This window comes from Amphiura filiformis, chromosome 17 (genome assembly GCF_039555335.1).
Source record: "Amphiura filiformis chromosome 17, Afil_fr2py, whole genome shotgun sequence".
NCBI lineage: Eukaryota > Metazoa > Echinodermata > Ophiuroidea > Amphilepidida > Amphiuridae > Amphiura > Amphiura filiformis.
Window position 1 is genome coordinate 43,758,185 of NC_092644.1, and position 72,089 is coordinate 43,830,273.

At 36.0% G+C, this 72,089-nt stretch overlaps 1 protein-coding gene across 1 annotated transcript; it reads left to right on the forward strand.

Annotated features, from left to right (window-relative positions):
- Positions 1-15,580: 15,580 nt before the first annotated feature.
- Positions 15,581-57,191, forward strand: LOC140137847 (uncharacterized). Its single transcript, XM_072159640.1, has 2 exons — positions 15,581-16,001; positions 55,652-57,191. The coding sequence occupies exon 2, from the start codon at positions 55,667-55,669 to the stop codon at positions 56,315-56,317; it is 651 nt and encodes a 216-aa protein (XP_072015741.1). The 5' UTR covers positions 15,581-16,001; positions 55,652-55,666; the 3' UTR covers positions 56,318-57,191.
- The last annotated feature ends 14,898 nt before the right edge of the window (positions 57,192-72,089 follow it).

Sequence of the window (72,089 nt, forward strand, 5' to 3'; positions counted from 1 at the left end):
TGCTGCAGAGATGCCAGTTTGGGCCACTCAAAAAGCCTGAAACTTTCAGGCATGAGAAGGAAAAGTTGCATCTCTGATACCGGAAATTACTGGGAAATACTTAGTTAGTAAATATCTGGTCAAATGCTGGTTTGGCAATCTTTTTTTTTATATATAAATTTTAGAAATATAGTTTTGTTCATGTTTTAAACACATTTTCATAATTTCTAATCAAATAATTTCAATACATTTTAGAAAATACCACTCCAAAACAGGTAGGCCTATAATTAAATCATATTTCTTTAATCTGTGAGTGATTTGTGTCTGTGTCAAGAAGTAAAAGTCAAAACATTATTTCAATGTAATTATGAGGTAATACCAAATAAAAACATTACCCTTTCCATCTAAATTTATTGCTTTTTCTCTACCTAGGAGTAAATGGTGAGTGATAATTAGTGTAAGATTTTAATGTCCAAATTGAAACTAATACGATAGGCTAAATCCAAACGCCCGGATGTCATTAATTATTGCTGCCCACCCAGTAAATTATTTTTCCCAATTTGAGGGCAAAAATAAATTAAATTGCCCACCCAGTAAATTATCCTTATCTTACCTCCCTGGTGCCATATACTTTGTGTGGTGATTGTTTCGATCGTGGTTCATTACTCAAGCGTGTTATCCCGTTGTACATAACTTCGATACTACACCACATTTCGCCATAATACATTCTAGAAACGCTTGCTGTTAGAATAAGAAAAATTTTAATGCTAATTTATTGCACATTCTAGGGAAGCGTGGTTACCTTTTAAAATAACCGAGTGAGAGGGTTTTCAAGAAAATATTTTTCCTGTCAAAACTGAAGCATCCTCTGTATAAAAGAAAATATGAATATTAACTGCACATCATATATAACGATTCGTGATACCCAATTGTGGCACATTTGATGTCGTTTAAGAAGCAGAGAATTTTATTTCAATTTTATATACGCCAAAATATTTTTTTAATTGAGCAAAAATAAGGATAGAAAAAACGTTGAAAATCCTATGTGAATATTACATTAGACCCGGCAAAATATTACTGTTTCGTTTCTATGGTAATCTAATCTTTTCTCTCCCCAAGAAACAGTTGGGGTCTAAAATGGATTTTTATGTAATTGATAAAAACATCGAACGTGTGTACAAGAAAATGGTAGGTTTTCCTCTATAGTATTTTACTGACCATGGAAATGTACTGAGACACAAGCACGTGTCAAAATCGATATAATGTATTGTCCATACAGACGCCCATTTATTATGTTTATTAATGTTTTTTTTGTATAAAACACGCAGTTAACAATAATTGAGCGCTAATAATACACATAAATGTTTTTAGGCAAATAAAATTCCAAAATATGGTGCGTTTTCTGCCTTTGCTTGTCACGTGGTAGGCCTATGTTGAAGTTGCGATTATATCTTCAAATAAGTTTCAAATGAATTCCAAGAAGACAAGTGGCCGAGTGGTCTAAGGCGCTGGGTTCATAGTGTATTCAAAGCAGTCCGCCGCCGTGAGTTCGAACCCCGCTTCCGCCCAACTTTAATGAAGTAAAATTAAAATTAAAATTTTACTTTAAAAAAATTTCATATTGGGGAAATGTGACTGGCAGAATTTATGTATGGCGTGGAGTGGTGTGCTTCGATACTGAATACTTATTGTAACGCGTTTTAACTGTCTGTTACAGTCTGTCGTTTTGGATACATTTTGATGTTTGTTTGGTATCACGGTACCTTCAAGTTTTCATTTATTTAGTTATTGCAACGGTTATACACTACCCTGATAAGCATTAATATAATCAGGAAACAAAACAAGGGGGAGCAAAAATCTTAAAATTTTGGATTTTTGCCCCATGAGAATTTCGGTGCTTTTTGTTCTGACTGGGGAAAAGGGGAGAATGCCCTAGTGTAGGGAAAAATGAATGGTATTGTTTTACGTTCATAGTTAAAAACTAACAAACAAACAAACCAAACAAACGAATAAAACAATATAATGGGAACATGTTTTGTTAATACATCAGCAACAACACTCGACATGTTTACTTCCTTAAAATGCATGCTTATGATTGTTTGCGTAAAATGTTACTTAGGGAAAAATTGCCTAGTCTTAATACAGCAGCTCTTGGCCTGGACTTGGTATATTTAAACTGCAGAATTGAAGGTATCTTTACTTTTTACGTGCCTGTAAAATAAAGCATGACAGACTCTGCACTATTTGACCCCCGGGATTTGACCTCATTATTCCAGTTTCTGAAATGGAAACATATCAAGATATTTGTGATATCTCGATGGAGACACGAGTGAATTTTCCAAGAACAAAAGGACAAGATGAGATCGACAACACCCTAAGCGATAGCTATTAGCCACAATCACCTTACATCTTACTCAAAGTTAAGTACACTCGATAAAGTTTTCAACACTTAGTTAAACACGATCGTCACACTTATCCTTATAAGCTTAAAAGTGTAAACAATTGGCCAACTGCGTACCGGAACTGCGCACAGAATTAAAGCAATCCAGTGTTCAATATTTTACAGGTGTACTTTCTATGGTAACATTCGGAATGTGTAATATTTAAAAAGTGTGCTAACTTTATTGAACTTGGTTACAGATACTAGTAATTGATTATAATTCTCTCCCTTGATACTTCCTTTGTACAGATGTTCTCCCACATTTAGAATGTATTTTGTACCTTCCTTATCAACATGCGGAATGCATAATTTAAACAGTTGGCTAACTCTTGGTTGCAGATCATTTGATAAGACTTCGATTCCTTTTATATACTATTTGAACTGGAAATATCTATCTTAATATTATAACTTGTTTTTTTTTTGTGTTCTTCTTCTTATATCATTTCAAAATAGTCAGCATATTTGCAAAGATGGGCAATTCCAAGCTCAGACTTGTTTTGACATATGTGATGTGATCTGTGAAACCCTTCACATGACAGTTTTTATTGTTGAGTTTTGTAGCATCCCCACTGGCTACGCCACTGTTTATAACAATATCCATGCGCCGCCATCATGGAGGGGGAGAGAGAAGAGAGATAGAGAAAAGAAGGGTGAAGAGAAACATAACCAAGCTTCGCCCTTCCACTTCATACAACAGCAGTTTTCTAACCCCACACACACCGACATCGCCTGGCTAATAATTGAATACATGAATACAAAACCCACCCAAGTCCATGGGAAGTGATTTTGACAGAAAAACTTGTGTATCATTTTAATTCCTTCAGTTATATTTACCTGGTCAATATGGTAAGTTTTACTTGCAAATGAGTGGGTTAAACTGTATTAAGTATGGCGATTATCATTTCAGGGACTTCGTGGGGTTCATTTTAAATTCTGGACTTCTGGTGGTTTTTTGAATCATATACAAAGACAACAATGTTGGAATGAGATTACCACTAGTAAGATAATACAAAATAAAGCACACAGGTATATATAATGTTGATTGGCATTCTGCCATGTAATATAAACCACACACTTTCCTTTATTAAACCCATTTTTTTCTTCAGCAATGAAGGTGTTACAAGCTGACTTTTATACATACTGGATTTCAACCAATGTGTTACAAGACTCAAGTCATGGACTTGGGTGGTTTTTCATACATGCTATTTTTTCACATGCTCAATAAACACAGAGGATGAATTTGAGTTGTTTTTTCATACATACAACAGGCCTATGTAGGCCTATAGCAACAATTTCCCATGCTTAACTCAATTTGACCACAGAATGGACTTGGGTGGCTTTTGTATTCATATATTCAATTATTTGGTGCAGCAGAGACACTAAAATGAATACACGGGATCGATGCACGTGAATTGCTATGCACGATTTTGATATCAGACGAAAATCTTCGGATACCAGGTTAGAAAATGATGAATATCTCCCGTAAATGATTTCGTCTCAAGAAACCAGATCTGGTCTCATACACTTGAAAATACGTGTTGAACAGATATGATAGTCGTTAGTTTGCGCTTTGAGAAAAGGCCGTGAGTCTTGAACTCAAAATCTGACCAAAATTCTAATTTTATATTGCGTTGCTCCAGTGGAGGTAGTATGACCATTGACCGCAATGTCGTATACAAGCTTACTCACACAGTGAGAAATCAATTACCCGACTATTGTCAGTAGCCTTAGTCAGGTCACTTGGCTAATTATATGCGTCTCATAAGGTGGGAATAAAATGAACTTTCGTGGCTGTGGATTCAACCTACCATGGCGATTTCTACAATGGATATATCGGGGCGATGACACTGTGTTTCGCCCTTCCACTTCATACAACAGCAGTTTTCTAACCCCACAGTAGCTCAGCATTGTATATTTCCATGCTTTTGTTATAATATTCTATACCGTTAAAATGATATCCATGCTATAGATGATAACTATATAATTATGAAGCTTGTTAAATCTTCTGGGAAGCTGGTGTGAAAATGGAGGAAGGTTATTTGATCCAATCTCATGAATTCATCCATTATAATCTTGTCCATATCATTCCCATAATAATATGGTATTCTCCCAGTTGGTTCACGTGTTGCTTTGTCCGATTTTCAATTTGTCATTTCCTGAAGTCATTAACTTTTGCTTGCTTGTCAAAACCAAGTGATTTTTTTCTATACCTGATAATATCTATTCATTGTGTCAGTATTAATTCATCGTCTGTTCTTTAACTGTAACGGCGACCAATATAATTGTAATCAGCAATTTTGCAACTTAGCAGCCACACTTTCATGATTAATGTATAAACAAAATGTCGGTTTCGAAAGATATTTATTTAGTTAAATTAAGATAATGCGTACAAAATACGAGATACTTGTAATAAATATCTGAACATCGCAGGTAAGCGGCTAAGAAAAATAAAATTGTACCAGACCTGTGTTTAATTTTAATATTGCATGCAATTACGTTTATCACCGTTAATAAAGAGATTGCGATGTTCCAAACGCAGCACGTGGACCGTACGTTTTCGGTTCCAAACTAAATTGTGCTCACGAAGGAGAACAAGTCGGCTGGAATATAGACTATAATATTTGATCTAATCTAATCTAGGTCGATAGAGGGCGTAGTGATTGAAAAATTAACAGTAAGCGCAGGCTACTGAGTCTCTGCCTAATTCAAAAAGCCCACTTTTGATTTTGACTAAAATTTTTACTTAACATGCTGCTTAAACCTAATTGCATTTTTGTGCTCCCCAAATATTATAGTTACCCAAAAACACATATTTTGGTAGATTAAAGATCACTACAGCCATATATCATGACTTTACTTTCAAAATGAGACTTTTTCGTCCAGAAAATTGGGCGCGTTGCATGAATTTCGACATGAGGTAAAATCAGCATATTTCAACGTAGCATCTGCGTTTTATACTACGTTTGAATCCAAAATGGGAAATCGCAATGTCATTTTTTGTACGCAAAGTATCACACACATTTCAATGGGCAATCTCTGCGTATGGACATCGCGTATAAATTTAGTAGATTTTCAACACATCGCTGTACCTTTATTATAATGATTTGTTACAAACAAAAAGGATCATAATAGTAATTAGACTTTCCTTCGTATGTTCATTATCATTGACTGTCTTTAACATATTGTATTTCAACGATGTATCTACGTTTATTTCGCACGTAGAAAATCTTCAAAACTGGCTAAATACGTGACTTCACTTCGATACAGGAGAGTGGTTTTGAATAGATCAACGTACGTCCGATACCTACGTTTGGAAATCGCAATCTCTCTATTATTGAAAGTTATGAATCACTTTATGCTAATTTGTCTTCAGGAAACATGGTAATACTGTTTTCATATTCATGTATCATGATCTTGATATCTACATCGCTATTCATTAATGTACAATATAAACATCACATTCTGTATTTCAATACTCAAAAGCTTTTACATACATGTAATGTGCTTTAAAATGTTATTGTTAGCTTACGATGATAGCAAACGAAGACAGAACATGTAAAATGAAATTCGGGATGGCGCGGACAAACCATCTTCCGGGCGTCGCCATGTTTCAGTATCAAATTATACATTCTGTATAAATATATAAGATATGGAAAAATATTAGGAAAATCTATTTGTACGTATAAATGCATGATATACAGATTGGGTTCAGATTTTTGAGCGGCTTTAACTTTTTCTAGCTGTCGATAATATGATTGTAAGAAATTCAACTCAATTAACAACACGCGGTCGTGTTTGGCGCCAGTTTAAACCTATGAGAAGAAGGGGAAAAGTGTATATGACGTATCCTGAGTAAAGTGATTAAAAAAATGTCCTATAACTTTGAGTATCTACGAAAATTATCTCAAATAGTTCTGTAGAAAGATTCGAACCGGGTATACCAACTTGATGTGGGGAACAAGACAAAGACAAGATAAAAACTAATGCTGTATGTAAACCATGGTGGTGTACACTGATTCTACACTAGTAAAAATCCAAAACCAAATGGATAGTAGACACAAGTAAACATAAATGCAACCGACGTTTCGAGCAGATAAACTGCCCTTCCTCAGGAACAAACAACAAAAATATATATACAGCAAATGATTGAATCTAGTTACAAGTAGGTAGCAAGCATAATAAAAAACCCTTTAAAAGGGAGCGCTCAGGCACGATTGGAAAACATGGTTGTGGAATGTAGGTCGGTTGTAAGTCATGTTTGTACTTGTAGGTAGGAGGCAGTTGGTCAGTGTGGAATTTATGCACCCTTGTGGCTGTTATGATGGATGTGCAGGCATCGCATTTATTTGAGCTGGAATGGGTATAGATTGAATGAACAGTTGGAGACATTGTTTTTTATCTACTAGGGCGATATTATGTTTATTGACGCAGTAAAATGTTTAATATATAAGGTAACAATAACATAGTCTTTTAGAGTAAAGCAAGAGGCAATGTATCATATGAGGCAATAGTGAAGTAGAATACAGTTATAATAATATGTATGAATTACCTACCTAGAAGAATGGACAGGGTAAATATTCTTTAAAGTGAAACTAATATTAAATGCGAATGCAGGTGACAGAGTAATATTCAAGGCAATTTTATCCTGTTATAAGCGTGTACTATAAGTCTATTCATGACATTGTTTTACTGGTTAACTGTTCAAGAAGAAGTTTGAAATTAAATATATTTGATGACTGATCATTTTTTTCTAGTGATACTGCATTTTGATGTGAACATATGCAGTGTTTTATTGTAGTTGTTCATGTGCTCACATGCTTGAATGAGAATATGATTTTTGTTTAAATAGCGTTACTAATGCGATGCATGCCTCCGCACTAAGCTCCTTTGAATATACTGAAACAATATGATATTATTAATAATATCATACATAGGCACAGGTATAGTTTCGCATACCTTCAACTGTTACCCTCCCTTTCATGTTGAAAGGCAGTGTCAATTAATTTTTAGGTAAAGGAACTTTGAGGAAAGGAGTCTTGAGGCAGCTGTCATTCTTGTTAGATGATAAAAATATAAATTTGGGCTGAGTTGTGGGTGAGTGATGTAAAATGTGAGCGACCTCTGCATTGGACTTCAACTATAAATAGGGGGTAAAAGTTGAAGGTATAGAACTGGGCCTGTTCTACAGTCCATGGTTAATTATTACGATCCACAACATGCTCATTTATTAGGGCACTGTTCTTCAACCCCAATATGTTTGTACGTTCATTGGATGACCTTTGAAAATTTGGATACCAAACTCATACTTGGCAATTGGAGGTTGAATTGGACACTATGTTGTTTAACTGAGATTATTGAAGTATGCCTTTGGGATGAGGCCATTGGGGTATAGTGAGTGCTGGGAAGTTCATTAGTGGCCACTGTTCCGCTATAAAAAGTGAAGGTCTCCAGTGTGTGATGCTTGTAATTTTATGGATCAGTAATTGAGCTAAATAGCCAAAATTGTCTTGGGGCTTTTCTCTCTGACACATAAGACAATAAATTTGGTTCTGGTTAATAGTCGGCTTGTTCTGTGTATAATTCCCAGAATTACCAATTAGTTAAAAACACAAGTATTGACAGATTTGGCAAATTTTGCATAAATGGAACCGGGAAATGGGACCTTGGCAGTGGGGTTAATTTCAACAAGAGAGGGATACATGTAGTAAGTTGAAGGTCTATGGAACTATACCTATTCAGGCACATTGCATGTGTGCAATATAATGGAGAAGATAAGCTAAAATATATTGAAACAGGTAGTTTTAGAATTCAATATAATTAAGAATGTTGTTGTATTGGGCGGATCCTGCTGCGAATTTGCACTTCAGCCTATTCAGAATTTTATACCACTGGAAACCTCTGGCAAAATAGTTTCTGTATAAAATAATTCTTGCTGATTAATTCGTTTAACAAGCCTATGGTCAAATTTGTTCCCAAAATAACACAGCAAGTATATGGGCCATATATATACATAGCCTGTATCAAAATGCTACCAATAGCTAGCATATATGCTTATTTATACTTGCAAACAAACAATCTGATCCCGGGAATCTGATCAACTGAAGTTGTGAGATTTAAGTTTTTGCTTGTGGATATAGATCTACTGACAAATCTCATAAAAAGTGTATGCTAGGATTGTGAAATACCCTTTAACATATTATGTCACATTTAGTGATTCAGAAACAGACATGTATGCAATTGAATGTTACCCATGAAAATGAAAAGTAAATTTTAAGTTGTACATGTTATAACGATCTGAATAATACAATTCAATTTAAATGTTACACCACTTTATCACCAATGCATCATTTTCACAAAAAACAAAACAAAAAACAAAAACAAAATAATTTAAGCCCTATACCTCCAATGTGCTCTGCTCAAGTTCGGGCTCTGCTCAAGTTCGGATGCCATTTTACCAAAAATGATAAAACTTGATAAATTTGCGTCTGCGGATATTCCAATCTATTGGTTTTGAAGATGATGCTGTGGATATAAATTTGTATCTGCGGAATATTCCAATTTCTGTTGGTCTTAAAGGAGAACTTTAGTGGAACTACAACAAAGCTTCATATGAAACCTTATATAGTTTGTTATTCATAATTGCCAATAAAACTGACATATAATGTCTTATAAGATAGAAATAAGCAATTTTGAGACATTTTTTTGGCTAACGGAAGCCTCTATTTTGCTCATGAATATTCATAGCCTATGACGTTGCTGTGCTGAACCAGAGTCTATATGGCTCCTGTTGCTATTATACGAAAATAATAAATTGGATCTTGCTGTTTCAAACTTCATTAATGTTATAACAGTATTTACAATAAATTGTATATGAAACTTTTATAAATTAAATCCAAACCTGATTTCTGTAACTATTTTGATAAAAACCATGCTTACAATTGGTTTTGAAACAATTTCAGGGATGTAGCATGGGGAGTTATTGCACTATCGAAATCACGCATTGTCCCATGTGCAATATAAACATCTCTAATTCAGGTCAGTCGGCCAGCATAACAGGGGTCATTATTCATGACAATCCCTATGAACAAGTTTGGTAATTTGTTTCCTGATGAATGATGAACAAGTTTGTTGATTTGTTTCAAACATTTTTGGATCGTCAGTGTGATATAACAGGTCACTTGAAAGCATTTGTTGTGACTGTCCGCTGGTTCCGCCGGGATCGTAAATGGCTATAAACAATCCAGAATTCGACAACTGCTATACATGCTGAGTGAATTGAATCAAGAAGTGAATGGCCTATCCAGTGAATTTAAACACTTGATTTATTTCCCTCACCATTTCAGCAGTAAAAAGAGAATATAATAATCCATGTAAAGTCTGCAGAAGTGTAGACAAAACTGGGGATACCACTATCGTTCTCGACGATATGCATAGGGCCTGCTATACATTTATGCTATGCATAAATCGCCGGCTAACTCACACCTTTGGTATCGGGTCGATGACTTCCGTGACTAGTGAGTATAAATTCATCCGGGGAAAATCATGCCTGTGCATGGACTGAATTTTCTTCAAAATTGGTTGGCATTGTGTGGATTGAAAGAAAGATGTGGTATTGGAAGATCAAGTTGTCCTTCTTACTAATTGCTCATTTCAACAACTTTATCAGTAAAAATGAAGTTGAAAAGTTCATAGGCAAGTTGTTTACATTCACAACTTCAGCACTCGCACGCAGTCCGACACTAAGTAGAAACACTGGCGTAGTCTTGTTTTAAGTCTTCCGATACCCTGAACAATATATTCAAAATTCCATTAATTTTATCCTATAAATACTTATTTTGACCTATTAAATGATATGATACTAATTATTTTGAATTATTTTTTGTCATTTTGGAGCAAATAAATTTAAATTAATCTTGGGAGTGGTTGGATGAAATGCTAGTCTTGATCAAGTCTCCCATAAATGAATCTGTTTTTGCGTAAGGTCAGTCCACTTTTGCCCGGCACTTTTGATCAAATATATTACTACTTTTTGCACAAAATAGCTGCAAATTACTGAAAAAATGGGATTTCAATCTTGATTTATAGAGTCAATTTATCACTTTTTGCATTGGGACTGCTCCTACATTTATTTTATGACTGCCATGGCAGTTCACCTTTCAGTCTCTCGAGCTCTCAGTGAAACTAGTATACAAACTCAACATGAGCATGATGAGCTCAAGGCCCTTTTAGCACAGTGACGTCATAATTCCATCCCATAATATTTGCCCCTATCCCATCAGCACCTTCGGCAGTAGTGGCAAATTTGAAATATTACTGGGCGAGGGAATGTTGTTTTTATTCATATTTTGCCCTAATACGATGAAAAAACGTTTTTGAATAATCAGGCTATGCTTGATAAATATTTTAGAATCATTTGATATAAATTTGTTTCTTCACTGCAGTTCTCCTTTAAAGATAATACTGCCACGGTGGAGGCTCTTGTGTAGAGTGTGAATGAGATGACCACAGTGTATAGTGTGGATGAGATGACCCCTTGTGAACTTCTGGCAAATCCAGAACAGTCAGAACACGCCTACTTACTTACCTCTCAATGCAAATTTAAGAAGTTCACGGACATTTGGTAAACTTGGAAAACCATGCAGGCTGACCTAGCTTGCTGACATCTGTGCTGACATTGTCCATAAAACAAAATCTGTTCATGGCCAATATGTAACTTGCGAACTTCCACACCACTATCAATCTGTCAACATGGTCAACGCTCATAATTATTGAAACTGATTATCATTCCCAGGTAACAAAACCCTCCACTAAGGGCAACAGAACATAGTTTTATAAATAATTTCATGGGAAATGAGGCTAATATTTCATCCCCACCTCCGTTTAAAATCTCACTGCTGCATATATTTATGAACTATGTCATGAGGAGTGAGGTTAATTTTGGAGCTGGCATTAGTCTGCATGTAGTGCATTTCTATTACTGAGATACCATGCATTATTCTACAAAATATTTTTAGTGATTACAAAGCAAAAGCATTTGCAAAAGAGGCTCGACTTAAAGCTACTTAGGTTCAGAGGTCGATTTTTTTGATTTTTATTCCAAGGTCTAACCTGAATGTATATATTCACTCAGGTGTACCTGAGCGAAAAAAATAACCAATCTATAGCAATAATTCAACCATGATAGCAAGCAAAATATCAAAACTACAGAGCCAAAAATATAGCTTTTCTACAAAAAGAGAGCTAGCATGTATGCTTCTGAAATAGTTTGCACTGCCTAAAATGAATTGTTACATATTGTAACTGTTTTCATTTTTATCAATTGGTTACCCCGTTTGATTTGATTTGATTTGTTCGAGTTTTTGACAACCCTGGATAACCCAAGAAAGCCTCTATTGAAGCTTATTTCCATTGGGGTCCATTTGAAAACCGGGACGGATTGGGAACAGTCAGTGGTTAACACCCTACTCTTTTCGAAACTGGCTGCGAGATACATGTACAGGTATGGCTCTCTGCACACGGGACTGACGGCTTAACGTCCCCTCCGAAGGACGGGGTACTTTCATGATTCATTTACCCAATTCTAAATGAATCATGGCGAGAGCGGAAGTCTGAATTTAATCTACAGATGTTGCCAATTAATTTCAGACTTTTGTTTTCCAAGTCAATATCCCAGCAAATCGCCACCACCGGGAATTGAACGTGGGACCTCGTGCACTAAAGGCAAGTACCCTAACCATTGCGCCACGCTCTTTATAGTTGCTCCTCATTTATTTCTATTCCAAATATATAGTCAAATTACGTGATAAATTGACAGAGATAAAAACTTCAAAAAGTATAGATTATTAAAGATTGCCACAAATAATGTATAACACACAAAATAACAGATAACATTTTATACATTTTAGTCAGATATGGAATTTAAAAACCACTACTTGCTTCGCTTAGCAAGTTCATGAAGTAGGGTGCATGACTCAGGACTGTCCTGAAACACATCTGGGTGAGTTAAATGTTTATATGATGATAAGAGGTATACAATGAGAAACCGTCGATGACGCTTACCCGTCAATTTCAGGCACAAACGTATTTCCTTCGTCGTGGACCACAATTCTAACTAATACGAATCAGGAAGGTGAGAGTTCATAAGGGCAATGTCGGGACCCTGGGGTCACGCCACTGTTCGACCTAGACTAATTCCAATCAGCCGTATACACTTCGCATGTACTGTGTATGCTTCGTAGTGACGACTGATTATCTTACAGCCAATATCATGACGGACTTCTGAAAACTATTCAATGCGACTTCAGTTGTGCGCCGTAGCGCGACTGACTAGCGGCGCCCGCGTACCGCGTCGCTGTACCGCGCCGCTGTGACTAGATCGCGCTCTGAACTTCTAAAAACAACAAAATCGGTCAAAAGGTCAATTTGGACACAACTGCGCATGCTCTATGCCACAGGAATCCTGTTGCAAAATCCGTCACTTTTTTTCCACGTAGTTTTCTCAGTCGTCAATCCAGACGGTTGACGACTGAGGGCAGCAGTCTATGTTCGACCTAGGATACATATTTCGCCATTTTGTAATTATTAACGTATGGTCCCTGTTTGTTGAGGTTTCCACCGGATAGTCTGTGGCTAGTCTGAGATAGACTAATTCCAATCAGCCGTCTACACTTCACATGTACTGTCATGCTTCGTAGTGACGACTGATTATCTTACAGCCCAAATCATGACGGACTTCTGAAAACTATTCAATGCGACTTTGGTTATGCGCCGTAGCGCGACTGACTAGCGGCGCCCGTGTACCGCGTCGCTGTACCGCGCCGCTGTGACAAGATCGCGCTCTGAACTTCTAAAACAACAAACTCGGTCAAAAGGTCAATTTGGACACAACTGCGCACGCTCTATGCCACAGGAATCCTGTTGCAAAATCCGTCACTTTTTTCCACGTAGTTTTCTCAGTCGTCAATCCAGATGGTTGACGACTGAGGGCAGCAGTCTAAGTCTGAGAGCACCTTTGACCATGCGCAAAGAATAATTGAAGAAGATGTTTAATGTGATGCGTAGATAGCTCAAAAATCACCGTCATATTGGATAGATTTACCAAAGAATATGCTGTAAAGTATTTAGGAATCGGAAACATTTTAACAAATCAATGTTTTTATCTACCGGTAATTATTACAAGTAGTGAATAATATTAGCGAGAGAGCCTGGGTGACCTAATCTACTAAACCTTTCCCCTTTGAACTCTAACCCTCCTGCAATATGGCGAATATTGTCTAGACCTAAAATACACACTGTTAAATGTCGCTTAGAAAAAATTCCGTATAAGGGGACGTGAACCGCGGTCCTACTTTAAATGTAAACAATATAACATCATCTTATAATATTCACGATAAATCTGAATCCTGATGCTCAATGCGAACGCTAGAGTTACAAGTTTGAAAACCTCATGTGTTTTGCCATGTTTATTCGAAATGTCCTCAACGATTTGTCATGATAATACAGAAGCGTATCGTGGTATTATGATAGTTTTAGCCGGGACTCAATCGTTGCGATATTGTAGTAAAGGTTGTTTAGTTATCAATTAAATATTATTAGAGAAACATGACAAAGATAGTTTTTTATCATATTGAAATACGTTCAAGTATGTCAATATTTTGATGCACTTTCAACTGTCATCTTTGCTTTTTGAAAAGCATGGATATGCAGGTCTACTCCACTCAGCCAATATTATTCCTAAAGTAGGAATATCGAATAGACACTACAGGTCCTTTAAATATCTAAGAAACCCACGCGTTACGATTAACTGTGATCAAATTAGTTTATATTTTGGTTTATCTCGCCCTTGAAAGATACGACCTTGAATTTAGCCAGCAGATCACCGCAATGTTGATACGTATCATGGTATAGTTGCAACTATTCTCCTTACCCGATAAAGTTTGCTTTATCAAAGTTTGCCGTCATCAAAGACCGATACGCTAGCTAGTAAGTGCTGTTTGTGAGTGTGTATGGCAATGTATTGTTTGGGTAGGTTTGTGCAAGCAAACGAGGACACACACTCGCACTACACATTTACACTGATTAGGTATTGTTGGTCGAAGCAGTAAAAAATAATCGATTTTCATTATCTAAATTAATATATTATTGAAAAATGACACTTTTGTGTTTTGCAAAAGTTCATTCTACAAATCATATACTTTGAAAACTTGCTTGATTTATTGTTGTTAATAAGTTATGTACGTTTTACAAAAGTGTTGTTGTTTCAGCCCTCTTTACAACATAACTCAGAACAGGATATCTATGATATTTGATTCTTCTACACACTCGCTATGAATTGATCAATGCAATTTTTGCCAATGCTCACTACCATTTGCAAGATGCTATGAACTACTAAATCGTAACAGTTTAAAATAGTTGCTAACCTTAAACCGTGGACCACTCTGAAATGAGGGACCGTCCTCGGTTTCTGGATGTCTGCAAACGACCGTAATTGCTTGTTTAGTATTTGCGAAATACGTTCTCTATCGTACGTGAACGTCCGCAGAAGCTAGATTTAATACCGTACAATAAAACCACCAAAGGATGGTCCCACAATTATCTGAAAGTCGTTTGGCGGCAAAAAATTTGGTGTTTCAAGTTAGCGCGCCGATATGCCTACCTCTAATACCACTAAGTTAGTACAAGCATCCGTATCCAATACCGTCGCAGCAAATTATCGCAAATTGATTTCATATTTTCAAATAAACTATGAAAAATTAATAAGAAATTGAAAGAATGTAATTACCATAGGTGTTACCTCAGTGACCCTTGAGCATTAAGATAACACTGCAAGACGGACGGGGTGTGCAAGAAAAATGAGCAAAGATTAATCTGGGAAAATACTGGCTTGTGCTCATAAAAGGTGAGATAAACGGGGTCTCATTTAGTCCTGTGTCACAGTGGTCCTGAACTGTGGTTCTGACCTGACTAGTCGGACCTAGATGAGATTGTTTTGTTTCACATTAAACATATAACGCATAAGCCGTCAATCAGATCACTAGTATTTGGCGTTATTGATAAACCATATAAATATCCTAACAACGTAGTCAACCATTTCAGTTCAAGACAATTTTATTCTCTTTCGTGAATTCCGGCCAAGAATATTTTGTTTCTTGTGTCAGAATCTGGCACCGCGCTCATATTGGCATGATTGATGAGCTTTGATGTGATTGGTCGCAACACCAACCCACTAATTTGCATATATTCTACGTCATCATAGCATACAAATATGCATTTTTCTGAATGGAAGAATACCAAGTAGTGTATCTAGTGTTGGACTAAAACAATACACTCGTCATCTACTCAAACACATAACGTACCAATTGCTATATATCTTCAGCGCAGTTACCAGCTAAGCTCAGTGTTAATCTCAAAATGCTATTAGACATGGAAGTGTGAGGTTCTTGCAATCTCTTTCTTGATGACCTTGTTAACTTATATTTGACTATATATTAACTATATATTTGGAATAGAAGTGACTGAGGAGCAATTATAAGCGAATAGTCGTTAGCGACTTACGGCGAACGAGGCCGGTGAAGTGGCAGAGGTAAGTAAAATGGGAAAATGACCGTTTCGACGATTTTGTTGTCAAAGCTGAACGTCCGTTTTGTTTAAAATACGATTTGATACGACGCAATTTGAAATAAAGATCTTAGGACTACATCAAGCTGTTTCAGTACATCTGAGCTAACGTTATTTTTTGATTTGAATGTATTTTCTATGTGTAGTGACTCTCGACAATATGAAATACATGAAATACGTCAAATGGTATATAAATGTCTGGAATGTATCATAAAGTGATAACATTAATGCTTTCCGTGCTCAATGAAACAAGACCCAATGAAGCTAAGAGACGAATATTGTTGGATGCTGTTTAGACATATATGTTTGTTTATATATATCATTTAGTGTCTTTGTTCACTGGGGCTCCAGAGTCTACACAGGGTATTTCCACAGGTCAGTTTATAAGCATTTTTGATGATGAATTTGATAGCAATGTAGCATTTGATTTGTTATCATCATCATAATTACAAGATATGGTAATTTTACATTTTGTATAACGCAACTTTTATAAAGTGTTACAAATACTATTACACAATGCTCAAATTATTGACTCGTAATATTAATCAATCATGTGTTAAAGTTACCATAGATATAATCCATTGAACTTAACAAAAATTGCACAGCCAATTTAACTTTTTGAGGAACTTCTGCCACTGGAATGATTTATCTACTTATTTAATTCAAATATTTTGTTCAATTTGTGTATACTTTGAGAGTCTTATTTATCAAGTCACTTGAGTCAAAAACATATGTGATCTCTCCATCATTTAACGAAGCTGATATTGTTGCAGTTGTTGGTGTTATTGTTGCTTTTGCTATTATTATTGCTTTTGTTGTTATTGTTGTTCCTTTTGTTGTTTGTGCTGTTCTTGATGCTGCTAATGGTGGATGATACCACGAGAGATGACATTGTCGCTATTTGTGTTATTATTATTGCTTTTGTTGTTGTTGTCGTTGTTTTTGCTGTAGTTGTCTTTGTTTTTATTATTTTGTTGTTGTTGTTGTTGTTGTTGTTGTACTTCTTCTTCTTCCCATCCTCTTTCTGTTGATATATCTTGTTGCTGTTTCTGCTAATTGTGATGATAATATGGTGTCTGTTTTTATTGTTGTTGTTACTTAAATTTATGATACTGGTAAAGTGTCTCTATGGGAGAGTTGTGACTGCTTGAGTTCCTCAACATCCGTTTTACATGGCATTAAGGGTAGACGAGGTATTGTTGGTCGAAGCAATAGTTAATAACCTTAAGAAAAACGTTTTGCGAATTAATCACCCGTTTAATTAAAATGAAATATACATACGTCAAGATCACTGTTTTAATAGGATGTTGTAAGCTCAGGAATTAACACTGTGAAATTTTAAGAGGAAATTTGTTGATAAAAGGTTATTGGTCTTTCTGGATACATATAGGTATAAAATCAAACCTCGACCGGAGCGGCGGTCGACCGCCGGTGTCGAGCGGTTCCGTCCGGTTGGAACAGATTTCTATTGTTCTAAACAATGGAAAGCGGTAACCAGGGATCGAGTTTTGATTTCATCCCTAAGAAGATCAATACGAATGATAAATTTTCCTTCATTTTTTTACTCATTAATTGAGAGCAAGATAGAGGACACTATATCAGCAAGAATTTAAACCATTAAAATCCTTTGTACGTCCAATGCTTGTTCTCTAAATTAAAAATTTCTATATTCAAGTCCTAAAGATTTATTTTTATTCCACGTATGAAAAGTTTTTTTAAATATCATAAAAAAGTATATTCACGTTTTACCGTATATCATCGTTAATTTACCGAAGGCTGGGACTGAATTCTTTTTTCGTCAAGGGAAAACAAAGGGATGTAATGACATGCGTTAAATGATGAAGAAACCCGCACCACGCACAGCAAATCACCGTTTTAGGTTTTATGTTGGTTACGATGCTTTTTAACCTCTTTGTATTATTTTTGTATACATTTTAGTTTTTATGTTTACCTTTCCAAAGAGTACGTACTCATCTGTTATATATAGATTTTTCTGTTTAGTTTTATTGTCTCAGGTGATTTTTATTTAGAAATTGTATTCTAGGTCATGGAACAACTAGAATTTACTAACCTAACCACTGAAATAAACAAACAACATATTTGAATTCCATGAATTACATAGGATGTTATGCCTTTTCTTTCCTTCGAATAATGCAGAAATGTTTGCGACACAGTTTCACTGCCAGATGATTACCCCATTTATTCCACTTTGCACCATATTTCATCAGTTCAGCTTCAATATGGCAAAATTCGCGTGCATCTGTACCATAAATTTATTCTGTCGCCAAAAAGTGCTGGATTCACTATACTTCAAGAATTTTTTTCTAACCCCATCCTCCCCATGTCATAAAGAAATCTACAGTTACTGTCAATTTTCCTATAGTGCAAAGTGGAATAAATGGGGTAATCATCTTGCAGTGAAACTGTGTCGCAAACATTTCTGCATTATTCGAAGGAAAGAAAAGGCATAACATCCTGTTAGAGGTATAGGGCATAGCCTAGTTAACGTCACTGTGTGAAAACTAGCCGGCCAATATTTTTTGTACTCTCTGAAATTCTAGAAAATATGGTTTTGTACATGTCCTAAATTTTTAGCTAATTTAGATGCTTGGAAATATTCGTACTTTTGTGTTTTAGTAAGGAAGGGCACGGTATGGCTTGCAAAATTCCCTGTGTAAATCGAATGCAACTTTTAGTGACTATCACTCATCGCTCTCTTCCAAAGGGCATTAAAACTCAACCACTTGACGGATATTTGTATATGTTGTCAATCAAGAATAGTATATGTTACATGTGGGCTAAAAACTGAGTAGGTGGAGCATCTGCAAATGGTCGTACCTCCCTGATATGTAAATGACAGATAACAACAAAAACTCCCAAAACTGTCCATAACTTTGGTCAGTGGAGAGAGTCAGGGGATTTTAAGTGGGTGATTATTGATTGGCAAGTGACATATTTGGGCATAAGTGCAGCCCACTATTCAATATGGAGGATGGACTAGACTTTATCGATTGATTTTGCTGTAGTAATTTCCTGTTAATCAGGTTTCAGTACTGGAAAGGTCGAATCATGTTTGCTGTGCAGCATAACTGCACTATGACGCCACTGGCGGTCTCTGTCTACTTAGAAAACGTGCTTGATTTATTGTTGTTCATGAGTTATGTACCTTTTACAAAGGTGGTGTTGTTTCAGCCCTCTTTACAACAAAACACAAGAACCGCATGACCTACAAAAGTATATCTGTTCTTCTACACGCCTACACAAGATCGATGCATCTGTTGCCAAAGCTCACTGCCATTCGCAAGAACGACCAAATCGCAACAGATTAAAATAGTTACTAACTTTAAACTTGGTGCGTGGAATCCGTGATATGAGGGGAATATGAAAAAATAAAATTGAGGTCATCCGAGGTCAAAGGTTATTTAGGGGCTAAAATGTAACCTTTTCTTGTTTGTGCTTAAACTCGGTAAAGAGAATCCTCAATATGACGGGAACATGTAAAGAATTCAAGAGGATCATCAGGGGTTAACCCTCTGTCCGGCTATGGGTTTCGACGTATTTCGACATATCGATCTGATATTTTGGATAGAGTGTGCACGCGATGTTGAATTGGTGGTTTTAAAGGTCATCGGAGGTCAAAGGTCTTGGAGTGTTCAAATTTTAAACATTGTCCGTTTGGGCTTAAACTTGCTGGGTGGAATCCGCGATATTAGGGAAACATATAAAAATCAAATCGAGGTCATCCAAGGTCATCTAGGGGCCAAATTTTAAACCTGGTCCGATTGGGATTTAACTTGCTGAAAGTAATCCTTCATATGGATGAGCATGAACAGAATCAAACCGATAGTAAGGTACCAATGCTAATCATCAGTGACGAAATCTTTAGAACAAAGGGTTGAAAGTGTTTTTGGCATGCGGCATGCCTAAATGATACTGAACAAGTTTGGCTATTGTCAGAATCGTGACAAAGCAATGAACTGTAGTGGTATCTTTCTATGAACTGTAATTAGAAGTGAACAGAACCTTGTAATGCTTTCCACAGATATTGTGATATTACATTTAATATTAGACTAAAAACCAATAATGCTTTTATAATAATAATGCTGGTAGGAGCGCAGAGAAAGGAACAAAGGAGGAAATACAAATTAGAGTGAAGTAAAGGCATTTTCCAATATCATAGGCTATATGATATATAATGCAAGTGGTGGTGAAGCAAGTGGTGGTGAAAATTTGCATGTGGTTGTGTGATGTGGGATTTTTGTAGGGGTGTGTGAGGTGTGTGTGAGTGGGGTGCGCATTACTTCCGAGGACTCCAACAGAACTACTCACCGACACAACGAGGACCTCGTGCTTATGAGGGGTAAAGGGTTTTGGTTTCTGCAAAAGATTGTGCAGAGTGGCTTATTTTAAGCTATCCGTTTTTCATTTGTCTATTATTCAGAAACTAAAAATCAAGAGATGAAAGTTAACAATAGTATGCGTAGTGTAAATGTTCTGCGTATTGGAAATATTCTGGATAGATTTAGCCTACATTTAATCTAGTTGAGTGGCAGATGTGTTATCATTCAAATGTGAATAGCCTACGTGTGGTAATTCATCATCCCATGGTATAGGCCCATGGCTTTTATATCGGCAGTCAATAATCACTGCTCAACATTCAGAGAAATAATCCCTAGGATTATTTGAACTCGTATTCGCCGTAGATGTGATGATGTAACAGGATTAACTACCATAGCAATAGGTTAGAACAAATTTTTAATATATCACACTACACTAGTACTTTCACGCGGTACCTCTTTATTGAACCATAGATGTCAAAGAACAGGGAACTTCAAACAGCACGCTTTTGATTTTGACTAAAATTTTGACTTAACATGCTGCTTAAACTTAATTGTATTTTTGTGCTCCCCAAATATTATAGTTGCCCAAAAACACATATTTCGGTAGATTAAAGATCACTACATCCATATATCATGACTTTACTTTCAAAATGAGACTTTTTCGTCCTGAAAATTGGGCGCGTTGGATGAACTTCGCATTAGGTAAAATCAGCATATTTCAACGTAACATCTGCGTTTTATACTACGTTTGAATCCAAAATGGGAAATCGCAATGTCATTTTTTGTACGCAAAGTATCACACACATTTCAATGGGCAATCTCTGCGTATGGTCATCGCGTATAAATTTAGTCGATTTTCAACACATCGTTGTACCTTTATTATAATGATAAGTTACAAACAAAAAGGATCAATAGTAATTAGACTTTCCTTTGTATGTTCATTATCATTGACTGTCTTTAACATATTGTGAAATGGACAAATTTTGTGCATTTTCAACGATGTATCTACGTCTATTTCGCACGTGGAAAATCTTCAAAACTGGCTAAATACGTGACCTCGCTTCGATACAGGAGAGTGGTTTTGAATAGATCAACGTCCGTCCGATACATACGTTTGGAAATCGCCATAAATCTCTCGAGTGATAATCGGATTACACGTTACACTTCGCTGGCGAATTCAGCACTCGATCGGTGAGCTCAGAATAAAACCAGGGATACCCGGTTTTATTATAAATGTAAAATAAATACAAAAATGTACTGTAATTAAAGCACTTCAGGCTTAATCTTTCACAGGGCATTTATGTACACCAATGGCCATTTAAAATGGTGCAAAAAGTAGAAATTCGAGGTAGTTGCTGTGGAGCAAATCACACATTATGGCTTTAACTTCTTCAAGTTCTCGGTTTGTAACAAAGCTAAGATCATAGACAAATTTATCGATAACAAATTAACCACTGAGAGATTAGCTATGACAACTGGAAACCATGTGACCAAAACCAAAACCAAAACTAAAACCATGAAATTGAAAGGACTCAGTACTTGCAATATACATCAGGTGACAAGAGCATTTGCGCAATGATGTCAGATTGTTTGATCTGCGCGGAAGATTTTAAGTGGCAACAACACAAGATAAATAGTTTAATAGGTGCTAAAAAGTATTGCAAGAAGTGTCAAAGCAATATTTGTCTGGGAAGAACAACATTTAAAATGTTTTTGCCAATTTACATTTACATTTTGTAAATTGAAAACTAAAGTATTTTCCAATGGTGTTTCAAGATATAGACAGACAATGTTGATCAAGCATAAAGCAAATGTATTTTACTATGGTATTACGAGAAGTGGCAAAAGGCATTTGGTTTCCGCAAAAGATTGTGATGAGTGGCCTATTTTAAGCTATAGGTTTCATTTCTTTATTGTTCAGAAACTAAAAATCACGAGAAGTGGGTGTAGTAAGCATGGTACGGGTATTTAGTTTCTGCAAAAGATTGCGGAGAGTGGCCTATTGCAATGTATCCGTTTTCGTTTCTCTATTGTTTAGAAACTAAAAATCAAGAGATGAAAGTTAACAATAGTATGCGTAGTGGAAATGTTCTGCGTAGTGGAAATAATTTGGATAGATTTAGCCTACTTTTAATCTAGTTGAGTGGCAGATGTGTTATCATTCAAACGTGATGCGATCAAGCAAAATCAGTCGGAACTCGGAAATATTGATTGAAATTGGACAATCAGTTCCAAAGATATTAGCAATTAAAGTGTTTCCAAAACAAGAGGAAACAAAAGGAAATATTCGCTTTGTTTGGCTATATCTCAAAATCAATATTGCCGAGTTCCGACTGATTTTGCTTGATCGCGTCACAAATGTGAAAAACCTACGTGTGGTAATTCATCATCCCATGGTATAGGTCTTTTATATCGGCAGGCAATAATATTTCACACGGTTGTTTATAGCATGTGAAAGTACGTCATTTTAAAGAAAAGGTTAACACTGATGGCGCTATTTATCATAAATCGCGTTTTCATCTTTACAAGGGGTATAATGGTATTAAAACATTAGAAAAAGAGTAACAGATAGCAACGAAATTTTCAAAATACTTTTTATCATGAAATGTTAGAAATAACTTATATTACTTGGCTAAATTAAATTTAAAATATTGTAAATAGCGCCCTCAATTTGCTCACAAAAATACAGTTTATAGAATAAATAATACCACAAAAAAGCAGAAAAAGAATAATAAGTTGGAAAAGAAACAAAGGTCGGTGTTGAAAGAGCTGGAAATAAGTGTGATAGTTTTTGAGCATTTACGCAATGATGTCAGATTGTTTGATCTGCGCGGAAAATTTTAAGTGGCAACAACACAAGATAAATAGTTTAATAAGTGCTAAAAATAGTATTGCAAGAAGTGTCATAGTAATATTTTTCTGGGAAGAACAACATTTACAATGATTTTGCAAAAAACGGTCAATCTACTTTGAATAGTTTTTGTCAAAAGTATGATTCAATGTGCGGTACGTAAGATTGCACTGATTGAGAAAAAATGAGAATTATACTTTTTACACAATGCAGTGTTGTAATGATGTTCAAAAGTATAGATTTACCAAGTTGTTAAGACGAGAGTAGTTTTAGCACCTCCAGTAATTGTGCATATGCTACATATCGTATCATGTTATATAAATTAAAAGTACTATATAAAGGCATCGCAGGAAATGATACAAATATATATTCCAATAAATTGTCAAACTTAATTAGAGTGGTACAGCAATATTCTATGCGGAGGAAAACTGGAAACAAAGGAAGACTTAATTTTTATTTAAAGAACAAAAATCCTGTGAAATGGTGTTGTAGGCACGTAAGCAGCAAGAGTATTAGCTGAGGTAATGTGCATTCACCATTGTCTTACTGAGAGGTTTTTTATCACATGCTTTTATACAGAAGGTCTGGCACAACCTCAACCTATATTTGGTCCCAGCTATGGGCCTTCCTATACAGCGATACCAAAATAAGTACCAACATACTTAATATGACGTCACTATGGTGTTATAATGAAATCCTATATAGCGCTATGTAAAAACCAGGCCATCATTTATTTTTGACTAAATCAATATGAAAGGAACTGATCTAATCTAATCTTATTTAATTTTATACAAATTTGAAGTAAATATCGCGAATAGAATGTTTTTGAAAGAGCAAAAAGCAAACCCAAAAATCAATGGGCTTCACCAACTTCCTATCCTCGAAGTGTAGTGATCGATAGGTCAAGAATATATCCTATAAATGAGCGCAAGAGATCATCCTAAAATTAGCCTGAATCATTTGGTCGCTTTTATATATGAACGTTGTAGTGTACCGAGAAAATCTATTGGAGGTAAGACGAGGGATATTTCCATAATTATGTTAGTGTTATTTAAAGATAAATGACCCGATTAACAGTCTCATTGCCTTCTTTACACCATCAAAATTGAGATTTTGGCATGAAAAGAAAAGTGTCTCATTATCTTAGTAAACTACGTCCTGGATGAAATACGCTACGTTTATGATATTACCAACACATTTTTTTTTTGTTTCTTGTAGGTTTCTAGTATCCAAACACTGGGAAAATATGCCTCGTCATGAGATAAAACCACCACATTTGGAGAAAACTATGCTTCTTTCTAAGCAAATGAACTCTGTGTGCAAACCAGTGCACCCACTGATGTATCCTGGTTATTTATTTCATCAACTTGATGTCAAATTGACCAAATGAGGCGAATAGTGATAAATGAGGACGCGACAAATGCGTGGTTACTGTGAGTAAGGGATGCACCATTTGAATTACAGGGGGTTGGAAGTTGAGGTCGTGGCTATTTTTCTTTCACCATCGAAGGCGGCGACATTGTTTTTAAACGAGGTATTTGACCAGGTCTTTGTTGTTGTTGAATTTTACATAGTGAGCATGGTGGGTAAAGTTTTAACAGAATACCTTGATATTTTCTATTTCTGCCATATTACTTTTAAAAATATTGAGTTAGCATGAACATCCCCTGGACAAGGAGCTTACTGCTAATTGTCTCGTTGTAACCCGTACGAAACTCGGGGAGCTGATCCTGGCTGCGAAGGTCTATTGTGGAATATCTAGGATGTGCGGTTCGTAGCTGCAAGTCCCTGTGTTGTTGTTCAATGGTTTATGGAATGATGTGGGGCCGTAGTGGTCAGCAACAACCTGTAAAGTGTGCTACGGCTTGTGGATCAACGTCTAGGCGTTGTGCCTGTGCGTAGCACATCATTCAGTGCGCTTATTCTCCTTTCATTTACTTAATGAAACAGGTTGATATGTTATGTTTTGCCCCACTGGCTGTCATCTTGATAGAAACCTTGATGGTTTACCTTTCTGTAATGTCTTCCTCAGTCATCATACAATGATTTGTCAAGTGTTGACCAAGAAAATCTAAGAGTTGAGTGAAACAAAAAGAACGGACTATGTAGATTTAATGTCACACCAAAATGATCCTGATTATTAGGACTTTGTTTTCAATTTGTCCAATATGGTATACCTACTATTATTATATTTCCGAATTATTAACCAGCAATACAGAAAACGGATGTAGTGGGTTGGCTGAAGGAGCAGAGTTTGACATTATGTCAACATGTTACGGAGTAGCCTAAACCTCTTTGTTTGAGTGAAGGAGAGAAGTTAAGAGTGCACTTGTGAGACGTGGTTAAACTGCATTGCGTCAGGGGAAAACATAAAGGGGATTATGTTGCATTGGTGTCGCAAGTAGTGGTAAAGCAATGCTATGAATGAGTTGGAGTATAAAGAAAGAAGGATAACATCCATAATCAGATAATGGAATTCTTGAGATTATAAATTGACGTGCCATGTCACCAATACATACACTTTACATACTTGTACTATTGTACTTACTCAGTTCATTCCAGGTGTACTTTCAAAAATATTCAAAATAAAATGTCATTCAAGTCTCAAGTGTAATCGGGATGGCGGTCCTCAAACCACCAATTTGGGAGTATTATCTAGGAAGTGCGTTATTTCATCTATTTTCAGCACTTTTGTATTTACTCGAACCTTGTTGATGAGTGCTGTAAAATATAATTTTGAAAGTTCCTTCCTCTGAAAATCATTTGTTTGCCATGTTGCTATTAAACTGTTTGCCGACAATCCCGGTATGATCAGATCTGCTTTGAGTGCTTGAAGAAAATTCGATCAAAACAGTCAAGAGAGTTGTTTTGCAGTGTGATATCACCTTTTGACGGTTTTATGTGTTGAAGATGTATACACAGCATTTTGAAAACAGCTCTCAGTCATGCTTAAATTCAGAGTTCACGGGAAATGTTTGAAAGTGTTTAACGGCTCAATTCTGGATAGGTCAATGTTAGATAATACGAAAAAATACGACGTATGACTTTACGGGCGGTTTCTCGAAGCACGGTTAGTGGTCAGGCTTCCTACGCCATCAAGTTTAAGCCCAATTTTTCATATTCCAGTCTTTACAATTTCACATCGTATATCATCTAGAAAAAGCATTCAATAAATTGGATCCATATTGGTAGGGCTAGCTGTCTGGCTTAGGAATCCTGGCCACTAGCCAAGCTGCGAGAAATAAGACCTAAGCGTTTTTATATGCAAATTATCCAAAAGAGCAAGACCTTGACGAATTGGGCTGGCTATTCCAGTTGAAATCCGTGTACCCACTGTTTAAGAAACAATCTTAATCTCCCACAAAGGGGTGTAGATTTTAAATTGAGTCACCCATTCAGGTAGGAAAGGGAGAATGCTCACTTCTCTGATTCAGGTAACCCAATTTGAAATTCACACTCCCTATGTAGATGATTAAGGTCATGTCTTCCATAGGAAATGTATGGATTTCAGATTGAATATTCCAATTTACCCGCCCAAAACGTATTCTCTCGAGGCCTGTTGTACTTCACAATCGACTTATTCAAGATGCAGATTCGATATTAGCAATTGCATCTGTTTACATCTCCAAGGACACATAAATTACGCCGTAATAGATTTGCTTATTTGCATTCAGATTTATGAAGTTCTTTCTCAAGAAGTTATCTAAAATGGTGTAAACAGAAACAGAAACTAGTAGTAAACATACCATATGAATTATAAACGTATCCGTTTTCACATCCTTACTCCCTTGATGGTTTACTTTGACCCACTGAAAGAAATATTTATTTTGTGTGTTTTGAATTGTTTCCTTACTCTTTTTTTTAAAGACATTTCTTGTTATTTTCTAAAGGAAACGATCTTTGATGACAACCTATGTGGTTCAACAATGACTTGTAAATTAAGATAATCAAAACCAGATATCCCTTATTGTGCACAAATTCTCTGAAATACTCAGTTCCTATTCGTCTGTAACCATATACTGTAATTTTAATGATAGGTAGTTCTAAGGCGTTGGAGGTTTTTATATAATATGAAATCGGACCCGTAAAATCCTACTTTAAAGCTCATTTATCACTTTATCGTCCAAATATCTGATATCATAATTGAGATCCCAAAGAACCCTGACCTGACGTTAATAGAAAAGACCAAGTAAATACATACGGTAGAATTACATCTGATTCGTCAAATTCAGTGGGAACTGGTTGACCTCAATATTACTGTTAACCTTTTAAATGTGGATGTCGAGAATAGAAGTGGTCTCTTTGCCGATATGAAATTATAAAACTTTTCTGGGTCGTGTTTAACAAATTGTTACTACTAATTCACTATCCTGAGAAACTGTCGTTTTTTCTTTCTTCTTTCTTTCTTTCTTTCTTTCTTTCTTTCTTTCTTTCTTTCTTTCTTTTCTTTTTTCTTTCTTTCTTTCTTTTTCTTTCTTTCTTTCTTTCTTTCTTTCTTTCTTTCTTTCTTTCTTTCTTTCTTTCTTTCTTTCTTTCTTTCTTTCGTTCGTTCATCCCTTCTTTCTTTCTTTCTTTTTTCTTTTTCTTTCTTTCTTTTTTCTTTTTTTTTTTTTTTTCTTTCTTTCTTTCTTTCTTTCTTTCTTTCTTTCTTTCTTTCTTTCTTTCTTTAATTTCATCTTTTCTTTCTTTCTTTCTTTCTTTCTTTCTTTCTTTCTTTCTTTCTTTCTTTCTTTCTTTTCTTTCTTTCTTTCTTTCTTTCTTTCTTTCTTTCTTTCTTTCTTTCTTTCTTTCGTTCTTTCATTCTTTCATTCTTTCATTCTTTCATTCTTTCTTTCTTTCTTTCTTTCTTTCTTTCTTTCAGATGTTGAAATTTTTCCAATCTGCTTAACAAACCTGTATCTTTAACAAATCAATTCTAAATGTTTTGATTCAAAACGCATCCTTATCGCAGTAAGAGATGAATGACATGATAGCATTCGTACACCGATGTCAAACCCGAGGAGATGTTCAAATCTAATGATATTGCAAAGAAAGCGTGAATTTCCTTTGAAAATGAAATAATAACTGACTATTTTCTCCAATTTTACTTTCTACTTGTTCCATTTCTACTATTATCACGAAAGAGACATCATATTCTAGTAAATGAAATTGTATTGTTAGAAGTCATTTTATTTTGATCAAATAGGACACATTAGGTTATAACAGTAGAAATGCATACACCCCCATTGGAAGACATGACCTTAAGGGATCTAAAATGAGCGTTTATTGCGTTTCGACAGTATTTTTTATGGGACATGAGAGCACCTCGAACCTATCGAATTGCATTCTGAATACGAAGCATGTCTTTCTGATATCAAATAATTTTCATTTTTGAAAATCACAATATAATACAAATTTTATGACAAATTATAAAAATTTGATATTTTTCAAATTTTTGATATATAACAGTCCTCGAAGTAAATTATATAAATCTAATGATATATTCTTAAAGTGTATGTAGCAGGGAGGAAAAGCCGACGGTCAATTGAAAATTTTGACCTTTCATATTGAAGATATGGATTTTTTTCCCAAAAGACCTAATTTTTTTTTGTGTTTTGGGAAAAAATCCATATCTTCAATACGAAAGGTCAAAATTTTCAATTGATCGTCGGCTTTTCATCCCACCTACATACACTTTAAGTATAAATCATCAGATTTATAAAGTTTACTTCAAGTACTGTTAAATATCAAAAATATCAATTTTAATGATTTGCCATAAAATGTGTATTAAATTGCGAATTTCAAAAATCAAAATTATTTGATAACAGAATGACATTCTTCGTATTCAGAATGCAATTCGATATGTCTGATGTGCTCTGATGTCCCAAAATAAATACTGTCCAAACGTTCATACCCCAGCCCTTAATCTTCCACACAGGCAGTGTGAATAACAGGGTTACCTGAATGGGTGACTCCATTTGAAATTTACACCCCCTGTGTGGAAGATTAAGTTCATGTCTTCCACAGGGGTGTATGGATTTCAACTGGGATATCCCATTTGACAGCATCTTCCGATGATCTATAACCGATTTTCTCTTGCGTGTATATATTTTTATCATGTTACATTAGATTTCGAGTCATGTAGCCAAAGCAAACGATATTAAATAACACATTATTAATAATAGTGAATCATGCTGATGAAGGTTTTACCATTATAAATCACCATGAATGTTTATCTTGAGAATTGTGTTTAAGGTCTGGTTATTAATATAGACTCCTAGATTTGATGAGTTTGTTCATAAAAAGTCGACTGTGTTTCTCGGTAAAGCAGGGCATGGTAAACGCACGCCTGTTGCATAATTGCTTTGCACAAGTAACACAGAACGTAAGTTATCCACTTAACTTACGAGTTCGTATACATGAAATATAACATTTCAATTTCTACCTCAAGAATCTCTGAACTACTACTAGGCATGTTTGTCCTCACTGACATGTAAGTACAACAGAGATGTCAAAGCATTGATCTAAAAGACATTCAGGACCTCAATGTATTACAGTTATCAAGAAAAGAGTGACAATTATTTGTCCGTACTAAGAAAGAAAGAAAGTTTATCTTTATTGAGAGATTTGGTAAATTTTGGATTTCCATATTGTCAAATCGAGTCGATTCTTCTGACGTTGTATATAAAAGCAAGGGTTGACTCCAGGGAATATTACAACTTAGACACATGTTTGATTTCTTGTTGAACCTTGTGTCCATTTGATTCAATTGGATTTAGTAGTGCTACTTTTGATAGAATTTTATTGACCAAGACGGTGAGTTGACAAATACGTATAGGATATAGGATAATGTGTGTATCTTTGCGCGTTTTGTCCACCTACCCGCTACTTTGTGGGAGGAACAACTTTGACCACAGACTATATTTGTTGTATGATTTTGACACACAACGTGAGCCATTTATATAAAAGACCGACACACTCAAGTTTATTATGGTTACATTATTTTCAAAGTTTAATGTACGTACGTTCATTATTACGTTCATCTATCAGCGCTATTAGGTTATTACGTTTGGCGCTTTATAATCTGTGTCTATATATTATTTCAACGTAAAAAACCCATATATATTATAAAATATATGAAACATTGAACTCGTGAGCTATATTTTTGACAGATTGAAACCAATTTTAGTTTTCTGCAAATAAGCAGTCTGCAAGCCGTCAAATACATTCATGTATTATATTGGAGAGCTTTTATATGTTGTTGACAAGCTAACAATATGATAGGTGCACTTATACTGAAAAAGGTTGAATGAGTTGTGGCCACTGTGGGCCCAACTTTCAGGACTCTCTTAACAAATGATCTCATTTACTTTCAATTACCATTTTTTCAGTAACCTTTTTTCAAGTACCTACTTTATAAAATATTCTGGATAAATTTTAGATAAAATCCAAAATAACAAATTTTGTTCTCTCTTATAGGCAGAATATATTTCGTTACAAGTGGTTGATGTAAGAATATCGTGAATGCATAGTTCTAAAAGGAGCTGATCCTGGCTGCGAAGGTCAATTGTGGAATGTCTAGGATATGCGCTTCTTGGCTGCAAGTCCCTGTGTTGTTGTTCAATGGTTTATGGAATGATGTGGGCCGTAGTGGTCAGCGACAACCTAAAAAGTGTACTAAGGCTTGTGGATCAACGTCTAGGCATTTTGCCTGTGCGTAGCACATCACTCAGTGCGCTTATTGAAGTTTTTCTCCTTTCTTTTACTTAATGAAACAGGTTGATATGTTATGTTTTGCCCCATGGCTGTCATTTTGATAGAAACCTTTATTGTTTACCTTTCTGTAATATCATCCTCAGTCATCATACATGATTTGTCAAGTGATGACCAAGAAATTCTAAAAGCTGAGTGAAACAAAAATATGGACTATGTAGATTAATGTCACACCAAAATGATGCACGACGAACATATTAGGACTTTGTTTTCAACTGGTCCAATGTGGTCAACCTACTAGTATTATATTTCCGAATTATCAACCCGCAATACAGAAAACGGATGTAGTGGGTTGACTGAAGGAGCAGAGTTTGACATTATGTCAACATGTTAAAGAGTAGCCTAAACTTCTTTGTTTAAGCGAAGTAGAGAAGTTAAGAGTGCACTTGTGAGACCTGGTTAAATTATATTGCGTCAGGCAGGGGAAAACATAAGGGGATTATGTTGCATTGGTGTCGCAAGTAGTAAAGCAATGCTACAAATGAGTTGGAGTATAAAGAAAGAAGTGTAACATCCATAATGGAATTCTCGTGATTATAAAACTGAGGTGCCATGTCACCAATACATTAACGTTACATACTTGTACTATTGTACTTACTCAGTTCATTCCAGGTGTACTTTCAAATTCAAAAATATTCAAAATAAAATGTTAAGTCTCAGGTGTAATCGGGATGGCGGTCCTCAAACCACCAATTTGGGAGTATTATCTAGGAAGTGCGTTATTTCATCTATTTTCAGCACTTTTGTATTTACTCGACACCTTGTTGATGAGTGCTGTGAACTTAAGAAAAATATAATTTTGAAAGTACGTTCCTTCCTCTGAAAATCATTTGTTTACCATGTTGCTATTAAACTGTTTACCGACAATACCGGTATCAGATCTGCTTTGAGTGTTTGAAGAAAAGTCGATCAAAATAGTCAAGAGAGTTGTTTTGAAGTGTGATATCACCTTTTGACGGTTTTATGTGTTGAAGATGTATACACAGCATTTTAAGGACAGCTCTCAGTCATGCTCAAATTCACAGTTCACGGGAAATGTTTGAAAGTGCTTAACGGCTCAATTCTCGATAGGTCAATGTTAGATAATACGAAAAAATACGACATATGACTTTACGGGCGGTTTCTCGAAGCACGGTTAGTGGTCAGGCTTCCTACGCCATCAAGTTTAAGCCCAATTGTTCATATTCCAGTCTTTACAATAAATTTCACATCGTATATCATCTAGAAAGATCAATCAATAAATTGGATCCACATTTGTAGGGCTTGCTGGCTGGCTTAGGAATCCTGGCCACTAGCCAAGCTGCGAGAAATAAGACCTAAGCGGTTTTATATGCAAATTATCCAAAAGAGCAAGAACTTGACGAATTGGGCTGGCCATTCCAGTTGAAATCCATGTTCCCACTGTTTAAGAAACAATCTTAATCTTCCACAGAGGGGTGTAGATTTTAAATTGAGTCACCCATTCAGGTAGGAAAGGGAGAATGCTCAATTCTCTGATTCAGGTAACCCCATTTGAAATTCACACTCCCTATGTAGATGATTAAGGTCAGTCTTCCATAGGAAGTGTAACGATTTCAGATGGAATATTCCAATTTACCCGCTCATAACGTGTTCTCTCGAGGCCCGTTGCACTTCACAATCGATTTATTCAAGATGCAGATTCGATATTATCTGATTATCTGATTTCATCTCCAAGGATACATAAATTACGCCGTAGTAGATTTGCTTATTTGCATTCAAATTTATGAAGTTCTTTCTCATGAAGTTATCTAAAATGGTGTAAACAGAAACAGAAACTAGTAGTAAACATGCTATATGAATTATAAACGTTTCCGTTTCCACAGCCTTACTCCCTTGATGTTTTACTTTGACCCACAGAAAGAAATATTTGTTTTGTGTGTTTTGTTTCCTTACTCTTTTTTAAAGACATTTCTTGTTATTTTCTAAAGGAAACGATCTTTGGTAACAACCTAAGTGGTTAAACAATGACTTGATTTTTAGTAAAACGCCTCTTAAAATTTAAGATAATCAAAACCAGATATCCCTTATTGTGCACAAATTCTCTGAAATACTCAGTTACTATTCGTCTGTAACCATATACTCTAATTTTAGTGATAGGAAGTTCTAAGGCGTTTGAGGTTTTATATAATATGAAATTGGACCCTTATAATCCTATTTTGTAGCGCTTTTATCACTTTATCGTCCAAATATCTGATATCATAATTGAGATCCCAGAGAACCCTGACCTGACGTTAATAGAAAAGACCAAGTAAATACATTAGGTAGAATTACATCTGATTCGTCAAATTCAGTGAGAACTGGTTGACCTCAATATTACTGTTAACCTTTTAAATGTGGATGTCGAGAATAGAAGTGGTCACTTTGCCGATATTTCTGGGTCGTGTTTAACAAAATTGTTACTACTAATTGGAAAGAGTGTCTTTCTTTCTTTCTTTCTTTCTTTCTTTCTTTCTTTCTTTCTTTCTTTCTTTCTTTCTTTCTTTCTTTCTTTCTTTCTTTCTTTCTTTCTTTCTTTCTTTCATTCTTTCTTTTCAGATGTTGAAATTTTTCCAATCTGCTTAACAAACCTGTATCTTTAACAAATCAATTCTAAATGTCTGGATTCAAAACGCATCCTTATTGCAGTAGGTGATGAATGAAATATATATTTTTTATCATGTTACATTGGATTTCGAGTCATGTAACCACAGCCAACGATATTAAACACACTTATTACTGCCGTTGAAGGTTTTGCCATTATAAATCACCATGAATGTTTATCTTAAGAATTGTGATTAAGGTCTGGTTATTAAGATAGATTCCTAGATTTGATGAGTTTGTTCATAAAAAGCTGACGGAGTTTCTCGGTATAGCAGGGCATGGTAAACGCACGCCTGTTGCATAATTGCTTTGCACAAGTAACACAGAGTGTACAACTTACGAGCTCGTATACATGAAATACAGGGTGTCCCAAAAGTAACTTAACATTGTCAATTTGCCATATCTCAAATATTTCCTACTTCATAACAAAATGGAGAACATATCCACATAGATTGATCTTTTAGAATTATTCTGATACCAAAAACAGCATTATTGATGACCCCTTTACCTTACTGTGCGACTGTACATATGAGTGTATCAAACCCACAAAAGCAAGCTCATAATGTTCTTTGTTCAAGCACATGAATGATGTGCTTCCCTGAACGATAGAGTTGGTTCACTTACTGGGCACACGCTACATTTAGGTATGAACATTCATGGATTACATGGCCTAGCTTAAGTGTGACTGCTGTTTTAGATTATATGTAGGATATATTGACAATATTTAACTTTACTTTAAGTGAAGATGAATTTCCTATAGATCAACGGATTCAGATCGTATGGTTCTTTGCCGAGACAAAGTCGGACAAACTCACTCAAGCAAAGTTTAAGGAACATTTTAATGTAGATTATGCACCCAGCCGAAATACAATCCAGCAACTAGTGCAGAAATTCCTATAAAAGTGGGTTTTACGGTACGGTAGATATCCGTTAATTTCATGCTAAAGGGTCATGACCACATAGGCATGTTTGGTATCATAACATTTTTAAAAGAATTATCTACATACTGTGCAATTGTTGTAACAACACTATTAACCCAACGCAAGGTATGGCAAGTTTACAATGTTAAGTTACTTTTGGGACACCCTGTATTACTGTAACATTTCAATTTCTAACTCAAGAATCTCTGGACTACTACTAGACATGTTTGTCCTTATTAACATGCAAGTACAACAGATATGTCAAAACGTTGATCTAAAAGACAGTATAGGACCTGAATTTATTACAGTTTTAAGAAAAGAGTGAGAATTATTTGTCCGTACTAAGATAGAAAGAAAGATTATCTTTATTGAAAGATTTGGTAAATTTTGGATTTCCATATTGTCAAATCGAATCGATTCTTCTGACGTTGTTTATAAAAGCAGGGATTGACTCTAGGGAATATTACAACTTAGACACATGTTTGATTTCTTGTTGAACCTTGTGTCCATTTTATTCAATTGGCCTTTAGTAGTGCTACTTTTGATAGGATTTTATTGACCAAGACGGTGGAGTTGACAAATACTTATAGGATAATGTGTGTATCTTTGCGCGTTTTGTCCACCCACCCGCTACTTTGTGGGAGGAACAACTTTGACCACAGACTATTTGTAATATTTGTTGTATGATTTTGACATACAACGTGAGCCATTTATATAAAAGACCGACACACTCAAGTTTATTATGGTTACATTATTGTCAAACTTTAATGTACTTAAGTTCATTATCTTTTACTCTAATTCAACGCTGTCTATTATTAGCGCTATGGGGTTATTACGTTTGATGCTTTATAATCTTTGTCTATATATTACGGTATTTCAACGTTAAAAAACCCCGATATCTATTATAATACATTGAACTCATGAGCTAGATAATTTATGAGCTATCATCATCATCATCATCATCAGCCCATATCATCCCACTGCTGTGTAAAAGTCTCTCCCAAATACTGCCATTTCTCCTGTCTCCTGCAATTCCTCTCCAGGCTGTTGTTCCCAGGTAGCTGACCAGATCATCTCTCCATCTCATGATCTATAATAGCTCGAGGTCTTCCTCTTTTCCTTACTCCATACAATGGTTGCCACTCTGTTGTGAGCTGACTCCATCTTTCATCTGTTATCCTACTCAGATGTCCAGCCCACCTTCATTTAATTCTTTTTACTGTTGTTAACACATCCTTTACTCTTGTTTGTTCCCTAATCCAGCTGTTCTTTTTCTGGTCTCTCCTTGAATACCCCAGCATCATCCTTTCCATACTTCGTTGTGTAGTCTTAAGTTTCCTTTCCATATCTTTGTTTAATGTCCAAGTTTCACTTCCATATGTTATGGCAGGTAAGTTTCCTTTTCAGACAATTTGGCATGTGTTTATCTGTTAGTATATGGTCGAATCCAATGAAAAGTGTACACGGCATGTTCAGGGCCATAACTTAAAAGTATTAATCAATTGGCATTCGTTTTTGTATTGTGTTTAGGGGCTGTGCAATAATTATGAGCCCTGGGGGAGGGTAAAATTGGGGGGGGGCAAGAAATTTTTGGCGAGCCAAAAGGGGGGCAAGCGATTTTTGGCCAGCCGAGAGGGGGGGCAAGCGATTTTTGGCACACATTCATGGGGCGCCTTTTAAATAAAACGCTCTAAAAAGGCTTAGGAAAACAGTACAGAAACGCTTTAATATGCAAATTTTCCTGCTCGCTGCGCTCGCAACATATATCTAGACCATTTAAGGTTTGAAAATTGGGATCCCAAAAATTTGGCATGTGTAAGGGGGGGGAAAAGATTTTTTGGCGAGCTGAGAGGGGGGAAAGCGATTTTTGGCGAGAGGGGGGCAAGCGATTTTTGGCAGGCCGAGAGGGGGGGCAAGCGATTTTGGCGGGCCGTTCGAAATTTTACCCCCGGGGAAAAATAATTATTGCACAGCCCCTTATTCGCCTTGATCATACGCTTCGCGCCATATATAATAAGACCCCCTTCTGTGAAAAACTTAGACACAGAGACCCCAAAACCCCAAAACATGCTATTTTTACCCATTTAACATCTAAAAACAGTTATGAAACGGAAGTCATTGGATTGAATCTAAATTGATTTCCTGAAAGGCGTGTATTCAAAGATTTCCTGTTCAATTTTTCACATATTTGTATATAATTATGAATTTTTTGTGATAATTTTTTGAGTGGTATTTTTTTACATTACCTACGAATACAATTTTTCATAGCACTAGATATATCTTTAAAAATGGAAATCACTAATAAATGCGCAATTGATACAAGCTTTGATATGTCCAATACTGAAATGCATTGCATTCGGACATCTTTATTATTGTGTTTAGCTGCCAGAAATTCTAAATGGCACAAAGGTAGGTTTGGTACAAATATGCATTACCTCCGAATACATGTTAAAAGCTGTGCCATTTCCACAAAGTGAGAGAATAGTATAGTAAACAATAGTTAAGCAATAGGTGCAGGGTAATACACTCTTTATTTCTACCAAGTTTCAATAACCTGCGTTTAAATATTTCTGAGATGTCAACAATAAAAGCAAGTATTCGTAGGTAAATTTCGGTAACCGAATGTTACCTACGAATACACTTTTACATCATGACAGTATTGTGAAACACCGCCATTCATGCCAATGCCCATATTGGTACATAACGAAGGCCTGTATGTTTGCTATCAAATCATATGTCAATGAAAGTTGCGAATTCACATACATGCCCACCATGCAAAACTGAATACGGCTTAATTGGTGAAAATATGTACTGAAATAGACGACGGTCTGCTCATTTGAAAGAAAAATCAGATTCAAAGAAGATTAGAGGGGATAAATACTTGGATTTGTCAACTTTCATATGTGCTTCATTTTAAATGTTTACCGACCTTCTGGTTTCTTAGTAATTTGTGTCCAAATTGATTTATTCGAAGGTAACTTTTGACGTTTTCGCTAAGGTTACCTACGAATACCATGGAAAAAACGACAGTTCTCATTGTCTCATGATCTAGACAACACATTGATGGACCCTGGTATAAAGCTAATTGTAGTTGCCCTCAAACGAAAGGCCACAAGACGTAACTGACTCCAAGATGGACTTCACAAGTCTGCAATAACGGTTTTAAGCGATTTGTGTGCAATTAAGCAAATTAAAGTCACTTTAGTGCCTTTGTTTCTTACTTCAATCCTCTTTCAACCGCTGTGAACCGACATTATTAATACATGATAGGGTCTAAAGTATCAATAAACGCACATAAAGAAAATAATACATTCAAAGTGCTTTATAAAATGAAGTTTTGATTGCGATATCTACCAAAAGTCTAATTCTTACCTACAAATACTGAAATGTTACTTACGAATACAGCATAATATATGACATGTGTAATGAAGTGTCCCTACCAATGGAAATTAATTGTCAAAAACTTTAAGCGGTACCCAGGACACTATTATTACCCATATACGGATTGTATAAAGCGTTAGGTGTATGCGTATAATTTCTAATATTCTTGAAAACATATATCATACTAGTTCTTATACAATGTGTAAATTGATTCATACTCATTTGATAAATAAAATACAGAAACTGACCTAAACTTCATTTTCAAAAATAAACTAGCATAAATTGACTAAGGTCATATTGATCGCGTTATAAAAATAAAAACAAATATTTTCTGGTTAGCATTTTCCTGACACCCTGTGGTCTATATTACACGAAAAAAAGCGTTAATGGGAATATTCCATTTGTTTTAGGTTGATTAGTATTGCGATAGTGAAAGCATCCTAGTGGTATTCGTAGGTAACATTGGGTTTTGATATCACATTTACTATCACACGTCCTGGATTTATTTTTCAAGATTAGTAATGGCACTTTTGGTTCCTATAAGGCCAATATGTCATCAATCAATGGGCAAAAGGAAAAAATTGTGGAGACATTTTTATTTCGGACTTTTATTTTTGGCCCGTGGACACTTTTGGTTGGATTCGACCATATCTTTGTGTCTGCTGAAAGCTGCCCATCCTGCTTGCGTTTTTCTCTTTATTTCCTGCGGCTGATTCCCATCTGGCCAAATCTCTTGTCCTAGGTAAGTGTATTTGGATACACGTTCCAGTGTTTCATTTCCAATTTTGATTTCCTTATTATCTGCATACATGTTGAACATGACCTTTGTTTTTGACATGTTCATTTTTAGCCATATTTTTGACAAATTGAAACCAATTATAGTTTTCTTCAAATAAGCAGTCTGCAAGCCGTAAAAGACATTCATGTTTTATATTAGAGACCTTTTATATGTTGTTGACAAGCTAACAATATTATAGGTGCACTTATACTGAAAAGGGTTGAATGAATTGTGGCCACTGTGGGCCCAACTTTCAGCACTCTCTTACCAAATGATCTCATTTAATTTCAATTACCATTTTTTTCAGTAACCTTTTTTCAAGTACCTACTTTATAAAATATTCTGGATACATTTTAGATAAAATCTAAAATAACAAATTTTGTTCTCTATTATAGGCAGATTATATATCGTTATAATTGGTTGATGTAAGAATATCGTGAGTGTATAGTACTTAAAGACTTATGCTGATCAGGAGGATGGTAAAAATCATCGAAATTCAGATTTTGGTACCTTTGTTAGTGTCATAATACATAGTGGTTAAGCCGAACGCCGTGCATTAAAGACAAAATAAGTCAGTTTACATGAATATGTAATTTCTCTACTTAAGTAGAAAAATTAGTTACAGGTATTTGACTGGGGCTTAGGCTTTATCAATGCTGCCGTTTTCCTCGTTTGTTGCCAAAGTTTTCATTTCAAAAATACCTAATGACAATGTTAAGGTTATTAATTATTTTAAACTGTTGTGATTTGGTAGTTCTCAGCATCTTACGAATGGTAGTGAGCTTTGGCAAAAACTGCATTGCTCAATTCATAGCGAGTGTGTGGAAGAATTAAAATATCACAGATATACTGTTATAGGTGCTGCGGTTCTTGAGTTACGTTGTAAAGAGGGCTGAAACAACAACACTTATGTAAAACGTACATAACTCATTTACAACAATAAATTAAGCAAGATAATGAAAATCGATTTTTAGGTTGCTTCGACCAACAATACCTCGTCTACCCTTAATGACTTATCCTTCACTTTTAGGCAATTTTATATACAATTTTTAATTTTTACACTGTCACTGGGATCACTGAATAAGCTTTTAAGACCTTGTTACATTCAACTGTCAAAGTTTAAATAATGGACTACTTGTTGTTGCTTGCGTCTTCAACGTCAAACTGTGATGAATTTGCAGTGTTGCGCTCCAAATGGCCTGCAAATTGCCCGGGGGGGGGGCACTTCCATGACACATATGCATCATGTGCCTCGGGATAGACCCCCTTTTTCAAACCGGCTTGTACCCAATGACCCCCTTTTTTGTGTTATGGTCCTACCTATTACCCAATGACCCCCTTTAAAAAAATTCATGTACTCAATGACCCCCTTTTTCTATTTCCTGCTATATGTGATTTTTCACATTTCCAAGGTGGCCAAGTTGTTTTTACGCAGTTTGGCACTTATTTATGTGTACTTAATGATACTCTTTTGGCAATCCTGTACTCAATGACTCCCATTTTACTTTTTGTTACCCCAATGACCATCCTTTTTGCAAAGTTTCATACCGAATGACCCCATTTTTATTCAGGTTGTGTACTGAATGACCCCATATTTTTGTAATTGTACATTTGACCTGAATGCCCCCTACTTTTAACATGGCCGAGGCACATCCCTGCCATTTCAGATAGGGAGTGCCTCCCCCGGGGCAAATTGATTAGAGTAGTTTGGTCAACTCTTTTTGGAGACTTATTACAGGCGCTTGTCACTCCACTCCTGGTTTTGGTATCAATTCACTACCCAAATCAAACTGCTGTTTATACTATTTATGACTATAACCCGGGGTCTATGGTTCCAGGTTATTTAACCAAATGTTTGTGTTGGTCAAGTTTAGGAGTAACACAATGTTACACACAATACAGACTGAAGAGGAAACCACCTTGTCGATTAATCTCAAAAGTACTCTTCAAATTTTTTGCCCGAAATGTTGATGAACGCTGTCCGTCTAGACGGCTTATTAAAATATTCTTATGGGACAAAATGACAAGCTAACGTTTCAGTTTGTTATGAATTATTATTTCCTCCCCCTCTTTGCGCTTTTCAAGTATGTTGTAATTATGTCCCTCATTTCCGTCGTTTATTTTGCTGCAAAGTTGTTTACATCGGTTTTCAAGATGATCAGCATATGTCAGCTTTATGAGTCCGTAAGACAACACAGTAGACATTCATCTGAAGTGTGGAACAACATTAGTAGCCCAGTCAAATTAAAAAAGCACTCACCACTAATTGCAACAGAATCGATTTCACAAGCGTTCATCACACAAACACATATCAAAGGTCTCGGAAAATCCAAGTAGTGGAACAGTGCCTAATTTGCATCAATCCAAAAAGGATACTTATGCAGGGGTGAAATTTCAAATTTGGTCAAATCTTGTTAAAAACCATATACCAATGTATTCCTCTCGTTATAAGGATTCAGAAAAAGTTTAGTTTGACCTATCTCCGATGTACATTTCTCGCGTTATAGGGAAAAGGTTCAAATGTCAAAATTTGGATTCCACAGGGCACACCGACATCGCCCGGTTAATAATTACATTATACAGCCAGAGACACTGAAATGAATATCCCGGGATCGATACACGTGAATATGCTATGCACGATTGATATTCAGACGATAAATCTTTGGATACCGGGTAGAAAATTATGAATATCTCCCGTAAATGATTTCGTATAAAGAAACCAGATCTGATTCCTTGCACTTGAACATATATGTTCAACGGATATTATCGTCGTTAGCTGGCGTCTTGAGAAAGACGCGAGCGTCTTGAACTCAAAAACGGACAGAAATATTCTGATTTTCTGATGTGAGCGCTCACTCACATGGCGTATACACACAGAGGTCACACACACCCCAGTGTGAGCACTCACTCACATGGCGTATACAAGCACACCCCCACACAGAGAAGTCAATTACCGAGCTATTGTCAGTAGCCTTAGTAGGGATGTCCCTCGGCTCATTATGCGTCTCAAAGGTCGGAACAAAATGGCCATGCGTGGCTATGGATTCAACCTACCATGGCGATTTCTGCCATGAAGATATCGGGGCGATGACACTGTGCAGGGGACAAAAATTAAAAAATACTCTGATTTTGATAAAAAAAATAGTCTCATATTGTTCTGCTTGCAAAAGCATTTAAAAAAAGAATAGTTTGTCATATCTCAGGAGGTTTGTTATCTTTGTAACATGGCAAAGAAGATCAAAATTCAATGAGCCCTGTTGACCGTGCCCCATTTTGTGATACTACTATGCAACAAAACATCCAAAGCAATGCAACATTTTGCCCAAGCAACAATTTGAGTCAGTTGGATTAAAATTGGAGCATATTTCAATCGTAAACGTCAGTGGACCTAAAATTTGACCTTTGACTTTGTTGCCTATAACTCGAGAACTGTATGTTATAGACTGGTCAAACTTTACTTGAGAGCATTACATTGATATGGTTTTTAACAAGAGTAAACCAACTTTGAAATGTCACCCCCTGCGTAAGCAACCAATTTGGATTCAAGCAAATTAGGCACTGTTCCACTACTTGGATTTTCGGGGGCTTTTGATGTGTTATTTAATATGCTTTTCTGAAATGAATGGCGATTAAATGGATTTTGTTGCAATTAGTGGTGGGTTAACCCATTATTTTTCTTAATTTTACTGGGCTATAGTTCAACTCTGATGATCTCACAAAATGTACCGAGTAATACATAATGATAGATTAGCTGTCACCATGGTCACGCAGCACCAAGAATGCACAAAACCATGACATGATAATAACACTTGCTTCTTACCCACCTGCCGATTATATATCATCAGAGATCCTAAAATAGATCTCGAATATTATAAATAAAAAATAATAAAATAATAATAAAAATAAATTTTGGATTTATAAAGCGCCTTTCTCCAGATCTTAGAGGACTCAAAGCGCTGTAATTTCGCTGCAATGGTGAATAATAACAATCAGATCGCATCAACTAGGTTGCTGCCGAACGGCGCACACCTATCCGCATTTAGATTGTAACATCCACCAATTATCTGTGCAGCTCCCCAAATTCCATTGGGTGAAGGAAGTTTTTTTGATAACCAAACAAGTGCAGTGTGCGGTATGTGTATTATTATTATATATATCAATGCATATATCAATTTAATATATTTTAAAAGATTTGATTTTAAATCTAAAAGATTCAAGATTATACAATATTTTAGATTACAATTTTAATCCAGGTTTGATTTGATGTTTTGCAATAAGATACTATATATCTCTGAAGGAGTGGTATTTTTGACGAAAGAGACGAAAGGCAGACACCCACCACGCACATGATCATTATTTGGAGATTGAACAATTATATTACTGACACAGGCGGCTGTACAAACATGCATTATTTTAAGACCAATCTATTGTATCTAAGTTTTTTGTGGAATGTGTAGAGGCATATGCTTGTAGACAGAATTCTACGGTATAACATGACTACCTTTCTCACAGGCCCAGCTTCAAACCGCTGTCACTCAGCATATGCCCATCACTTCCAAAGTTGAGTGCCACATGAGGGATTAATGAAGCTGATTACTTTGAAGCATGAATTGAATTTGACTTTGAAACTACATGTATTCATCTACATTCAGCGGAGCAAAGTTTTATCAAAGGTGTATATCGCCTGTTTTGTTCAATCATTGTATGATGGAATGCATTCAAAAACCAATGAGATAGAGGAAGAGATACCTGGTGGAGGCTAATCATATTAAGGGGATATTCGGGCGGCAGATCGTCGTCTTGGGATTATAAATAACCCCATACACTGCTTAACACGCAGATATTATGCGTAATGGAAGCATGTGATGCGAAAAATCACATATGAAAGTTATTTATAGGGTAACATGGAACCGCTGACCTTGAACACATTTAGCAGACCTTATGAAAAAAGAAAATTATTCCGGGTCTCTAATGATTGCACTTAATTATGCCACTATCCCACTGCTGAATTGGAAGTCAAAATCATGCAAATGTTGAGTTGCTGTACTTACACGCTGAGCTGAAATAGTTTCATTCCATGCGACATAATTCAAAATCACAGCCCAAAGCTAGGATTGCCATTGTTCCCATTTTTCACGTTTTGTAACCAACATTCAAAGATCATTATAAACTCCTTAACAAAAGTTTGGAAAGTTTTTTCAAGCATCTATATCTCAGATTATTTGTGTCATGTTCATATCGTGTTGCATATCAATGGATAGCTACTTTATTCTCCTTAGCAATGACGCCACATTTGAAACAATCATCTTTTTCACGCCTGAGTACACGTACGTCTGGTAAATGTAGTGGGGTCTCAAACAGAATATGCCAAATTGGCCATTATTCTGTGCAGCAAGCTGCAATCCCATATCTTCACAATCAATCTGGGACCTCATGCAATCCGCCAGTAGTACTTCCATGATGACATCGACAACGCTCGCCCCCACCCCATAGAGTCAGGGTAGTCAACCACTCTCTCTCTCTCTCTAGGTGCCATATCCTAAGACGTTGGCGATCATGTCATGCCACAATTCTCTGTTATAAGCCATCTCCAGAAGCTCTGTCGCTTCATGTTCAGCTCCTCTTTCTTTTAGCCAGTCTTTCAGATTTGATAACCACATCACTCTCTTCCTGCCTCTGCTCCTTGTTCCTTCTATTCTTCCTGTCAATACTAGGTTCTCGAAACCATCCTTTCTGAGGATATGACCAAGGAATTTGAGCTGCTTAACTCTGATTTCATGTAACAGCTTCCTGCTCACATTTGCTCTACTTAGGACTTCGTCATTAGACACTTTATCAGTCCACGGGATCTTCATCATTCTTCTAAGGAACCACATCTCGCAGCTCTCCAATCTTCTTTTAATGTCTGTTGTTATTGACCATGCTTCACTTCCATACATTAATACAGGGACGACATAGCAGTTGAGTACCCGAATTGTGGTCTCTATACTGAGGGCACTGTTTTTTAAGATCTTGCCTAATTTTGAGAACGCAGACTTAGCCAGTGAAATCCTTCTCTTAACCTCCTTAATACATCTTGCATCTTCTGTGATTAGACTGCCAAGGTAGTTGAAGGAGGAAACTTGCTTAATTCTTTGATCTTTCACCTTCAATATGCATGTTGGGCTTTCAGTCTTTGATACCACCATACATTCTGTCTTCTTGCAATTTAACGATAAACCTTTCCTCTCACTTTCCTGAACCACCACATCAAGAAGCCTTTGCAGATCCTCCTCAGACTCAGCTAATAGGACAGTGTCATCTGCATATCTTATGTTCGTGATGTTATGTCCACCTATACTGAGACCATTTTCCTTTTCTAGCTCCCTTAGAATCAGCTCACTGTAATAATTAAAGAGATCTGGTGACATCACACATCCCTGCCTGACTCCTCTCTTAATGCTTGCATATTCACTACAATCTCCATCCACCCTTATGCACGCTGTTTGGTTCCAATAAAGGTTCTGCAACAGTCGTAGATCCTTTCCATGCAGGTCTAGCTTACCAAGATCTTCAAAAAGCTGATCATGTCTCACCTTGTCAAAGGCTTTTGAGTACTCAATGAAACACATGAAAACATCCTTCTGCATCTCTACCGCTCTCTCTGATATCATTCTCAAGACAAAAATCGCATTCCTGGTACCAGCATCTTCTACAAAGCCGAACTGCTCTTTACCAATCTCAGGTTTTATTCTACTTCTTACACGGAGTAACAGGATTCTTAGAATTATCTTTGTAACATGGCTCATAAGGCTAATTGTATGGTGTTGTTCACAATCCACAGCGCCAGGTTCCTTGGGAAGAGCAATAAAGATTGATTTGCTCAGGTCTTCCGGAAATATCCCATCATCATACATTCTGTTGATGACTCCTGTCAATTTCTCAATTCCATAATCCTCCAATGCTGTTCAAAATCTACCTTCTTTGTGATCTTCGCTCTCTTCAACTTTCTCAGCTTACAACGAAGTGTGCATACTACTGGAATATGATCACTCCCGCAGTCTGCCCCTGGATGTGTCTTCGCATGTTTCACTGCTCTTCTAAATCTGTCATTAATGGTTATGAAACCTATATGGTTCCTCGTGCGATCCCCAGAGCTCTTTCATGTATATATTCTTCTGGGGTGCTCCTTAAACCAAGTGTTTGTGATTACCATGTTATTTGCTTCACACCACTGCACCCACCTATCGTCACGCTCATTTCTTTCTCCGTGTCCAAGTCAATCACTACCTGCAGAATATGAGAGTAGAGAGAATGGAATGGCCTGCCATCAGCCCAGACCTCAACCCAATTGAACACTTGTGGGACCTGCGACGAATCTTGATTGAAGAATGGAATGCCATCCCATAGCAACGTGTGACCAGGCTGATGAGCAGCATGAGGAAGATGTGCCTGGCTGTTGTGACTCCCTGTGTTTTGTCCATCCGCTATTGAGGTTTAGTGACCATTGCCGTGTTGTTTGAGCACAGAATAATGGCCAATTTGGAATATTCTGTTTTGAGACCTCACTACATTCACACGACGTGTACTAGCCGTGAAAAAGGTGATTGTGTCAAAAAGTGGTGTCATTGTAAAGGAGAATAAAGTAGCTATCCATTGATATGCAACACGATATAAACATGTCACAAATAATCTGAGATATAGATGCTTGAAAAACCTTTCCAAACTTTTGTTGAGGAGTTTATTTAGTACATAAACTAACTGGGTTATAGAACTCAGTTCTTGCATGTTGCATGTTGAATAAAGCATTCGTAAAATAAGCACCCTCGTATTATAATGTGTCTCAACACTGAACATGCGGATTACACATAATTGTTGTATACGTATTGCAATGCCCATAGGACATTGAGTTGTAATTTCGGAAAATATAAATTTGACGATATCTTTGTCAAATTACCGAATCTACAAAAAATTTACGTACACAAGCTTGATGGTATAAAAATCTCTACTTTTTTGGAATAAGTTGGAGGATGAGGCTGTGGATCACGAAGTGCCTCTTTAATGCCGTTATAGACTGCACCACACCAACCAAGAAACAGAAAGTCAAAACAGTGACAATAACCATGATAACTATCAATTGGAAGAAACTCAGAGAAGAAGACATCTGTCAAGAAATAGAAATGGAGATGGCACAGAATATGTATGGCAATCTTTCAGACCGGGAAGGTACAGCAGAGGAGGATTGGAGCTTGTTCAAAACCCTGTTAACAGATACGCTGAAAGCAAAACGTGGCCTAAAGAAGGCGGATAAAGGTCGCAAGAAAAGAACAGCATGGTGGAATGAATGACACAGTGAAGGAAGCCATCAAGACACTCTTTAAGCAGGGGTCCAGAGTAAAGTCTCAGTGTGATTACGACAAGTATAAAGAAAAGAATGCAAGAAAGTGGTCAAAACAGGTAAGAATACATCTTGGCAGGAATATGGAGAAAACCTAGCAGAGAAATGTAAAAAATCACCCAGAGACTTTTACAAGGTAGTGAAAGACTTCAGACAAAGGGTCGAACCTTTCGACCCCACATCACTGATAAATGATGAAGCTGGAAATCCATGCACTCGCTGACCAAGAAGACAACAGATGGGAGGATATTTCAATGGTCTCCTCAACTTCAGGGACAGTCAATACTCCCAGGAAACCTTCAAGGCAGGTTTTCCTGATGAAGAGGAACCTTCTACCCTGACCAAGTACGTGCTGTTGTGAAAGAAAGTACCAAAAATAAAGCAGGTACCGATAACATTACAACAGAAGTCATCCAAGCATTGGAATCAAGTGGCTGACTAGAGTCTTCAATGCAGCATGGGAGGAGAGAGCAACACCAGATGACTGGCAAAAGGCAATAGTGATACCTATCTGGAAAAAGAAAGGAAGCAAGAGAGATTGTGAACAATACAGGGGCATCTCCTTGATGAGTCACGCCGGCAAGATGTTTGCGAAGATCGTAGAGAGAAGAAATCGACCCCTAGTGGAGCTCCAACTAAGTGAGACACAATTTGGTTTCAACAAACAGGGGATGTACTAATTGAAAAGTATATAAAGTTCAACCAGGAACTGCACATGGTGTTTCGTAGACCAAGAAAAGGCTTTTGATCGGATTGATAGAACAGTTGTGGGCTGTAATGGAGGGCTGTGGTATAAGAGGTCAACTGCTAGATAATGCCAGAGCTCTATACATGTATAAAGACTAATGTATGGTGAGAATCAGAAGTGGTCAGTCAAAGTGGTTCCCATTAAGATCGGGGTACGCCAAGGCTGTGTGCTGTCACCACTGTTCTTCTTGATTTATATGGACAAGATCGCAAGAAAGCAAATCCAACGAGTAGAAAAATAAATGGGCTTCTCTTTGCAGATGACCAGAGCCTCGTTTACAAGGACTCTGCAGGACTTCAAGACCATACCAACAAACTAAATATAGTATGTGAGAAATATGGCATGAAAGTCAGCATAGCCAAAACAGAGACTATGGTGGTTAGCCGCTTACCCAAGGATATTGATATCACCATTAACAACAGCAAGCTGAAACAGGCAAAGGAGTTTAAGTACTTGGGAAGTATCTTATCTGAGGATGGAAGTATCAATAGAAAAATAGAGGCACGATGTGAAAAGGCCAATAATATCATTTGCCAACTAGTCCCAGTTCTTACACATCCTGCAATATATACCGATGGATACCAAAGAAAAAAAACTCACCAATGCCATATTTTCCCAACACTCTGCTACCAGTGCCAAACCTGGACTCCCGACAAAAGAACAACCCAAAAGCTCATCACCTGTGAAATGAAATGAGAGCGGCTAACAAGTCAAGGAGGGATAAAATCAGGAATGAGGATATCAGAAAGATGGTGGGTCCCACACCAATCACAAAATATGTTGCAAAACAACAAGTTAGATGGTTCGGTCACCTTATGCGAATGGCCCCTAGTCAACCTGCAGCAAGAAATTACAACAACAAAACAACAGGAACTAGGGCTAGAGGAAGACCAAGGAATAGGTGGGCAGATGGAGTAAAGGTAGTGCTCGCAACTGAAGATATGGTATCACCATGAGTGAAATTACCCGACTCGCCCAAAAAAGAAGGTTACATTTCCCCACGACGCCATGAAAGGCAAAAGTGGTGGATAAAAGTAAAGTAAGTTTAGACTGTATCCTGATCATTGAAAAGAGTAATGGATTTTTATAGGTATATTTATATATTGTCATATCATATGCATCTTACAGGGACTCAGACGACAATAAATCTTTATGTACAAACATTATGTAGTCCTAGGTTTATGACGGCTAAAAATCCCAACTTTTTTGGAGCAAGTGGGGTGACGAGGCTGTGGATCACGAAGTGTTATACTCCATAGTCTTGATTTTGTTATTCTCATTTATTTCATTTTTAAACTTTAAACCTAACACTTACACTGCCTCCTCAACTCAACGAGTTATCGTGACTGCACTGACAGACTCCTCTGAATCCACAGACCGTCTGCTAAAAGTCTATAACCCAGTCTGTGATTTTGGATACTTTTCCACTTATTTTTCGGCAGTAAACAAAGTAATCTGACAAACTTGTGAGTACATTTATAGATAATAAATTATGCTATTGCTTATTTGCTTCAAATTCATCTGTGCAAATTGAAATTCTGCCTGTGCAATTTTTTTTAGCACAACAAAATGTACTGAAAATATCAATTCGTCAAAAACATTGTCTAATTTGACTAATTATTACTTTGTAACAAATATATTGGTTTATCGTTCACGAAATGTTCTGAATGCTGAAAATATATATATTTGCAATGATGAAAAAAGTTTTAGTATGTCAAATTAATTTCAAACACGACAAATTATTTTCTTCACTATAGATATTCCACTTGCAAAAATAAATGACGAACTATTTTGAAATTGTATTTTTGTCATTTCCATTTGAACTAGTAAATATCTCAATAAAAGGAGGATAGCTATAAGCATTAATGATATAGTGAAAGAATAGTAAGCTGCAACTGTCGAATGCAAGGCTGCATTTGCTCATATAATGCATCCTGATAATGTACCTCTAAATATGTCACACATAGCCTAGTCACTGCGCAATCAAGCGTGCAAGAGATTGATGTCAATTTGTCAAAAGCTGTACGCCAAAATGACGAACATTTTCACTTTTCTTTCCATTACTATCCTTTTGTGAAGTACCAAATATCTGAAGTGTTTCCAGTATCGTGAAGATTCGCCCATTGGCGCATATGGGCTCCCTGACATGATTGGATAGACATAACTAAATTGTCCTCCTGCAAAAATCCCACCAACAAATAAGGGTACGAGCCCTTTTAAATTATTGTTCGGATTTTCAGAGGAGGGAGCTCTCTACTCTCTATTTGTACGTGAAATTAATCCACAGGATCTTATGTGCGCCATTTGGTGAATCCTTACGGTATGTTAGGAAAATATTTCTGCTGGGATTGCCCATGCAAATGAAGTTAGGGTTAGGGCAGTCATTTGCATATTGGGGCAATCGAATGAGTTCGCAACCGTATTTGTCTGTTATTTTAAAAATGTGCCTAATATGTTCAATTCAAGATGCATTATGGGTAATTGACAAATGAAAATCGCATTAGTAATTTATTAACGATGACAGAGTTATATTGTAATGAGAATAGAAAGTAAACAGACATTACATGGATCCAATGATAAAATTTACGAAATTCAATATGGCTCTATTTCGTGAAAATGTATGTCGTGAATCTCAAAATGTGCTAATGATACATGAACATGAGCTGCATCGTTACCCACTCATGTCAATTCATCAGCCATTGCTAATAAATAGCAATAATGTAACTTCAAAGCTGCATGATACGTCATATTTCTTAATATTGGTGTGCACCGAAGCCGAGAATTCAAATATTGGGAAGACAAAATTATTGGTATTGCAAATTCTCATTTAATTTTTAAAGAAATAAATCGACCGCTTGCTCTTTAATATGTCGGGTCACTCGGGTGCATCTTTTGTCTTTCATATATTCCTTATTCGGTGATTTCAAAATGACCAGCTTGTCACAATAAATAGTTTAGTTGCAAAACGCGTTGTATCCAAGAACTATCGCATATGTGATGCGATCAAGCAAAATCAGTCGGAACTCGGAAATATTGATTTTGAGATATAGCCAAACAAAGGCAATATTTCCTTTTATATACCTCATATATAGATTCCTCTCATCTGATTGGTTAAAAGTGGAGTCATTAAAATAGCTGTTCCCCCTTTTTCTATCAAGATGACGTCATACAACAACTGTGCCCCGGGCACAGTTGATTCTATGCCCGGAAAATAATTGGATATTCGCAACCCCGAATACACAGATCGCTCGTATACATTGCGCACCCACTATACGGCCGGCGTTGATTACGAGTGTTGAGACTATCGCGGTCACAGTTCGCAATGAATTTGACCTCTCCTTGCTTGACGACGATCTTTCACCGGCCGCCGTAGTGAGTGCAGTGATTGTTTACAAAATGTTACATGTCAAGGATTTATACCTGCCAAATGTCACTTTTTAGACAAATTACTACGACCTGGAGACTCGGCAGTGTGTGATGTTAGCACAGAAACGGTAGGGTTGTTTTAGATTATGACATCGGTAGATATCGGTCCAAATTCTGCACCCTTGCTCTTGCATGCACTGTCATGCTGTGTGCATTTAAGCCTAAAGGCCTATGCAGTTAAAAGCTTGTAGGCCTTGTCAGTCAGGAAATCTTTTAACCAATCAAATGAGAAGAATCTATATTATTCGGTATATAAAACAAATATTGACTGCTTAATATTCGGGCACAGTTTAAAATTATAGGCCCTCGGTGATGTCAAAACCATGACTATGCCCTCAGCTTCGCTTCGGGCATAGTCATGGTTTTGACATCACCTCGGGCCTATAATTTTAACTGTGCCCCTCATAGCAGTCAATATTTGTATATTGTTTCCTCATGTTTTGGAAACTCTTTAATTGCTCATATCATTGGAACTGGTTGTTTAATTTCAATGGGGTTTTCTGCAAATTGCAGCTTTGTAAATGTTGTTTACTATCCTATAAGAAACTGATAATTTGATATTTCCGAGTTCCAACTGATTTTGTTTGATCACATATATCTATTTCATTTTGACAATAATAAAGAGATACAACCTTGTGATGCTACCCAGACGGTCAGACCATATCATTAATGAGGAAAATATAATCTTCCAGTTGACAGCGGAAGTTTTATTGAAGTTATATACCGCATATAAATAATTGTACGTATATTGTTTAATGGAAAGCCACTAATGCAAAGACCTTTTCTGATTAAAGTGGCCATGACTTACAAAATACATAATGCGGTATATTAAATAGAATGTTTCTCTAGTTAAAACTACCACTTTCTCCTTAATAAATAGACCATCATTTCAAATTTAATGACAGTGTGAATCGGTCAAAACATAATGTTGCTTGCAGCCAAATAAGACAATGACTCATTAGCACATCCTACTCGTGCATCGACAGAAATTTAGTTCATAAACTTGGAGTAAAATAAATGAGTGTCATTAGCTGGACTATTTCCATGATTTTAGTCCCAAAGAGGTGAATTGATGCGCGAAATTTGTGCTCCGCATGTTTCACATTTTACATGTTAAATTTTTGTTGAATGTAAAAATTGGTTTGAAATAAAAATAAAAATATAATACAACCAACAATGTATTAGTTTTTACCTAGACATTTTTAATGCAATGTTTTTATCTTGCCATAGTTCTGTAAAAAATTATACACGCAATGTGATTTGTTGTGCTTTTCTTTGCAAATACGTTATTGTATCTAAACATTATATGTACATGTAAATGAGAAAGGGAATAAAGGAATAAGGATTATGTTTGCTTTAATTTGTTTGATAACATTAACATCACCCCTACAAGACTAAGTTCAATTGTAAAATTATGTGTTACTCATGAAATTGCTTTAAAATTCTAATTTCGTTTATCGTCAGCCTGCTACGCTAATTGCCAAAGTCATTTTTGTAATTTTGAGAACAATGTACAAAATGTGGTTTAAGCATGCATCAGTTCCGTAATTACCCTAATTATTTCTGATTATTCCCTTTAATTTGTATCATTTAGACTTTTAACAATAATTCTAATCAAGCCATCACATGTAATATATAGGTATCTATCGTATATTACCTTGATCTGTCATATTTTGAAAGTATATAGAATACAAATTACAATGCAATGCAATGTACTGTGGTTACATTGATATTTACAGCTTAAGCTGAAGTAATGAAAATAGGAAACTAACGTTTTAGATTTTTAGGTTAATTGGTCACGCTCCTAAAGTGCTCCCAAATGATGGCGATGCTAATAACTTCTCAAGTTGTGCGCGATCAATTTCCTAAAGTAAGCCCAGCAAATAGTAGTAAATTTCCAAGGTAAAGCTTATATTGTGGGATAGGCTTTTACGACGGGAATTCATAACAATTAGTGGGTTTTTAGCGGGTTCGCCGTCGGACAAGTTTAGAACTGTCAAGCTTTCGTCAGGAGTAGCTCTGACATCTTCAGGTCAAAGTACCTAAGAAAGCTTATAGTATAGTTTTACAATCAAAATATTTTTCCCAATGAAGAATAAAAATACAAGTGAATTAACTATAGAGTAAGAAAGTGTTTCTTCACGGTGCAAATGCTTTCCTGACTTTCTGAGCAGACTGTTACTTCGTCAATATCAAACAGTGGTGTTCGCAGGATGTTTAAAAGTGGGATGGAGGGGGAAGGGGACACGGGTCTCGATTCCCCCGACTGTTCAGAATTGTTTGACTCGCTTCTCTTCGCTTCGATTTTCTGCTCAGTATCTGCTCACTTTCAGTAACTCAAACAATAGATACCATGCATACGAACACCCAGCCGTCTTGGTATCGTGAATGTCACCTGTCAATCCAATCTGGTTACTCAATAGCTGTGAATTAATCTCTGTGCTGGATAATAGGCATTTACAAGAATTTAAGATTAGCCCGAACGGTTCATGTGTGACAAAGGAGCACACGCTGGCTGGACCGAGACCAACTACACTTGTTCTGGCCACAGGATGGCGACAAACAAGATATTTAGCGGTCTACATTTTATGCCCGGGTCTTAGGTCTACTTTAAGGCTACATGCTCTTTTTGGTTGAAATATTTGGCGGGAAATAATCCCGCCAAAACATTAAAGTAATCTTTTCCCATAACTAAATATCATAGTCATGAAATTCATGATGCATCTGGTAGCTTAGATCATAACTTTCATTATACTTAGTTGCAATTATCCCAGATAATTCTTGATTTGTTTTACAGAGTCTTGAATTGTCGATGTTTTTCATCAAAAACATCACTCGGTGTATTTTGAAACTCGAGGCATTAACTCTTCTCAAATTAGCCCCAAATCATAATTTATTATATGCACGTGTAGCAAACACCAATGGGAATAATTGGATGTTGTTTGCGGAGTCTAAATTTGATTTGATTTTATTTCACAATAATTCTAAGGTGATAATTTTGACCTGGCATTTCCTTTTTGGATTTCCAATTTAAATTCATTGATATGTGATATTTTGAATAAATAAAGAGTACGCTTACCTTTCTGCAACACTTCCCGGTATCATTAAGCATCTGCTGATAACCAACATTTTAGCTGAAAACAGTCCCTTCCGATCATTTTTGAACAAAATATGGTTCAAAAGTACGTACACTACGCGTATATACTGGCACAGCGAGGTAATGAAAAGAGCTATTTACGGTGGGGTATCTATTGTAAGCTATTAGGGTAGGCCTATAGTATATCTTCCCGCAAGTGACAAGATGTGTCAAGCAGGTGCATACATAAGGGCGGTATATTCAAACGGTATTGTCTGGATCAATGAGTATCGATTGCGCACGTATACACGGATGTGTGTGGTCCTCCCCAGGTTTTGACATGAATTACAAATGACGTCGTGAATGACCCAGCGTTTTCATTTTATTATTACAAAATTAATCGTCGTTTATCACGAGTCCTAAGAGTCGTACCAGTTCAATTCATCAAAATTAATTTGTATTAAATGAAAAACAAACAAACAAGTAGAGTCATATGTCTTTCTATGACTGTATTCCTACCAAAATCTGATTTTCAATACACTAGAAACGTGTTGATAAGTATATCTTTGAAAATCGCCGAATGTTAACCACAGTCACCGTGGCACAGTAGCCATCTTTATCATTCATAGTGCAATTGGCAGTGGTTCGAACCCTGGTGAAAATGTTAGTATTTTTTATTCTTTTTACTAATGCGCTGTGCCGTTTTTCAAACACGCCCCTGAATGAAATTGATTAATTCAGCATGCTTTTGATTGTGACTATAAAGCATGGCTAACGTGTCGCTTAAAATTAATTGTATTTCAGTGTTCTCGAATATTATGGCTGCCAAAAAGCAAAGATTTTGGTAGATGAAGGGAAAATTTTTGTGGGGAAAATTGGTTGCATTGCATGAACCGTTTGAGACAGTACAAAACTGTCAATTTCAACGTCACCTCCTTGCGTTACACGTGGAAGTAAATATCAAAGATGCAAATCTCAATCTCGTTTTATGCGGCTGATCTCACACGCTTTTCAATGGACAATTTGTACGTATGAACTGTACGTATGAATGAGGTCAAAATGTCTACCTCACTGTTGCTTTATTGATTATAATGATTTCTTACTAATAAAATGGATCATATTAATGTTTAGATTTTCCTTCCTATAATTATGTTCCTATATCCTTGACTATCTTTAACATATTGTAAAACGGACACATTTTAGTGCATTTCCACGTTGTCCGCTAGTTTATTTTGTACGTGCGGAGTCTGATTTGATTGATTGATTGATTGATTGATTGATTGATTGAAATAGTCCGAATCGCCTTGCTTAAAGCAGAAGAGACAACAATTGAATTAACAACATCTTTGCCTTGTTTCATTTCAGATCTTCACCATCAACATGACAAAACACATCTTGATATCAGTGCTATGTCTCGGAATAACCTCCATTATAAGTGTCAAGACACAAGATAACCCTATCAGGACCAATGACATTGACGTTGACGTGGACCCATCAGATCCACTAGTACCTCTACTTTCTGATATAATAGGAGAACGTTACAGGTTATTACAATTACTCATACAATCCTCCAAGAATGAGCCTTTACTTTCGTACTCACCCTATGATATTGAAGATGACGTGCCTCAATCCAGCGATGCATTCCAATCAGAAGGAGATATGCCTGCAATTGACGTTGTTAGGCAACCGTTGATTAGAAGAGTATTTAAACGTCTGGAGCCAGAAGTCCAGATCTTAGTCCGGATGGCAATTATGAGGAAGCTCCAAGAAGAGGCACATACAAGACAACCACTTCATCTTGGTGAAAGCATCGGGATGCGTTTTAAGAAAGCTAGGGAAGACATTTTAGGCGAGATGCGATCACCATCTGGTAAATTTTCTTCCGATGAAGATAGTGAAAAGACAGAAATTCAAAAGAGGCTGCCCGCCTTGTCGGAAGACGTAAAAGAGGCAGTGCTAAGTGCGGTACTGGACAAGCTTCGGAATAGTAGAAAATCGGTAGAGCTACAGGGCATGAGAGGTGGAAGATAACATTATGTGGGTTAATGATTATAAGATATCTTACTGAACATGTTGAAGGTATTATTTGGTGCTATATGAATTAGTGTATGTTATTTATTGATTTGTGCATAGATCTATAAATATTCTTACAGAAATTGACCGTATGTATGAGTTAGAAGTTTGAAATTGATGATGTAAATCTTATATAGAATTTTGTCTTTTATTTGATATAGCTATCAGTTTTCTTCATTTTCTTAAAACATTCCACAAGATTACAATATCGCCAAAACACTCCCATTGCACAAGTCTATAAATAGCATTAGAAATGCAGCCTTTGCTATGAACTTGTTTTTGAAAATTTACTTACTATAGTGTATACCGAATCTTACATTTACACTGCAAAAACAGTGTTTAGAAAGTGATGCCAAGAATGTGTTCAGAAACGTTATGTTTAGAATATGGATGTCAGTTGTTTAGAAATTAAACACTATCACTGACCAATGTTCAGAAATTTGACACATGATGTTATTCTTCAAAACGTGTTTACAAAGTGATGGCAAATTGTGTTTAGAAAAGTGTTTTTAAATCGCTAAACACTGTTTTTGCAGTGTATTGTTTAAAGGCTGGCTATGCTCCACATTTAATAGTCATATTAGAACAATTAACGAACGAAAAAGTGGTATAAAACAAACAAAATACTCTTATCTGCACAAAATGTGTAATATGTAATCAAGAGGGTTGAAAAGCAGAAAGACTTAACATTATGAGTTTTAATTTGAAAGACTTTCTTGTTCTCGACAACCCTCGAAATGAAGTAATTTCCAGCCTGAAAACTAACCAATGGAATAATCGCTTACTCTCTTAATGTAAAAGAGAGTGAATTTTCACTCTTACAAAGAGTGACTTTAGGGACCAGTCCTTGAAGAGTGAAAATCATATTTCACTCTCAAAAGAGTGCTTTCTCACTCTTAAAAAGACTGAACCCACTCTCAAAAGAGTGGAAATGAAATGACTCTCACTCCAAAAAAGTGGTAATTCACTCTTAATTGAGTGAAAACTAATCAATCTTTTTAGAGTGGATTATATTACTCTCTTGTCACTCGAATAGGAGCCAATTTTACTCGATAAGAGTGAAAATCAGTTCACTCTTGACAGGGAGTGAAAATTTCACTCTTTTACATTTAGAGAGTACGTCATTAGTAATCAGCATTGTTATTTTCGCAACATATAAATGCAATTGTAGATTTGAAGGTTAAGAAAGAGGTAACGCACTTAATCCGCAAACGGAAATATATTTTAAGTTATACAGCATTATGTTACCATAGCATTCTATAATCTAAGGAGATGTGTGTATATATATACGTGACTGTATATCATGATGCATATTTGAATTATTGTATATGTTACGTGATTATAAAGACGCTTTGTTTTACACGGATTTATGAAAAGATATTTCATAGTGTAGGGTTTCTTATGAAATAATACACTTGCTTTTAACATGCTACGTTTACCAAAACAATTAACCAAAAACGTGCAAGTGTATTTTATTTTGTTACCTAAAGAAAAGCAAACAATGAGCAAATATTGAAAGTGTATAAATGAAAATTGGCGCTGCCCAACGTTCAAATATCAATAGTCTGCAGTTTGGGCAAAATTTAACTAATTTTGATATCAAATTGGATCGATTGAGCCCACCTTTATTGGTCGAGCTATAGTTTTAAAATATTGGACGAGCCGTACTCGAGTCCAATATTATTTTTTTAAATTCATAGCGAATTAAGCCAATAAATATTGGGGGTGTAAAGCATCGAATGTTATCATTATTTTGTTTTGCATCCAATATTTTCCCACACTTGTATTCATCAAAACATAATTATGGTTAACATTTAAAAAATTATCAAATTAAGCCCTTATTCATTTAAATTTCTACCATTAATTTACTGTTGATATTGGAACTATAACGTTGTGTTAATATTTGTCCAATGTTTTGCAGTGATACTTTGTCCGATATTCACGAAATATGAAATTAACAGGAGATAACGCATATCATAATTATGTAAGTGATTCACACAATAATCTGAAAAGAAAAGTATATCGTCGGCATAAATATGAACACGTGGCATTATGAAATTGGTAGTTTGTAAATAAAATTAGAAATTGACATAATGATAATTTAATTATATTAGATTAATTAGAAAAGTACATAGAATAAATAATATGATATATAATATGATATAGGCCTAGATGTATGTTTTGGTGAAACTTAATGGAATATATGTGAGCCAACGGAACGGTCCATGGACCAGGCTCAAAATTATTTTGTGTTCGTTTAGTGTACATGTAGTAGTTTTACCGTTTCCCGGTTACACGCGCAAAACATACTTTCCTGACTCAAACAAAAATGGACGCCAGAATATGAGTGCATTTCATCAGTTTGATATCACAGCTATGATATGAGTTAATGATATCATACCATTGACACATTTGATACACGACTAAATTCCAAATAATTATAATAGTTTTGGTACCGTAAAGTTGAACAAGAAGTCAAGAAATTAAGACTGCAAATTGGTTAGCACCAAAATGATGTACAATTTATGCAGATGTGTGTACTGCTAATAAATGTATATCAGCTATACCTGATGTGTGAGTTGATCTGGGTCACAAGAAAGCGACATGCGAACAGCTCAGATGCCGTGTCTGTTTGTAAACAGTGACACCTATAAATCACGGATTCATATTATCATGAATATTTTACAATCTATCATATTCTGTCTTCAACAACCGTGTATAGTTTATTATCCTTTGTAAACTAATCCTTCTGCTACAGTATTCAGTGTCCTGTTCCTCCCACAGCATGCACAGGAGCTCACAGGAAAAGTCCTAAAACCGTTATTTTCTCTCATTGACTTTTGGGCATCAGGTTTCCCTAATTGATTCGTTTCCAAAACTGTCTTTCAAATTGGATATATCAAATTGCTACTGCTAACCTTACCACCTATAATACAATATTATTCTGCATTACAGAATATGACACAGATTACGTTGATGATATATAAAACACGGTGTAGATGATAGCTCGGTAATAAGAGCTACACTGTAAAAAAATATGTTACTCAATACTGAGGAAAAAGGTCACAACTCAACTGTTGAGTAAAAATTTACTCAACGTTGAGCTCATAATAGGTCACAACTCAACTGTTGAGTAAAAAATTACTCAACATTGAGTAATTTACTCATTTGTGTTCAGTAAAATATTTTTACAGTGTAATAAGATATTTCATAATAAGCGCATACTTTGATTATTTTGTTATTTACTTATGTAGTTGAACTTTCTTAATTTACCTGAACAATGCCACTCAATTGATCAGATAAAATAATTACTTTTTGTTCCAAATTAATTAAAAATATCACATGTTTAAAAATACTTATTTTCTTTTTCACTTCTCTTCACAATTTTAACACAGATCAATCAAATTCAGATGATAAATTATGTTGGTAGAAGTGAGGTACAGGTATTCGTTTCTTTTAAAAACAAGAGTGAACTGTGACTCATTAAAGGCACATTCAGTGATTTGCTCATCCGAACGATCGTAAAAATCATCAAAATTCGGATTTTGGTACCTTTGTGTTAACATAGCCTGTTATGGTTATGGTTCAGCCGAAAGCCGTGTATTTTAGAAAAAATAAAGAAATTTACATGAATCTTTAATTTATACTGACAGTATTATAAATTAGCTACATATAATTTGAATGTAGCTTCAACTTCGTCAATACTGCTGTTTTCTTCGTTTTTGGCCAAATTTTTCATTTCAAAAATACCAAATGACAATTTGAATGACTTATCCTTCACTTTTAACCGATTTATAAATAATTTTAATTTTTTACACTTTTGCTGGGTTCACTGAATGGGTCTTTAAGCTTCGTTAATAACGACACCTACTTTTCTCAGCTCCTTTTTGAACTAATGAGCCATGTTTAATAAACAATCATCTGGCATCTACATGATTTTTGGAAAAAAAATCTGTAATACTGAAACTTACTTGATTTTTGCATCTTGCGCCGTGACCTGCACGAGGTACCGTCTTTATTCTGAAGGGGAAAATGAACAAATGGGTCGGTATTGGGCTATTCCAGAAATTAATGGCACCCCCCCTAAAGAAGACATGTAAATTTGTACCATACATTTTTGGGAATTCCCAGACCAAAATTTTAACAAAAAAATGGGAATTCCCATTTTGACAATGAAATAATTAAAAATTGGGAATTTCCAGTGTCCCTATAAAGAAGACGGGCAAACTTTTGCCAAAATTTGTGGGAATTCCCAAGCCTAAAATAAAAGGTGTCCTTTTCTTAGGAATTCCCATGTCTTCTATAAGGGTTGTGAAAATAAAGACCATATTTTTTTTTTTTTTTTTTTTTGGGGGAGGGGAAATCCTAGACCAAAAATGGTGAACATTTTTGGGAATCCCATATCTTCTTTAGGGGGTGCCTTTAGTTTCTGGAATAGCCAATTGCAGGAAAGGTGTGTCTATTTTCACAGGTGAGGTCTATGATTTTGATAGCTTACTGATGGCAGTAATAAGTGTGTGGTGTTTTATTTGACTTGTAGTTACATACTGAAAGTTTGCATAGTTTAGGATTTTAAGGGTTCGGAATTTGAGATGATTTTTATTAAGTGGTATTAAGTGGTGTATTAAGTGGTATTATTTATGTACATGTATTATCCTTGTGTACTGCCCCACAATGACAAAAGGAAGTGTGGGACAATTTTAATACGTTTTTGCCTCCTATTTATCATGTTTATATATAGCATACCTATCGTCTTGTTTAATAAAAGGTTGGCTTAGTTATGTCTTCAAAAATTACGTAAATAATCACAAAAAGAAGAAGAATTGCTTCCGCAGATTTTGTACACACAAAATATAGGGTATCTGAGGAAAAACCATCACAAAAGGAAGTAGGCCTATAAGACAGTCATATAATTTAACAAATTATGATGAATTTATGTAAATAATTAATTACTGTTTTAAGGCAATTGATTAAGCAAATAAAATACAAAGTAAGGAACTCTTCTTGATAGGTCTATAATGTCCCTGAATTTGTCATTGTTATTATTATTTTATTAATAATCATATCTATCTCTATGATGTTGTGTTTTAATAGGACACGGATATTATTAACAATCATATTTATTTGCAAGTTGGTTTATAATTAATAATGTCTTATTAATAATTTCTTAGGAATGTAACATATTGTGATTAACTTGTTGACAAGACACGAATTTGATTATCTATCTCTATGTTGATGTTGTGTTTTTAATACGCCACGAGTTTTATTAATAATCATATCTATGACTATGATTAAAAACAAAAAAAGAGTTCTCAAGGAATTTCAAGTAAAATTATGTTAGATAATTTGAATTTTAGCATACTACTTGATTGTTTTATGTAGTTGTATGAAAACGAATAGTGTAGGTGATTATGTACAAATCGATATTAGGGAGAAAAATGAATAAAATTATAAAAGACACTATAGTTCATGACGTTCTTTGCGTTTTATTGGTTACTGTAAAAATTTTCAAAGTTTCCACTCGTGATTGTTCAAAAAGATTTACAAGAATTTGTAAGTATCTACCTCCGGCTAGTGTAGCGGCCAGTGGCGGCGGAAGCATTCAAATTATAGGAGGGGAACGAACATAACCATGTAGTTCTGGTCTTAGTCTAACGGGGACGAATTTCAAGTTCAGACTATTTTAGCCCGACATTAAGGCCAACTGTGCGGCCAAGTGCATATGGAAAGGTTTGGCTTCAAAACGATTCTCTTATTAACGCACCCCTACACAGTTTCCACCCCGATACACCTGAACACACAATTTTGTCCAAGTAAGCAGTGCCTTCCCAGCAAACACAAAAACGTTTTAAAAACGTTTAAAATAAGTTATATTTTGGCTTTTGGTTTAGGTAAAAACGTTTTAATAACATTAAAATGTCGGGTTATATAAAGGTCATGATAACGTTTTAAAACGTTTTGTATGAAAACACACTACAACAATATTTTTAAATGTTTTCAAAAAATGTTATTGTAAACTATTTTTGCAAACATTTTTGCCAAATATTGTGTCAATACTTAAATAACATTATGTTAAAATATTTGAACCCAGGAAACACAGAAATGTTCTTAAAATGTTTTTTTCAAAACCCTTTAATAACATTTAAATGTCGGGTTATATAAAGGTCATGAAAACGTTTTTAAAACGTTATTGAAAATATTTTAGGAAAACATTTTTCGCAAAATATGTTTTAAACCCAAAAATAACATTCTGTTTAGAATGAATTGTACCAAGTTTTCAAAAATGTTTTTGGAATGTTATTAAAACGTTTTTATACCCTCTATATAACCCGACATTTAAACGTTTTCTGTAAAACATTTTTGTTTGCTGAGCAGTAGATTATCAAAGAATGATTTTTAAGGTTATGAAAACGTTTTATACTCTTAATATACCCTTTATATAACCCGACATTTAAACGTTTTCTGACAACCTTTTATAACCTTTTGCGAATGATGTCGAAAACGTTTTGTGTTTGCTGGGTTGTCTCTGTGTTTACACTACACGGTTGAGTGCATAGCGTCATAGAGCTGTGTGAGATTCTAGCTGGTAACTAGTGGAAGTACGGGCTGGACGTCATCTGTGATTGGTTTTTGTCAAAATACCCCGAATGTTCCCTTCATCCAATCAAATTTTTTTTTTATCGAACGAAAGCTAACACTTTTTTTATTACGTCAACAAATGACGCAATTCAATGTTTATAGCAAGGCGAATGTGGTAAACCTGCTGAAAACGTCCTTTTCACGCACAATTTTTGACCAAAATGTAAGTTTCAAAACTCAAAACCCCGAGTGATCCTTACAATAGTTTTCAAATTTTCTGTCATTAAATGAAAGATCACACTTCTATTGTCCATATACTAGATTCTTTTCAATGAGCAACGGCCAATTCTCTTTAAATTGCAAATCGTGTCCGAAAAGTTACTATTTATGCCTGTTTTGTCATACGGTTGTAAATTCAATGAACAATGATTTTGCTTAAAGATCGCTTAGAAATTGATATGCGCGCGCGAGCAAAACTATGAATTTTACCCCATTTTGGACCAAAACACGTTGTTTGCTTGGACTATAAATGAAGATGCACATGACAAATATTGCTTAATTCTATGTTCTAGGATTTTTGAGGAGGGGACACCCGCCCTTGAAAAAATTTAAGGGGGACGTGTACCCACTTCCACCGCCGATGGTAGCAAATGTAGCCAGGGTGTAGGCAACTGCACCCCAGGTTGTTGCGAGTTGCGACCACGCCCCAAGGTTTTACAACGCTGAGCTAGCTGCAAAATATCCGCTTTACTAGTAATCGAATTATTGATCAACGAACAGCCATCGACAAACTTTTTAGATGTACACCTACACCACATTTCGCCATAATTAATTCTAGAAACGCTTGCTGTTAGAATAAGAAAAATTTTAATGCTAAATTATTGCACATTCTAGGGAAGCGTGGTTACCGTTTTGAAATAACCGAGTGAGAGGGTTTTCAAGAAAATATTTTCCTGTCAAAACTGAAGCATCCTCTGTATAAAAGAAAATATGAATATTAACTGCACATCATATATAACGATTCGTGATACCCAATTGTGGCACATTTGAGGTCGTTTATGAGGCAGAGAATTTTATTTCAATTTTATATACGCCAAAATATTTTTTAATTGAGCAAGAATAAGGATAGAAAAAACGTTAAAAATTCTATGTATAGATAACATTAGACCCGGCAAAAGATTACTGTTTCGTTTTTATGGTAATCTAATCTTTTATTTCCCGAAGAAACATTTGGGGTCTAAAATGGATTTTTTATGTAATTGATAAAAACATCGAACGTGTATACAAGAAAAATGGTAGGTTCCTCTATAGTATTCCTCTATAGTATTACTGACCATGGAAATGTACTGACACCGTGCGAGCACATGTCAAAATCGATATAATGTATTGTCCATATAGACGCGCATTTATCATGTTTATTGTCAATTAACAACAATTGAGCGCTATTAATACACATTAATGTTTTTAGGGAAATAAAATTCCAAAATATGGTACGTTTTCTGCTTTTGCTTGTCACGTGGTAGGCCTATATTGAAGTTGCGAGTATATCTTCAGATAAGTTTCAAATGGATTCCATCAAGACAAGTGGTCGAGTGGTCTAAGGCGCTAGGCTCATAGAGCATATCCAAAGCGGCGAGGTACGCCGTGAGTTCGAACCCCGCCTCTGCCAATATTTAATAGAAGTAAAATTAAATTTTAACTTTTTTTAAATTTCATATTGGGGAAATGTGACTGGGAGAATTTATGTATGGCGTGGAGTGGTGTGATGTACACCCTGGATGTACACTGTATACTCTGACGCCCTCAGTTTCATATTCTAACTACTTTCATAAATAAAACAACAGAACAGTAGGATGAGGGCGGACAATCATATTCATATAAAGTTCAGAGCATAAAGTCAGCCTTTTTTTTATCCGAAGTGGATTAATTTTGACTGAAACGCTTTGAAAAAATTGTCCAAATATGTTTAGATTTTTAAGGGTTTTAATTTTTTTCTTAAATCCCGACCGACCGAGGCGTATATTCAGTGAAAGCGTAATTAAATGTTTAACAAGAATCTGTCTTTAAAAAAGACAAGTTCACGGATCAGGTGTATAGTACATGTACTTTGAGCTACTTTGGTCTAACATTCAATATTCATATCTAACCTACTCTGCACTTATTCAACAATAAATAAGTGATATGAGGCTTAATAATGATACCTGCGTCTTGACTCTGGAAAACAATATAAAACCTCATTTTGCATTTAGTTTTTTAAGCCACCTCGGGAGCCACCTACAGGATCTCGTTTTGCATTTAGGTTTTTATTGCGTTGCAAAGTAGCAAAACTTTCTTTATATATGGCCCAATTCGTGGCTGGAAAAGGCTATCCCCTCTTACAACCTATCGACAGGTCTGATTTCTATAATGAGGTGTCACCGGGTTTGCAAGAGATAATAATACCAAATCTAAACACCATGAAATTTACCACATCACGACCAAGTGTATTGTCAGCATGTGATGGCAATAAGCCAATTGCAAACATGTTTCTTAAAAAGGCTAAAAAATTCCTACACTGGATAGACTCTTTTCCGGGTTAGGGCTAATTAGTATAAGTTGTCATGTGCGGCAAGATTAGATAAAGGCATACAAACTAGGGTATGAGATATTAGGAATTATTTTCTAGACTCTTAACCACAGGGCTGGTGGGCTACAATACCTATTCATGACACAAGATATGTAAGGGATAAACTGTGCATATGAGACCGGCCTCAGTGCTAGCCTGAGTCCCTCGGCCCCGATCTCGAAACAATTCAAAATGGCGGAATAAAATGGCCGTTTCTCTATGACCGTGCGTAAGCAGTTTAAGGACTGGTGGATCAAAACTACCTCAGTGCCCCCTTTTCCCCGGAGGTGGGCGTCTCTCTAATTGAATGGGCTATTCCAGAAATTAAAGGCACCCTCTTAAGAAGACACGGGATTCCCAAATTTTTTCACCATTTTTCGCTCTGGGAACCCCCACCCCCAAAAAAAAATAGGTCTTTATTTTCACAACCCTAAAGAAGACATGGGAATTCCCAAGAAAAAACACCTTTTTATTTCAGGCTTGGGAATTCCCAAAGTTTTGCCTGTCTTCTTTAGGGACACTATAGGAATTCCCAATTTTTTAATCATTTTATTGTCAAATGGGAATTCCTTTTTTTTTTCTTCTTTTTTTTTGGATAAAATTTTGGTCTGGGAATTCCCAAAATTGTATGGTACAAACTTACATGTCTTCTGTAGGGGGTGCCATTAATTTCTGGAATAGCCCAATGTGTACGAGGATGTGCCATGGTTTAGGGGTACTTTTCAGCGAAATTAGTATTTCGATGGGCGGGTTTGAAGACAAAACCATTTGAGCAAAAGTGCCCTTAAAAGCACCCCATTTGGATGCTATTTTTGGATGTTTTTGTAACAAATTGGTATACTGATGGGTTGCAAAACAGCAAAAATTAGGTGTAGAGAAAGTCACCGTCCGAAACTCTGGGTGGCACATCCCTGTACAAAAAATCGTTTTCCGTTCCAAAGACCTCCATTCATTAAGGTAAAACACAATTGATTTTCAAGGCTTGATTCCAGAGGGGCGTAAGTTAATAATGGAAACAGCCATGCAGAAAAGAATGAACTCGACCACGCGTGCAATAGTGTATCAATCTGTATGGGCGGCCACATGGGTCAAAAAGGGTCTAAGACTAAGAAAGGGGTGTAAAATTCAAAAAGGGGTCTAAGACTCAGAAAGGGGTCTAAACGCAGAAAGGGGTGTAAAATCCAAAAAGTGGTCTAAAACGCAGAAAGGGGTCTATACACATCAGAAAGGGGTCTAAAACTTAGAAAGGGTGTTAATTCAAAAGGGTCTAAAACTCAGAAAGGGTTGTAAAATACAAAATGGGGTCTAAGACTCAGAAAGGGGTCTAAACACAGGAAGGGGTGTAAAATCCAAAAACTGGTCTAAAACTCAGAATGGGGTCTAAACACAGAAAGGGACGTAAAATAAGAAAAGGGGTCTAAAACTCAGAACGGGGTGTAAACACAGAAAGGATGTAAAATAAGAAAAGGGGTCTAAAACTCAGAAAGGTGTCTAAACACAGAAAGGGATGTAAACTAAGAAAAGGGGTCTATAACTCGGAAAGGGGGCTAAAAACAGAAGGGATGTAAAATAAGAAAAGGGGTCTAAAACTCAGAAAGGGATCTAAACACAGAAAGGGGTGTAAACTAAGAAAAGGGGTCTATAACTCAGAAAGGGGTCTAAACACAGAAACGGATGTAAACTAAGAAAAGGTGTCTATAACTCAGAAAGGGGGTTAAAAACAGAAAGGGGTGTAAAAAGAAGAAAAGGGGTCTAAAACTCAGAAAGGGGTCTAAACACAGAAAGGGATATAAAATAAGAAAAGGGGTCTAAAACTCAGAAAGGGGTCTAAACACAGAAAGAGATGTAAACTAAGAAAAGGGGTCTATAACTCGGAAAGGGGGCTAATAACAGAAAGGATGTAAAATAAGTAAAGGGGTCTAAAACTCAGAAAGGGGTCTAAACACAGAAAGGGGTGTAAACTTAGAAAAGGGGTCTATAACTCAGAAAGGGGTCTAAACACAGAAAGGGATGTAAAGTAAGAAAAGGGGTCTATAATTCGGAAAGGGGGCTAAAAACAGAAAGGGGTCTAAACACAGAAAGGGGTGTAAAATAAGAAAAGGGTCTATAACTCGGAAAGGGGGCTAATAACAGAAAGGATGTAAAATAAGTAAAGGGGTCTAAAACTCAGAAAGGGGTCTAAGCACAGAAAGGGGTGTAAACTAAGAAAAGGGGTCTAAAACTCAGAAAGGGGTCTAAACACAGAAAGGGATGTAAACTAAGAAAAGGTGTCTATAACTCAGAAAGGGGTTAAAAACAGAAAGGGGTGTAAAAGAAGAAAAGGGTCTAAAACTTAGAAAGGGGTCTAAACACAGAAATGGATGTAAAATAAGAAAAGGGTCTAAAACTCAGAAAGGGGTCTAAACACAGAAAGGGATATAAAATAAGAAAAGGGTCTAAAACTTAGAAAGGGGTCTAAATACAGAAAGGGATTTAAACTAAGAAAAGGGGTCTAAAACTCATAAGGAGTCTAAACACAGAAAGGGATGTAAACTAAGAAAAGGGGTCTATAACTCAGAAAGGGGGCTAAAAATAGAAAGGGATGTCAAAGAAGAAAAGGGGTCTAAACACAGAAAGGGAAAAAAACTCGGAACGGTGAAACTTGTAAACAAGGTATCTAATCGGAGTATAGTACTATAAAAACGGAAAGGTTATAAATGAAAACAGGGGTATCTAATCGGAGTATTAAAAACTCGGAACGGTGAAAAATGAAAACAGGTGTATCTAATCGGAGTACAGTATTAAAAACTCGGAACGGTGAAAAATGAAAACAGGGGTATCTCTTCGGAGTAAAGAAACTTAAAACTGTGAAAAAGCGAAACAGTGGTTTACTCTTCGGAGTATTAAAAATTCGGGAACTGTGAAAAATGGAAACATGGGCATTTCAATACTGTATAAAAATATTATTAAGGGAGTGTTCATAAATACTTTGGTCATATACTTTTGTATTATATTTCACCAGTTTAGCTTCAATATGACAATTTTTTGCCACAAACCACAAACTTATTTTGGCGGCAAAACTGCTGGATTCACTGGTTCTCTAACCCCAATGTCAAAAAGAAATATATGCCACTGTTAATGATGTATAATATATTTTTGGTTTCTTTTTAGGACATGAAGGGGGGATCAAAAATATTTTAGACCATAATTGATGTTGAATAATATTTCATTAAGGGGTACTACACCCTGACCAATTTTGTGCTTATTTTTGCATTTTTCTCAAAAATTATAGCGCATTGGTGACAAGTAAGATATGTATATTATAGGGCAAGGACTACAACTACTGCACCGAAAAATCGGCATTTCAAGGCAAGTAGTTATTGATTTATTGATTAAATATTGGTTTCCCTCATTTTTGACTGTAACTCCACAACTGTTGTCTGTGCTGTAATAAAATTTCCAGTGCAGTAGTTGTAATCCTTGCCCCTATAAAATACATATCTTACTTGTCACCAATGCGCTATAATTTTTGAGAAAAATGCAAAAATAGGCAAAAAAAAAGTGGGCAGGGGTGTAGTACCCCTTAAGGGAACTGAAATGAGCGTTTCGACAGCATTTTTTGTGGGACATGAGAGCACATCAGACCTATCGAATTGCATTCTGAATACGAAGAATGTCTTTCTGATATCAAATAATTTTCATTTTATGAAATTCACGATATAATACACATTTTATGACAAATTATTAAAATTTGATATTTTTCACATTTTGGAGATATAACAGTCCTCGAAGTAAATTTTATGAATTTAATGATATAGTCTTAAAGTGTATGTAGCTGGGAGGAAAAGCCGACGATCAATTGAAAATTTTGACCTTTCATATTGAAGATATGGATGTTTTTCCCCAAAAGACCTAATTTTTTTGTGTTTTGGGGGAAAAAAATTCATATCTTCAATACGAAAGGTCAAAATTTTCAATTGATCATCGGATTTTCATTCCACCTACATACACTTTAGGTAGAAATCATCAGATTTATAAAGTTTACTTCGAGTACTGTTAAATATCAATTTTTAATGATTTGCCATAAAATGTGTATTACATTGTCAAAAAATCAAAATTATTTGATATCAGAAGGCGATTCTGCGTATTCAGAATGCAATTCGATATGTCTGATGTACTCTAATGTCCCACAATAAATACTGTCCAAACGTTCCTACCCGCCCTTAATATAAACTTTTAATTAATATATATCCCAATTTAAAATGTAGTTTGCTCTATCTGTGCCGGACCTTTAGTTACGACGCTATGCATCAGCAGAAATGTAGCAAAGGTCAACGCACTCTCGGCTTGGTGCAATTTTACTAAGGCCTACGCTTAGTTGTTGGCCTACCCTTCATACTCGTTCAAACCGTTGTTCCGGGGAGGGGCACTCCTATAATATTGGTGCGTGTCATGTGCCTGTCAATAGACCCCATTTTTCCAGTGAGGCAAATCTGCCACCCGATGACCCCCTTTTTAATTCAGCTTAGGGGCTGTGCAATGAGCCCTGGGAAGGGTAAAATGGGGGGACTTTTTGGCAAGCCGAGAGGAGGGGGCAAGCAATTTTGGGTACACATTCAAGGGGCGCCTTTAAAGCTAAGTAAAAGGAAAACAATACGGAAACGTTTATGCAAATTTTCCTGCTCCCTGCGCCCGCAACATGTAGGCCTATCATTTTTAGATTATTAAGGTTTGTAAATTGAGATCCCAAAAATTTGGCATATGCAAGGGGAGAGGGGAAAACAATTTTGGCAGGCAGGCTGAGAGTGGCATATAGTCTCCTCCTCCGCCGGTAATAATGGAGTGAGTAGGATTAAACCGGCCGCGGTGGCCTATGAATTATTTTGCTGTCTACTGTAGATAGCCGATAATTTCGAGCGAAATAAACACTGAATAAAAAATAACACAAAAAAAAAGAAACGTACCCGTATCGTGGAGATAGACCTATTAAGTATTATTATTATTAGTATTATAATAATACTATGCTCTCGAAATAAATGCTCTTGAGATAAATATAGGCCCTGCACCTTTTTCTAAATGGTAAACGATCCTTTATGAGAAATTCAATTTTTAGCTAAAATAGAAACAAAATTTACAGGTCGTCGTGAATCATGATCCTTGCAGTAGAGGGGTGACCGTATTTGCCGGATGTCAAATTTGACACCCATTGTTAGTGCAAGGGTGAATGTGAAATATTTTAATAAAGCATCACAAAAGGAACCCATTATTTTTTTTTTGAGGCAACTTATTAATTCAATTGTTTTTAGCACAAAAACATCGACATTTTTGCTTAAAATTGTTTTCCCCATAAATTTTACAAACGTATATCTATTTTTTTTTTATGTTCGATCACCCCGTTCCATTAAAAAAAAAGCTCACCCATTAATTGAGTCCAATATTGATCGGTCCTTACACCAGTCACCATGAATTGAAAACAAACACATAGATACATTTTAATTGGGTAATTGTCACTTTATTTTTCTAACACATGACATAATGCACACGTCACCACGAAAACAAACACATATTATGTAAACTTCTTATTCAGTGTCTTTAACACATGATTGACATGGTGCCAAAACACACACAAAGTATTCCAACATGTGGTCAGCAATCAGCATATGATTCAAACCAAAAATACACCAAAGTTGAATGTAACAGTATAACACCTAAAACAAGTGAACATTGATTTGTTACAAATTTTACTGGTAGTGTATTATTCTGAAGATCAGGGACGTAGCCCATGGACCTCGTCCACCCGCTTGATGCGCCCCAGTGGAATATGCATACTTAACATTAAAAGGTGTTTTTGTCTTTCAATGTTTTTGTTGATTTAGGACAGGGGTGTCTATTCTTCCAGAAAATATTCCTACACCCTACCGCGGTGTATCACAGCCTTCCCCAGATTCTTCCTCTACTCGAATCAAAATGGACCCAAAATGGAAAATGTTATGCTGATTGCTATCTATGTGTAGTTTCTTGTTCCTCCCTTCTCTAACTGAATATAGGTGAGTATTATTTTGTCAGCCCCAGAAACTTTTAATCAGTGGCGTAGATGGGGTTGGAAAAAAACTTTTGAAGCATAGTGAATCCAACACCTTTTGACAACAGAATAAGTTTATTGTACAAATACATTGGGGGGGGGGGGGCATCAACATGGGGGATGATTGTATGGACCCCCCCCCCCCCTGGCAAAATATTGTGGGATTTACCCCCCCCCGGATCTACGCCCATCAACTGTTAGGTGTTGTAAGTTAATTGTTCTAATTCTGTCTTCCCTTTAAACATGAAATCCTCCTTAGATGGTACAGTCTGGACACTGAATTGCATCTAAGGACTAACGGTTTAAAGAGGAGACAGACTCAGACTGTCAAACACCTTCAGGACTGTGATTTATTATTTTCAGGATGTGTGAGAGTTCAGTTTTTTTGGTTTTGATTTTCAACTTTTTTGTACCTGGTACACTAACTTGCTCATACAAAAGTATAGGATCTTTCCAAATTACAGATTTTTGCTGGCTGATTTCAG

Coding starts and splice junctions, on each gene's coding strand:
- LOC140137847 (XM_072159640.1), top strand. CDS start 55,667: ATGACAAAACACATCTTGATATCAGTGCTATGTCTCGGAATAACCTCC.